This window comes from Zingiber officinale, chromosome 4A (genome assembly GCF_018446385.1).
Source record: "Zingiber officinale cultivar Zhangliang chromosome 4A, Zo_v1.1, whole genome shotgun sequence".
Classification (NCBI taxonomy): Eukaryota; Viridiplantae; Streptophyta; class Magnoliopsida; order Zingiberales; family Zingiberaceae; genus Zingiber; species Zingiber officinale.
This window is the reverse complement of record NC_055992.1, coordinates 122,737,528-122,803,473: the sequence shown is the minus strand read 5'-3', so window position 1 is coordinate 122,803,473 and position 65,946 is coordinate 122,737,528. Positions and strand designations below refer to the sequence as shown.

The 65,946-nt window shown below is 42.4% G+C and overlaps 1 protein-coding gene across 1 annotated transcript; it reads right to left on the bottom strand.

The window, feature by feature from the left end:
* Window positions 1-16,165: 16,165 nt before the first annotated feature.
* Window positions 16,166-16,600, bottom strand: LOC121972723 (ethylene-responsive transcription factor WRI1-like). The gene is made up of 2 exons (XM_042524366.1): window positions 16,513-16,600; window positions 16,166-16,410 (listed from the first exon to the last, which is right to left on the bottom strand). Exons 1-2 carry the CDS (start codon window positions 16,598-16,600, stop codon window positions 16,166-16,168), a joined length of 333 nt encoding a protein of 110 aa, XP_042380300.1.
* Window positions 16,601-65,946: the final 49,346 nt, after the last annotated feature.

Genomic DNA, 65,946 nt, shown 5'->3' with positions numbered 1-65,946 from the left:
ATTTAAAGCAGTAATAAAAATTATACCGACAACGGAAAACAGTAAACTTGAAGCTTTTGGTCGTCGGAGTCTTGTTACAACTTTGCCGGATCGTTCTTTGAGCAGAGCACGGAAGGAAGATTGTGATTTCGAGTTATGTCTATGCTGCTGCTCGAACCGGCCTTAAGTAGGTCGTTGAGGGCGCCTCCAACTGCATGGAGGATGCTTCAAAGCCCCCGTCAACCGCGTATGGATGAGCTCCGCACTACTCGCAGCTTATCGGCCTGAGGGCGCCTCCAACCTCTATGGAGGGTGCCCTCCATCCCGTCCAGGGCGCCTCCAAGCTCCATGGAGGGCGCCCTCGCACCAACGTCCAGGGCGCCTCCAAGCTCCATGGAGGGCGCCCTCGCGCCAGCGTCCAAGGCGCCTCGAAGCTCCAGGGAGGGCGCCCTTGGCCTACTTCCTGCGCTGCTTCGACCAAGGCACCCGAGGCGCCTCCAAGCTACATGGAGGGTGCCTCGGACACTGTTCATCCGGGCTTTTAGTTCTTTTTCATTCTGTAAAATACGGTGCTCAAATAATAATTAAATAATAAGGTTATTTGAGAAATAGTCTTATTAGAATTTTTAGGAATTTTTTGGGATTTAATTGGAGCTCGTATGACGTATTTCGGGAGGATGCATTTTTGGGCTTGAGAAAAGTCTGTTTGGAATACCCTTAAGTGGGAGTTGATTGGAATTATTAATATAAGGTTTAATTATTTAAACCTAAGTTAGGTTATTAAGCCCTAAGCATTGTTCCTGATTCCTTTTTATCTCTCGATTCCCTCTGCCCCGAACCATCGCCGACATCTTCCCCGAGCCTCACCTCGCGACGCCGCCTCCCCTCCTTCGCCGAGCCTTTTCTCTCCAAATCCTCTAGCGATCTCCTCTCTTCTCGAGCCCTCAACCTCTCGCGGCCCCTCTTTCTCACGCAGTGATCAACAGCTGCGACCGTCCCTTCGCGCCAACCGCCTGTAGCCGCGTGTCATCGCCAGGGAAGAAGATGCCCCATCTCCTCTTCCTCCCTGAGTCGCACGCCGCCCGGTCTCCTTTTCTCTCCCGAGCCGCACCGTCAAGCCCTCCTTCATCACTCTCCCTCGCAAGTTCCCGTACCAGAAGCCGGCGAGATTCTTCTCCTCCTCACACGAGTAGTAAAGCCGTCGACCCCCTTCTCTTCGAGCTGTGCCCTAACTGATACGGTAAGTATTTTCCCCTATGTTTGTACGAGATCCATGAGGTATGGGTTAGGTATTTAGGTAAGGTTGATTTGCTCGTCAAAGATGTGTGTTTACTGGCCGGGTCTTGATTTGAGCTCTTCGTGAACGGATTTGGGTTTTGGGGCTTTTGATTGAATTCGATGTTGCTTGGGTTCTATTCCATTTCTTCCCAAAAATTTGAGATTTTGGATCAAGATCATGAAGGATTCGGTTGGGCTGGTTGGTGTTTTGTTTCTTCCCTTAGTTTCTGAAAAGCTTGGATAGTTTGTTGAGGTTTATGCTTTGACTGCTAATCTTCTTACTGCTTCCTGTTTGCTTCTAAAACATTGGACAGATTTGGGATGTTATGGATTTTCCTTCGAGATTGTTATGTTTCCTGAGTAGCTATGAATTTCAATTTCATGGTCCTTCATAGTGTCCTCAATTTCCATGATAAGTTTGTGTATGAATGGAAGTCGATTTGAGAGGGTTCATGGGTTTTGAGTTAGCTCTGAATTGACGGACTGATCTAATGTGTGCATGGTGAATCAATATGTTTTGTTTTAACTCTCAGTGATGGTTTTGGACTTGTTATCTTGGGACGATTAGTATGGAATTGAGTTGTCCTGGTGATGTACTGGTTTTCTTATGCTAGCATTGAATTCTCTTTTATCAAATTTAATGTTGTTGCTTTGAATTTTCTTGTGCCAGTTTTATGTGTTCACTCTTTTGATAGTGAATTGTTGGGACAGAAATTAGGTGATGTGAACGCTATCTCATGTTAGCTAAATTTCTGGGACAGATTAGGGTAGACTGCCAATTGTTCTAGGGTTGGGTTAGATATGGTTTGAGTATTGGTTTTAGCTATTTGATTCATATGAAGAAAGCTAATTTGTGTGCGCTAGTGCAAGACGTTGATTGAGACGGTTGATGTGACGGGGCGTAATTTGGTTCAGACTATATATTAAAGGCAGGTACTTCTTACTTTGACTCTATAGTTCTTTAAACTTGGTGCACGAATTCTTTTTTTTTCGATAAGGACTATTTTACCTTGACTCCACTCTTATTTTTCCTGCGCTTGATACTTCCACGTGATCTTTGAGATATTCATTTCCATATCTATACAGTCTCTTGTTGTTGTCCATGATAAGTAGCAGATACTAGATACCATGTTTGTATGCTTTGACTGTTGTTTATTTATGTACTATATTAAACATGCTGACTTCATATAGCATACCTAATTTTTGCTTATATTTGTATGATAACTGTTGCATTTGTCATATCATGGCATGCATGTCAACGACCAATTCTCCCTTGCGGTCGAGAGAGTCATTGACCAGGCCGCATCCTCGGCCACTCGAGAGAGGTAGCTAAAGTTGATGTCGCTTGTCCTGTCGTGCTTCCACTCAATCACTCATAGGTAGTGATAGCTGGAGTTGCGAGAAACAGAGACCCCCGTCGTAGATATAGCTAGTTAGCTACTATGCAACTGTCCCCTCGACCACTCGAGAGAGTGGTAGCTGGAGTGGTGTATAATCTGTCACTGACCTGGCCTCTCGACCATACATGGGTCATGGTGCAGAGGGTTGGGCGGGAGTGACCATCCGTGTATACGCTGTTGTTATACTTGCTTTGGCTACTGCTGTTTACATATGTTGTTATTGCTTACTTACTATTGTTGCTCACTTATGCTGCTATGTTTGCTTATGTTGAGATATACCCTCGTTGTAGGTGTTTAGTCCTTGGTTTACTTATTAGAAGTTTTTTATATATACCTTACATATTTCCTCTGTAGTTATGAGCAGTACTGTAGCAGATTAGTACTACTTCTGATCTTCTATTACTAGCCTAGGATATGGTTTCAGGTATGAACATTTATTATGATTTTGTTTTAGTATCTGCTATTTTCTTTATGAGACTGTATACTCTTGGCTCACTTTCTAGATGTATTTTATGTTCATGCATTATCTTTCTTTTAACCGCTGAGTCCCAGTACTCACCACCCCACAAAATGATTTTTCTTTCGCTAGGTAGCAGGTAGATGAATTATGGATGCTTGGAGAGTCCCGACTGCCGGTCCCACTTCCCACATCATATCTGAGGTCATTTATCGATTTTATTTCCGCTTTACTTGTATTTTTAGTATTCAGCAGTTTTAGTATTGTATGAATTTGTCTGTGTTTGGAGTTTGATTCATGGTGTTTTACTATTGTGATCTTGTGGTTGTGTATGCCTAATTGACTAGTACACTTTAGTTGTGGATCTATGCCTATACTTAGATCGATCAGCCACAAATCAAAATACTACACACAACTAGATTTTTCTTTGTTTTAAGTTTAATTGTTACCTGGTGACGCCTCTGAAAAAAGAACTTCTCTTGCGTTTTCGTTGTCCAAATTCTCCTTCTTCTCCTTCTCCGAGTCGGAAGCTTTCTTGGAGAGCCTTCGCTTCCTGGCTTTGGTCACTTGAAACACATTGGAGAGGGAGGAGGAGGGGGTGGAAGGAGAGCTTTCCATGGATTTGGAGATTGGAACAATTGGAGGTTGTGTTCAGTGATCGACGAAGAAATGCGACGGCATAGTATATATAGAGAGCACGGGAGATTGGTTTAACCTTGACCATGGGTTTACCATGAGAACTCAATGGATAGATTTGCTCAATTCTTAACCAGGATTAAAGAGAGGTGCCGTCCTATGGAACCAAGTGGCTTGGGTTAGTGCTCTTCTAGCACTTCTAACGCGTCAGCTCGATCTCACAACTCGCAACTCTTTCTTACTTGTTAGGGCTTTCTAAATGTTTGCTGCACCCTATTTCTCCGTGGGTCCTTTTCATTATATATAATTATTTTTTTTTAAAAAAAAAAAGCCGATTCTGCTGAGTCTTTTGTTTTGTGTTTGTTTAGCTGGATGGAGTTTCAGTTTTTTTTTAAACAAAAACTAAAAAAAAAAATCATTATAATAAACAAAAAAAAATTGAAGGCACAGAGTCACTCCTTCAAGAAATCGAAGGAACTACTGGGTATGCTTCCTCCTTTTATTTCTCCTAACGCACTAATCCGAGTAGAAGGTTTTCTAGTTTTGTAACGTGAAAGTCAAGGGAGCCGACTATAAGCCAATTATGATATTTTTTTATGACATGTATTAAAACAAAATGTAGTTGTAAATATTTTATTAAAATTGATTAATTCAATTGGTTTCATTTTTTAAAAAAAAATAATGTGATTTTTTCCTTTTATTAGAAATTAATTTTTAGATAGTCTTTATTTTTCATTAAAAAATAAATATGAAAATTACCAATCAAATAATATTTTCTCTTCTTTCATAAAATATAAATAGAAAATAACTCAACCAAATATTGCCTAAACTTCCTCGCAGCAAAATGGCGATGCGTGCTCTGTTGCGACTATGGATAGGGCTGTAAATGAATCAAGTGTTTGTGAATACATTTGATGTTCGGCTTGGTATTAGTTTGCTTATGTTCGATTAATATACACAAGATTAATTAAACAAACAAGTTTGAACAACTCGTTAAACTAAACAAACAAGCTTAAACACATATGTGTTCATCTCGTTAATGTTCGTGAACAACGTTCATGAATAATGTTCGTGAATAACGTTCAAAAATAATATTCACGAATCATATTCATTAATAAAACTCTTTTCAATATGTTAAATAAATAATAAAATAAAATAAATAAATAAATTTAAATTATCAATCTCAATGACCAATTAAATAAGTAAAAGTTTCAAACAATTAAACAAACTTGAATTGAGAGCTTGTTAATATCTAAACGAACCAAGCTTAAATTGAGAGCTCGTTAATATCTAAATGAACCAAACTCAAGTCAAACTTCAAACAAGTTTAATCTCATAAAAAATAAACCAAGTCAAGTTTGAACAATCATTTCAAAAACTTGGTTCATACTAAGCTCGGCTCGGTTACCTTATCAAACAAGCTCGATCGTCCCAAAGCTCGGTTCAGCTCGGTTCGTTTATAGCCCTAGATGCAGCGATGAAGATGGCTCAGCTTTCCTCGTCCGCAAGTTCGCGTCCCTGATGAGCTGGAACAACGTAAGGCCACATTTGATATTAGGAGGCTCTCAAAATCCAACGTGTTCAACAGGGTTTGTTTGGAGGAGGCCGGCTAAGGTGAGAAAAAAATCGGTTAAAACGGACAAACTTATTCAGTTTATTCAGGAAAAAAAATCAATTTTCTTGCCTAAAAAAAATTGGTTAATTCGGTTCGATTTTGATTTTTAAAATTTTTATTCGATCAAACTGAATAGACCTAATTAAATGATTTTTTGGATCAACTAAAATTTTATCCCCTCTATTTAATACCAAAACTGAATTTTATTTTTAAAAATTATTTAAAAATTTAATTAATTCGGATAATTTCGTTATTTTATCGGTTCGATTTATTATTATTTTTAAAATTCATGTAGTAAAATTAGGGGTAAGTATTCGGTTAAAACCGAACCGAATTAATTGAACCAAACCGAATTGATTTTTTTAACAAACAAAATCGTACCGATTTTTGATAAAAAATCGAATCGAATTTTCAATAAAATGGAACAAACCAATTTTTTTCTAAAAATTGAATTTGGCTTAATAAAAATTTAGTTCAGTCTAAAAATTTGATTTAGATAAAAAATCGATCTATTCAATCTCTTCGATCTAACCAAATAAAAAATTTCAAAACTGAATCTAAACTGAATTAACTATTACCAAATTAAATTTTTAAATTTGATTAATTTAATCAATTTATTTGATTTAACCAAACATTTACTTATCCATGAGTACAACACATAAAAAGGAGAATATGCAGAGAGCAAGAAATAATATAAGGCTGCGTTTGGTTGGGGGTTATTCTTGATAACATTGGTTATCCATCCAAAGTTATTAACGATGATCCGGTGGTAAGTAACGGGGGCCCACAGAGGAAGGGGTCAATGGCACGGGAGAGTCAAAGGTCCGGCCGAGCTGGGAGGAAGTCAAAGGTTCGGCCGAGCAGGGAGGAATCCCTTGGCCGACCGACCTGGGCAGACCCCGGGCCGACACGAAGACAGCTCGACCTTGGGTCGAGCTTCCGACGCTCACAAGTTCCTTTATAAGGGAACCACTATGTCGAGTAGCTGGGATGCTAGGCCGAACGGCAGAACAACTAGCCGGTGCCCCATCCGAGTATATGACCGATCGGCCGACTCACCCGGTCCGAGGTACGAGTATACCCGGGCGCCCGGGAGGCCAAGCGATTAGCCCGACCAGCCCAGTTAAAGACAAAGGGCTTAGAAGAGGACAAAGGGGGCAGCTAGTGATATCATTTTTGAGACGTCTGCCGGCGACAAGCAGCATGGTCGGCGGCCGGGCCGTACCAAGGATCGTACGGAGGAAGTTTCCGCTGACATGACAGAGATATGTTCGGACAATTGCGACATGGCATCAGACATGCTTTTCTGACACAGCCATCCCAAGGTATGCTTTGAGGAACGTGCACACCTCGGAAAGCGTGCACACGCCTCTCCGGGGTCCTATATAAAGACCCCCGGACTTCGACAGAGGGATGATTTTCTCCTTGTCTACTGTAGCCATAGTGTCTATTATGCCTCTTCTTGCCATCGCCTGACTTGAGCATCGGAGGGTCGTCGCTGGGAACTCCTTCCCGGCCCGACTTTGTTGCAGGTTCATCGGAGGCTACGACGTTGCGAAGATCACCGGGGAGCAGCAGAGAGCGCCACGTCCCCAGTTTCCATCGACTCAGTGCGCGGACAGGATCAAATTGGCGCCGTCTGTGGGAACGCACCTGAATCTGAGCCGAGAAGATGGAAGAAGCTGGACGCGAACTTATGGTAACGCTCTCTCCCGAGGAGCTCGAAGCACTCATCCAAGCGCGAGCCGCAAAAATGGTGGAGCAACAGCAGAAGGCCCAAACAGAAAGGATAGCGCAACAGGCTGCCTCAGTCTCTGAAGGCCGAGCAGCCATGGAGGAACGACCGGAACAATATTCTACGTTGGCTCAGAACAAAGGGCAGACCGACACACCAAGAGATGCGCCGGCCGCCCCCATTCCATTTCATCGGGCACGTTTCCAGACCCCGTCGGAGCTGGCCCTAGCCAACCAGGGATCGTCCGACGAAGCGCCCATGCGGGACGCCAGAAAGGGGAAAGCACCGCATACAGAGTCATCTCCTAAGCGGGTCAATCGCCAGTTCTCTGAGGTGATTTTACAAGACCAGCTCCCGAAGCATTATGCTCCAATATCGATAAGGGAGTAAAATGGCGTAACTGATCCGGACGACCATCTCGGTAAGTTCGATAACGCTGCTACTCTTCATCAATACACCGATGAAGTTAAATGCCGAGTCTTCCTCACTACATTATCCGCCTCGGCTCAACGCTGGTTTCGGAGGTTGCCGGACGGATCGATTAAGAGCTTCAGAGATTTCCGAACGGCATTCCTCCATCACTTTGCCAGCAGCCGACGCTATCAGAAGACTAGCGTTAGCCTCTTTTCCATGAAGCAAGGCCCGAAAGAAACTCTCCGAGCCTACATCCAGCGCTTCAACCAAGCAGCTATGTACATCCCCACGGTCTCATCTGAGACAATGATACATGCCTTCACACAAGGCTTAGTCGATGGGGACTTCTTCCGCTCGCTCATCAGGAAGCCGCCTCGCGACTACGACCACATGCTGAAAAAAGCGAGTGAGTACATTAATGTGGAGGAAGCACAAGCGGCCTGAAAGAAGGAAGCGCCTGGCGAACCCCCATCCCAAACCGAACGGAGAACGCATATCAACCAGCAACCGCCAAAAGGGCCACGTGCCGAGGGGATGAGGCCACCTCAAGATTTTAGATCGCCCGCCGTTCAGCACATTGCGGCCGAGCGGCCTCGACAAAAAGGCAAGGTATGGACGTCCATGTTCTGCAAAATCCATCAATCAGCCACCCATAATACTCGAGACTGCCGAAGTCTCCACCCGGTCAGCCAGCCTGAGCCGAGGATCTATCGTCGCCGGTCACCGTCATCGGACAGGCGAACTCAGTATCAACACGTCGAGCGGCGACGTTAAATCCCTGAGTCGGACCGACGACTATAAACCCTCCGGCCCGAAGACCGTCGAGCGGCGACGTTAAATCCCTGAGTCGGACCGGCGACTATAAACCATCCGGCCCGAAGACCGTCGAGCGACGACGTTAAATCCCTGAGTCGGACCGGCGACTATAAACACACCGGCCCGAAGACCGTCGAGCGGCGACGTTAAATCCCTGAGTCGGACCGACGACTATAAACCCTCCGGCCCGAAGACCGTCGAGCGGCGACGTTAAATCCCTGAGTCGGACCGGCGACTATAAACCCTCCGGCCCGAAGACCGTCGAGCGACGACGTTAAATCCCTGAGTCGGACCGGCGACTATAAACACACCGGCCCGAAGACCGTCAAGCGGCGACGTTAAATTCCTGAGTCGGACCGACGACTATAAACACACCGGCCCGAAGCCCGTCGAGCGGCGACGTTAAATCCCTGAGTCGGATCGGCGACTATAAACACACCGGTCCGAAGACCGTCGAGCGGTGACGTTAAATCCCTGAGTCGGACCGGCGACTATAGACACACCGGCCTGAAGACCGTCGAGCGGCGACGTTAAATTCCTGAGTCGGACCGGCGATTATAAACACACCGGCCCGAAAACTGTCGAGCGGCGATGTTAAATCCCTGAGTCGGACCGGCGACTATAAACACACCGGCCCAAAGATCGTCGAGCGGCGACGTTAAATTCCTGAGTCGGACCGGCGACTATAAACCCCCCGGCCCGAGGACTACTGAATACCACTCGGGAAAAATGCGTGTGAAGAAGTAACATTAGCAGAGACGGAATTTTATAAAAATAACACAGTCGAGTAGGTTGAAAGTCAGATTAAAGCGGATAATTGTAACTCGCAGAACGACGAGCATATAGATACACATCAAAACACAAGAACAAAGACAAAGCTGAAAACACTCCTCACTCCAAGGCTTCAAAAATGGGCTCGGGGATGGTTTCTAGCAGATCGGCGAAGTCTTTAGGAGGGATGGAGGCCGTCTCCGGAAGTTGGCCCTTAGCCTTCAGATAAACCGTTGTCGCCCGGATGGCTTTCTCAAAGGCTAGAACTAGCCGATCCCTAAACTTCTGGCCAAATTCGTCCGAGCGGAGATAGTTTTGTTTCATCGCCTCAAAGCGGCCTGATTCACCGTCTTGATATTCCTTTAGCACAGCTCGGGAAGCGTCAAGAGCGTCTTGGAGATCTTTCTTGTCTCCTTGAAGTTTAACTTCGGCGGCCGATCGGCCCTCCTGCTCAGCAGATAACAGATCGGCCAACTCCTTGACGCACTGCTCTAGCGCTCGGGCCTGCACATTCTTTGCCTCTAAATCGGAGACGACCCTATTTTTTCTATTGGTCGCCAGCTTCATCTCCTGGTCGTGAGACTTAACCTGAGCTTCAAGCCCAGCTACCCTGGTCTCCGGGCCAGAAGACTTGTGCCGCTCGACCGCCAGTAATTTCTCCGATTTGTTCAGCTCGGCTCGAAGCATGGCGTATGAGGGCCCCTGAGCTGGCGCCCCTCCGAAAATTTGAAGCCTTTTCAATTCTTCCTCCAGTGCAGCCAGGCAGTTGCTGACCGCGATGTTCTCTACCCAGTTCTACGCACAGAGGAAATAATATCACAAACCAAGTCAAATAGTCATGTAGTGTGTCAAGAAGCATACCCCGGTAGCTTGCTGCAAGTGGCTGTCGCCGAGCTGACCAGGAGTCATCAAGGCGACGCGGGCCCTCGCATCCTCCCATATCTTGGCGAGCGGTCCGCGGATAGTAATCTGATGCTCAGGGGCGACTGGTCGATCAGTCGCCAGAAGAAATTCTTCTGTTGGGAGGTGGAGGACGACCTTAACCACTCGATGCCCGCTCGGATCAGATTGAGCTGAGGTTGCACGCCCGGATGACTCGCCGAGCGGGGCGGATATTATACCAGAACGCCTAAGCCGAAGAGGAGCTCGTGGCTGGGAACTGACGGGCGACGCTCCAAGGGAAGTCATTGGCAGATGAAGCTGGGAAGGAATTCGATTCGAAGAAATGGCCTCGACTGGAGCAGGGGCCGGGGCGATTGCTACATAGGGGGCGCCGGCTGGCTCAGTCACCGGTTCCACAGATGTAGCTGATTGGGTGTGGAGATCCGTCCGGCGTCGTTTACGTATTATCAGTGGGGGGTCCTCGGTCGAGTGCCCTGCTTCTTCCGACGCAGGTTGTCCGGTAGATGAGATAGCATCACCGACCGGTGCAGTCGCAGGGATCCAAACGACCGACTCTCCAACCGCAGGTGAAGCTTCTCCGCTTTCACCCTCGTGTGAGCCGACCGGTTCGATGCCTAGATCGGCCATCTCCTTCGCGACCGCCGCCTCCACCTCGGCAACTTTCAACTTCATCCGATCAGCAACCTTGGCGCGCCACATGATGTCGGCTGCATAAAAGAAGAAAAAATCAGTTAGACCAAAAGGAAGGGGGATGAGGAAAATGCTTACCCATGCTGCTCGGAAGTTTCGTTCTGATCGGGCTAAGTCCAAATATATATAGCACCCCCTCGTGAAGCAGCTTGTTGATGTTAAATCTTTGCCTGGCTAGCAAGTTGGCTGCGTGAAGGTAATCTGGCTGGCTCTTATATTTACCGAGGTCTAGCGGGCTCGGCACAGTAGTCTGCCATTTGGTGCGGAAGGACGGCCGCTCGGGAAAACGAAGATAGAAATAGTTTTCCTTCCAATATTTGTTCGAGGTCGGCATCTTGTCAAAAAACACAAGACCGATCCGCAACTGGAAGAGAAAAGTACCCCACTCGGACTGTTTGGGATAGTAAAAGTAGTGGAAGGTCTTAGGGACTAAAGGGATGCCGTGCAACTTAAAGAGGGCAACCACCCCGCACAGCAGCCTAAAGGAGTTAGGGACAAGTTGGCCGAGCGGGAGGCGGAAATAGTTGCACACCTCAAGGATGAACGGATGAATGGGAAAGCGCAAACCGGCCACGAACTGGTCTCGAAAAAAGCAAACAGTGTCGGTCGGAGGGTCGTATGGCCGATCGGAGGGGGTGGCTAATATTAGTTCGTTGTCAGATGGAAGTTCAAAGGTTCGGGTGAGGCTCAGTGCATCCTGCTCATCGAACTGGCTCTCCGTGGTGGTATACCAGAGGCCGGGGGCGAGGTCGGATGGATGAAAAGAACTAGCCATTATCAGGACAAGGACCAACACAAAGGAAGTCTAAGTTTGACAAGCAGAATGGCCGGAACAGTGTCCAAAGGGGCACGAATACAACGAGAAGGGCGAAGAAAAACACAAAAGAACTGAAAGGAAAAGGGCGAAGGGGCCTTACAAGAGATAGGACCAAATGAGGAGGCGACGGATCACCGGAAAGCAAAGCAACGAGCTCGCCGGAACGCTGAACGAGAGGAAGCGGAAGTCTTCGGGTGCACATGCGATATCGCTAAGCGGCTGGGGAAGAGGAGATGTCCTTACAAATGTTGGGCTCGAGCGACTGGAGCCGTCCGATCCAGGTCACGGAATCCGAGGAGGGGATCTGACCGTTGAATTCGAAAAGCCAAAGGTCACATCAGATCTGACGACTCGAGTGAACGGTGACGGATGCGCGACCACGTGGCGCTCACTCACGGGTCGCATTTAATGGGCACCATCATGCGGGAATGGCCGTGTGCTCAGCCTTAATGGCGGTGATTTACACAAATGCCGAGGAGTTTTCTAGGGATAGTCAGCGTGATCGCTACCGGAACGGCGGGACAACGACAGGCAGATAAAACTTTCCAAGTACCAGCCGGTGACGCACCGATCGACATTACCTACTTGCGTAGTCCCCAGACGGATTGACACTAATCTCGGTGGATGAGTGGCAGACACGCCACCAAGCCAACAGTCCAGTCAGACGGACTTGCCGCCTCCTTCGACTAGACTTGAAGGGAAGGCATGTGATCCGGTGGTAAGTAACGGGGGCCCACAGAGGAAGGGGTCAATGACACGGGAGAGTCAAAGGTCCGGCCGAGCTGGGAGGAAGTCAAAGGTTCGGCCGAGCAGGGAGGAATCCCTTGGCCGACCGGCCTGGGCAGACCCCGGGCCGGCACGAAGACATCTCGACCTTGGTTCGAGCTTCCGACGCTCACAAGTTCCTTTATAAGGGAACCACTATGGCGAGTAGCTGGGATGCTAGGCCAAACGGCAGAACAACTAGCCGGTGCCCCATCCGAGTATATGACCGATCGGCCGGCTCACCCGGTCCGAGGTACGAGTATACCCGGGCGCCCGGGAGGCCGAGCGATTAGCCCAACCAACCCGGTTAAAGACAAAGGGCTTAGAAGATGACAAAGGGGGTATCTAGTGATATCATTTTCGAGACATCTGCCGTCGACAAGCAGCATGGTCGGCGGTCAGGCCGTACCAAGGATCGTACGGAGGAAGTTTCCGCTGACATGACAGAGATATGTTCGGACAATTGCTGTGACGCCATGCTTTTCTGACACAGTCATCCCAAGGTATGCTTTGAGGAACGTGCACGCCTCGGGAAGCATGCACGCGCCTCTCCGGGACCCTATATAAAGACCCCCGGATTTCGACGGAGGTATGATTTTCTCCTTGTCTACTGTAGCCACAGTGTCTATTCTGCCTCTTCTTGCCATCGCCTGACTTGAGCGTCGGAGGGTCGTCGCCGGAAACCCTTTCCCGGCCCGACTTTGTTGCAGGTTCATCAGAGGCTACGACGTTGTGAAGATCACCGGGGAGCAGCAGAGAGCGCCACGTCCCCAGTTTCCATCGACTCAGTGCGCGGACAGGATCAAACGAAAACCTTGTTTGGTTTAGGTAATTGATAATTCTCGAGTAATGTTCTATGCTCAACACGTCAGCAAAAGGAGCATGCAACCAGGAATCAGAAAACCTCATAAAATTGAGGTTTTTTTTTTAATTCCTGGGTTAACGATTTTTTTTACCAAAAATACCCTTCGATAAGAGAAAAATGTGAAATAAAAGAAAAACATAAAGAAAAAAATATAAAAAATAAAATAAAAAACTTTAAAAAAAAAAGACATAAAAAATAAAAAATAGAAAAATTAAAAAATAATAAAAAAACATAAAAAATAAAAAAATAGAAAAAATGAAAAAAAAAGCTTTAAAAAATTTTAAAATGTAAAAAAATAAAATAAAATTTAAAAATAAAAAATAAAAAAACATAAAAAATGAAAAATAATATAAAAAGAAATCAAAAACACATAAAAATCAAGAAAAACATGAAGAAGAAAACGTAAAAAAATATAAAAAAAAAAGAAAAACGATATATATATATATATATAATATTATTATTATTTTTATGTAAGATTTGTTTTATATATATAATATTATTATTATTTTTATGTAAGATTTGTTTTGTAACTAAGGGTAATACAGTATAATATTAAATTAAGTTATTCATTAAAATTTTCAAACAAATAAGTTTTTGTTATATTATTTAGGTTGGACCAAATAATATTTAATTATATTTTATTTTTCATAATTTTAATTATATGATTACTTAGTAATTATTCATATGACTGAGGTTATATGATAACTTAAACTAATCGTATCTTAAATGTAATAATAAAATTTATTATTCTTTTATGGTACTTGAAGAAGTACTTAGTCAAGATCAATTAATAAATAAAATAAAATTATTTTAGTGTTTGCGTTCTATGGATGTCTAAGGCCTTCTCGACAATCTTGTCGAGGTCCTCCTTCAGCTTCTTCTCCCACTTCACCACCATCTGGTCGGCGAATACGACACCGATGCCATCCCCAAAGCGTGCTTCCACGGATCGCCATCAGAATTCAGAAGCGAATCAACTTAGCAGATCAATCCCCAATCACTGGAGGACGAGGATTAGGATTAATCACGGTATATCTAAACGCCCAAACCCAATAGGGCTCCCACCATCGTAGCCGTGCCCGACATTTCTTCCCCCTCTCTCTAATTCTTCTCCTTTTGCGGCAAAGTTTGGGCCTTTTGGCGGCAGAACTGCTGCCGCCTGTTGGCCCAATTTGGAGACAACATTTCTTCTCTTTCAAAATCGAGGAAATTCAAATTAAAAATTATATCATTTTTTTTAGAAAAAAAAAACTCATTCCTATTCTTCTCATTGACGTCAAGCAAGTTCAGATTTATTTATGACAATTCATAGAAATATAGAGTTAGGTGACATAATCGAGTAGACAATATTGACTCAGTCTTTGTTCTTATCCAAGGCATCATTTGACACAGATGCAATTAAATTGCAACCTTCATCACTTCTCCTCCTCTGCAAATCCTTCAGTCTGCAAGATGTGTAGATCAAGGATTTTGATCTCTACGTTCTTGATTTGTTTCTTAGCCGGCTTTCCTTCCTCGAGCTCTCTCTCGTTCAACTTCGCTAGCTTCCCAAACGATGTCTTCGTGTCCGATATCCTTCTCCAAGGCGATGCGGATAACGGCAATGGTGGCATCGAGCTCACCAAAGACACCTTAATCGGAACGGTCACCGAGAGTGGGGGCAGGGCGAGCTACCAGAAGGATATCTTCCTCCTCTGGGACGCGCAAACCATGCAGCTGTCAGATTTCACTACTCGTTTTGTCTTCGACATCAGGCCTCAGGCGCAGACTAATTTTACCGGCGACAGCCTCGCTTTATTCTTGTCAGTGCCGATGCTCCATGTTCCCAACAATTCCTTAGGCGGCAGCCTGGGCCTCTTTACTTGGCCACCTCATCTTCCCACACCTCCGGAGAACACAACGGTGGCGGTGGAGTTCGATACGTTCTCAAATGGCGAGATCGTTAATGACCCGGCTGGAAGCCACATCGGAATCGACATCAACTCAGTGAACTCGACGGTGACGGCAAGTTGGAGCAATTTTATGGGAAAGTCGACCGGCAAGTTGGAGCAATTTTATAAAGGTTTTTTCACCGGCAAGTAAAAAATCGGACGTCTATAGCTTCGGGGTCGTGGCGCTAGAGATAGCATCCGGTAAAAAGCCATTAATGGTAGAGGAGAATGGCACGGCCGAACTGGTTCAATCGGTTTGGGAGCTTTACGCGTGGAAAATTGTGGCAAAAAGGGTTAATTTGATCAGAGAAATGGAATGCTTGATGGTTGTGGGGTTATGGTGCGCTCATCCTGATCCAAAGTCGCGGCCGTCCATGAAACAAGCTATCAGTGCGCTCAACTTTGAGGTTCCGTTGCCGGAGCTTCCTCCGACGATGCCGGTGCCGACTTATAGTCCCACATTATCGATGCGTACTTATAGTTTCACATCGGATGCTCAAGTAAATTCTATAAATGGTACTAGGTTTAGTCTTACGGGAGGAAGATGATTCTCGAGGCGGCGGATGTGAGGCTACAGGGTGCCTGGTGGTCGAGGCTGTGTTTGGATGCTCAAATGAATTCTAGAAATGATACAAGCTTTAGCTTTTCAGGAGGAAGATGATTCTTGAGGCAGTGGGTGCGAGGCTACAGGGTGAATTTGCTCGGAGAAAAATGGAATGCTTGATGGTTGTGGGGTGATCGGAGAGAAATGGAATGCTCGATGGTCGTGGGGTTATGGTACGCTCATCCCTGATCCAGAAGCACTGCCGTCCATGGAACAAGCTATCAGTGTGCTCAACTTTGAGGCTCCGTCGCCGGAACTTCCTCCGGCAATCTTCGAGTATTCCAAGGAATTTTAGGACTGATACTAGAATAGAGATTCTGTTTGAATGAAAGAGGCTCAATAAGAGTATTTGCTTGCCCAACAAAATTAGGCTTTATGAAGGTTTCAATTCCAAAAGACAAAGCAATAAGGTCATAAGTGTTCTTGCAGTACCAAACACAAAAAGCACAAGTATCAGGAAGTGGGTGTTTGGAGTCGCCACTCTTCCCCTCACCCAATTTTTCCGACAGCCATCGCAGTTCGCAGACTCATCAAAATTGCAGCGGCGTTTGCTTCCTCAGAGTCGTAGTAATCTTGGTTCACCTCCGGAGGAGGAGCTTCCGGAGTGTTCGTGGCTGTGGCAGGTACCTTCTGGCAGTTCATGTAGTTGCTGATGTCGAAGTTGGTGACTGCGTTGGGGCCTCTGAACTGGATCGCCGCGCGGTCGTAAGCTCGGGCTGCATCCTCCTGTGTGCCTGAAATGAGATTTTAGGAGCTTGAGATGGTGTTTCAGAACGATTGAATGGCAAGAGAAAGAAGAAGAAGAAGAAGAAGAAGAAAGAGATATGAGGACTCACTGAAGGTTCCCAGATAGCGATACTTGTCGCCAAAAACTCCAATTCTCGCCTCCCACCTCCCTTTTTGGTGGTGCCTGCCAAATTCCATCCATGTCATCAGAGCACCGGCCTCAAATGGGAAATGTGTGCATGCTACAAAACGTATTCAGACTCGGCCAAAACATTAGATTTCAGCCATTAATTAGCTAAATGGCAGCTACAACTCTCCAACATTTTGGACTTAATTCTGAAAAGAAAAACAAAAAAAGAAGCCTTTTTGTTCGAAAGACCAATTACTCCTTATTGACACGTTCTTCCAGATACAAACAGAAAATGAATATAAAATGGGAAGAATGAATGAATGAATGATTCAGATTTGAAACCAAAAGATAATACTAAAGATATGATCCTTTTAAGGAACATATTAGATAATTAACCTGGCCACCCCACGGTACTTGGAGACGCCTCTTGAAAACCCATTGCTCCTGCGCCTGAGAGAAGCCACGTACTCCTCCTTCGACATCCTTTGCATCTCTTCGTAGTCCTTTCTGTAGGTATCAAACTGGAGCCAATATATGTATTATTTATCTATCTATCGATTATTTTATCACAAAACATATCTAAATATCAGCACATACAGGAAAATTCAGAGCTGTTTCAGGACCGCAATATTTCAGTGCAGCAAGATCATACGCCCTAGCCGCTGCCTCTTCATCATCATAAGCCCCTTCACAGTGAACACCACCAATTCAAAGATGGATTTTTTAATTCTTTTTTTTTGGTCATAAATGATCAAGGATGGAAATAAAAGCAGTTATGACACTTGTAAGCAGCGATTTACCTAAATAAACTATACCCATGCCGCATGAGACCCCCAACACACGTGCAGTTCTCGAGTCAAAATCCAAGTGAGAAAAAGGAAAACAAATGCCATTAAAATTAAAGGGCAGAATAAATAACTAATCGACCGCAATCATGTTCATTAAGTAAATCCCTTGAGTTGCCTTTCTACTAACCTTGTCTTCCTTTCTTGTTCTGAAGGGGGTTCTTGTCCCATAGATGAGCCTCATATCTCCCTGTCCATCTATGCCTATACTTAGATCGATCAGCCACAAATCAAAATACTACACACAACTAGATTTTTCTTTGTTTTAAGTTTAATTGTTACCTGGTGACGCCTCTGAAAAAAGAGCTTCTCTTGCGTTTTCCGTTGTCCAAATTCTCCTTCTTCTCCTTCTCCGAGTCGGAAGCTTTCTTGGAGAGCCTTCGCTTCCTGGCTTTGGTCACTTGAAACACATTGGAGAGGGAGGAGGAGGGGGTGGAAGGAGAGCTTTCCATGGATTTGGAGATTGGAACAATTGGAGGTTGCGTTCAGTGATCGACGAAGAAATGCGACGGCATAGTATATATAGAGAGCACGGGAGATTGGTTTAACCTTGACCATGGGTTTACCATGAGAACTCAATGGATAGATTTGCTCAATTCTTAACCAGGATTAAATAACCAGGATTAAAGAGAGGTGCCGTCCGATGGAACCAAGTGGCTTGGGTTAGTGCTCTTCTAGCACTTCTAACGCGTCAGCTCGCTCCCACAACTCACAACTCTTTCTTACTTCTTAGGGCTTTCTAAACGTTTGCTGCACCCTATTTCTCCGTGGGTCCTTTTCATTATATATAATTATTTAAAAAAAAAAAAAACGATTCTGTTGAGTCTTTTGTTTTGTGTTTTTTTAGCTGGATGGAGTTTCTGTTTTTTTTTTTTTAACAAAAACTAAAAAAAAATCATTATAATAATAAAAAAAAAAAATTGAAGGCACAGAGTCACTCCTTCAAGAAATCGAAGGAACTCCTGCCAGTTGACTATGGTAGGCTTCCTCCTTTTATTTCTCCTAACGCACTAATCCGAGTAGAAGATTTTCTAGTTTTGTAACGTGAAAGTCAAGCGAGCCGACTATAGCCAATTATGATATTTTTTATGACATGTATTAAAACAAAATGTAGTTGTAAATATTTTATTAAAATTGATTAATTCAATTGGTTTCATTTTAAAAAAAATAATGTGATTTTTTCCTTTTATTAGAAAATAATTTTTAGATATTCTTTATTTTTCCATTAAAAAATAAATATGAAAATTATCAATCAAATAATATTTTCTATTTTTTCATAAAATATAAATAGAAAATAACCCAACCAAATACTGCCTAAACTTACTCGTAGCAAAACGGCGATGTCGTCGTGCTCTGTTGCGGCTATGGCTAGGGCTGTAAATGAATCAAGTGTTTGTAAATACGTTTGATGTTCAGTTTGGTATTAGTTTGCTTATGTTCAAATAATATACACAAGATTAATTAAACAAACAAGTTTGAACAACTCGTTAAACTAAACAAATAAGTTTGGACACATATGTGTTTAGCTCGTTAACGTTCGTGAACAACGTTCATGAATAATGTTCATGAACGACTTTCAAAAATAATATTCATGAATCATATTCATTAATAAAACTCTTTTCAATACGTTAAATAAATAATAAAATAAAATAAACAAATAAATTTAAATTATCAAGCTCAATGACCAATTAAATTAGTAAAAGTTTCAAACAATTAAACAAGATTGAGTTGAGAGCTTGATAATATCTAAACGAACCAAGCTTGAATTGAGACCTCGTTAACATCTAAATGAACCAAACTCAAGCCAAGCTTCAAACAAGTTTAACCTCATAAAAAATAAACCAAGTCAAGCTTGAACAATAATTTCAAAAACTTGGTTCATTTAAGCTCGGCTCAGCTCGGCTTGGTTACCTTATCAAACAAGCTCGATCATCCCAAAGCTCGGTTCAACTCGGTTCGTTTACAGCCCTAGATGCAGCGATAAAGATGGCTCGGCTTTCCTCGTCCGCAAGTTCGCGTCCCTGATGAGCTGGAACAACGTAAGGCCACATTTGATATTAGGAGGCTCTCAAAATCCAACGTGTTCAACAGGGTTTGTTTGGAGGAGAGCGGCTAAGGGTGAGAAAAAAATCGGTTAAAACGGACAAACCTATTCAGTTTATTCAGAAAAAATCAATTTTCTTGCCTAAAAAAATTGATTAATTCGGTTCGGTTTTGTTTTTTAAAATTTTCATTCGATCAAATTGAATAGACCTAATTAACTGATTTTTTGGATCAACTAAAATTTTATCCCCTCTATTTTAATAACAAAACTGAATTTTATTTTAAAAAATTATTTAAAATTTTAATTAATTCGGAAAATTTCTTTATTTTATCGGTTCGATTTATTATTATTTTTAAAATTCATGTAGTAAAATTAGGAGTAAGTATTCGGTTAAAATCGAACCGAATTAATTGAACCGAACCGAATCAATTTTTTTTAACAAATCAAATCGTACCGATTTTCGATAAAAAATCAAATAAACCGAATCGAATTTTTAATAAAATCGAACAAATCGTTTTTTTTCTAAAAATTAAATTTGGCTTAATAAAAATTTGGTTGAGTCTAAAAATTTAATTTAGATAAAAAATTCGGCCTCTTCGATCTCTTCGGCTTAACCAAATCAGAAATTTCAAAATCGAATCCATATGAATTATTCAATTTTTTGAAAAAAATTAAATTTTTGAATAAATCGAATCGAAGTTTTAAATTTGATCAATTTATTAGATTTAACTTATCCATGAGTACAACGCGGTCGATGGACTAGGCTTGATTGCGCACTTCGTAGACTTTCTTCAAGAACACCGCCGGCCATCTTATTCTACCTCTTGTCGATAGAGGAATACCGCGCCGAAATCGGGGATTTGCCAGAGGCGATTCTGGAGTTAATGAGGGAAGGATCTTACCGTCGAAATAAGTACGCCGTACGCCGTCGTTCCAATCTTCGGTCTCTCACTCTGTTCAAGCAACCAAGTTAAGATTTTGGAAGCAGGGGCAGTGCCAGCGCTAATGGCTCCTCTCCGTCCAAGAATAGGGGGACCTTGCTAACGGCTTGATGGCGGTGCTCGCAAAGATCGTCGAGCAGCACCGTCTCCTCTCCTACCCTCTCGGCAGCAAAAAGGAAATATCTGTTCAAAGGTAACTGTGCTTCATTTCACAATTTATGATCCGCACTACCTTCAGTTCTTGTGTAAATGCACTTTTCAAGCCATGCAAATCTTGAACAACATGTATTTGCCATGAACTAATTATAGACTGTGGACACTGATCCACCATTGTTACTCTCTAATAGCATGATTAAGACTTTTGTTGACCAAATTCTGAAGCCAACTGATGATGATTTCAAGGTCGGCCTCATGTTTTTTTTCCCTTAATAATTCTTTCTTTTGTTGGTTTGATTAAGTTACTGATTTTGATAGTTTCTTTCTAGTGTAGCTGGTTTCTTTTGTTTTTGATAGGATATTGCTAATCTTTAATTGCAGCTATGAATTTTGCTTAAAAATTGCCTTGGCATATCGAGGAGATCTTATCTTGATACCACGCATAAGAAATACCAATGCAAATGAAAAACCCTTTCTCTTTTACATTTGCATATCACACTTATTTCTCTGTGTCTCACATCATCTATACAATCACATCTTAGTGATTTTCTTTAATAAGCATTAAGTATATTGTTTATTCTTGTAAAAAATATGTTCTCTATAGACTATATGGTGCCTAAGGCGAGTTGGAGAGTGTTTCTGGTGTTAATGGAAGGTCTAACGATGATGTAAAACTAATACCATTCCATCAAGCTCAATGGTGCATGGACATCTGAAACCCTTTAATAACTTGATCTGGAATATAATTAAATAATACTTCAATCATTGTTTTAATTTCTTTTTATGAATAGTTATGTTCCCTACATGTGTATCATTAGTTTATTTTAGCGAATGTACGATATCTAGAAATATTCCAATAATTTCTAAATCACCATTTGTGCTGTGAGAAGACACAAGCATTGAGCAAGATATCCTGGTTTCTTATGCATAACGTAATTGTCCATTTGTGATCCTTATTGGTCTAAATTTGAATTGAATCAATTTTGCCAATTTTGTTTTGCATTGACTTAATTGAGACATTTAGAAAATAAGACGATGAAGGTTTCATATGGGGGATTTCTATTTTGATTTTCCATAGAAATGAATTTAGTTTATTGCCCTTGTTTAATGGGCATTATTTGGACATCTGCACTTGCATTGTGCAACTTGCTCGTTCTTTATCAATATGTTGATTTGCAGATCTTTTGACCTTGTATATTATATGCTTTATCACACTTCTATATCCAAAATTTATCACCAGCAAGACAAGAATTAGTGGTGTTTTTTGGAAAAAAAATCAGATTGTTGTCCAGCCAACTCATTATATGGTTGCTCCTTTAGTTTGATAATCAGTTCAACCATGGAGTGATATCAATTTTCTTTATATATCAGAAAGCAATTTACTTCTATTTCTCTTGATAAATTTAGATTTCACATGCAAACTTAAAATTTTCTGTTGGATAAAACTTTTCCTAGCCCTCTTTCACATGCCAAACAATTATTTGATAAGTCAATGGCATTAAGATCCCTAATCCAACATTCATAGTCACTTGAGGCGACACCACACAGTTTATCGAATTTAGAACTTCATGGTAGATCAACAATCAATAAAATGTCTCATTCTCCATATTTTAAGTCCATTCAGTGGCTAATATGGAAGTAGGTGTTGAAATACATAATAATGCAACTATTCACACAAAATTTTAGGCATTGGGACATTAAGTTTAGAGAGGGCTCTAATGAATAGAAACAAAGGTGAAGTTGTATTCTTTTTTCTTCATTTGATTTTTTCTGGTAATTTTTCCCATGAAATTAGTGATGCTATTGTTTTCTGTTAATGTTTGACAAAAGATCATGAAGTTGGCATGAAACTGAAAGTGGATTCTTATTTTGTTCTTGTTGCGAGTTATGATTTTTGTTTTTTAACCAAGTATGCTGTAATTTTCACATAATTCAGTAAATTGTTAATTTTCCATTGTTCATTAAAGGGTTCTTGCTGAAGCTGTGTTTATTCTTTTTATTCCTGTTTTGTTTTTAGATGACTGACTATACTCTTTTACAGAATCTAAAAAGGAAAAATCTAGGAATGCCATTTATAGATGTTGGAAGGGCTCTTGGTGAGAGATGGAAAAAAATTACCGGTGAGGCTTTGCATAGGAAGGTCTCAATTCTTTTTGGCATTTTTAGAGTTTTTATTTTACAAAACTGTGTTAGTTTTAAAATTTAATATTTTGAATGTATTTTATTAGTGTTTATCATTATTTTATTTGTAAATTTAACTCAAATACTTGCCAGATGAATACAAATTATCTATTATTGATTTAAATTGTATCTTCAAAATTATTTCTATGATGGATGAATTTTAATGATATTGCATCATTGCATCAAAAGGTGAATCATCACCTTAGCGGTTCTTCTAGGACACCCCTATATATTCTGAAAGAGGGTAAATCATGAAAGACATTTATCTTAGTACATCAACCCTTTGCATGAGAGAGGTCAGATACAAGATATTTTTGAAGATATATTTGCATTGGGAGGTTAGACACCTTAAGTAATTTATAATGACACTATTAAATGTCATTTGTAATAATTTATAAAGACATTAAAAATTATCACTAATATTTATTTAAAATATATAATCTTAATTTAACATTTACTTCACAATTAGTTTAGGCGACATTTAAATTTATCATTATCACGATAATAATATAAGTGTCTTTAAAATATAATTCTTTCTTGACATTTTTGGGTCAGATATGATTAGACCCTTTTGGGTCACTTAGGACCAATTGAAAATTGACATGTACTGATCACATTTCATGTAATGTTCATACTACACATCTACATTTTAATTTATGTCATTAATGATATTGGTATTTTGATTACTGTTGGGGATTGTTACATGCATATATAGTAATTATGACCTCTTTAATGCTATACCAATGAAGTTAATGAACCAGATTATTTACGAGGGTATTCTGTACCCATAAAGTCTGATATCAACCAAAATTTTACTTGTATTTCACATACAACTCACATGTAGCCCAAGTGGGAGATTGTTGGTTATGATTTCTAATTGGTGGACTTAATTATAAGTTATATAGATAAATACAAACTAAACCCATTAAAGTGATCTAACTTAAGATTATTGAGTTTCAGGTTATTGAATGTGTGTTTAATGTGTAGAACCCTTAGCTCGATTTGATATCATTTATGGGCTAATAATATATTGAATTTCTCTATATATAGCATTGGTTCCCGAGAGTTTTGGATATCATCTTGACATATTCATTCGTTCCCCATTGATGAAGGTATTATGACGTCGTCAACCCTAAGCCCCTGAAAGACCTTCCTCTTCTTTCCGCTATATTTTCTTCAATAGGGATCAAGCCGACAACGTTAGGACAAGGACAATGACTCTTCAATCACGTTCATTATTGCTTTTGGTTTATGTTTTGATGTTATATGTTGTGTTCTCATTGAAATAAGGTCATGCTTTATTTGTATTCTCGGTTGCGAATCCCCCCCCTACCCTAGAATTCATGTAGCTAGGAGAATCCGTATTCTTTTATATAGGTCTTTCAAAGACCGCCACTACCACTCACGCGGTTAACGGTGTTGGGAGATTATTGGTGCAATCATCCTTAAGTCAAGGTTGACTAGTTTGACTAAGCTCGAGTAGATTCGAGCTTGAGTTTTGATGTTTGGATAATATGTGAGTATAAGTCAACTAGGTCAAGATTGACTAGATATTTGAGAAAGAAGTCAAGTATGTCATGGAGGATCGGATACTTGACTGGGAAGCTATAACTGGAGGTTACGTAATGCAAACTCCTAACTCAAAAGTTAGGCAAAGGTAAAATCCTAATTGGAGGTTAGGCATGACAAAATTCTAACTTATGAGTTAGGCAAGGGTAAAGTCCTAATTGTGGTTAGGCAAAGGAAAGTCCAAGTAGGTCAAGGAGGACCGCATATTAGTAAAGAAATGTCTAAGTGGGTCTGGGAGGGTCGCACATTGACAAGAGGAAAGTCTTAATTGCAGTTAAGTAAGAGAGAAATCTAAGTGGGTCAAGGAGGACTGCACTTGATGATTGGAAGTCCAACGGAAAGTTGACATAAGATGGAAAGTCCAAGTGGGCCAAGGTTGACCGAACACTTGGTGAGAAAGTTCCAACCGGTCACGATTAATCGGATGTTGGGCAAAGGAACCCTAGACTTGGATTGAGCAAGTTAGGGTCAGGCAATCGATTGGGACAATCGATTGACCCTAAGCTAATCGATTAGGAGGTTCTTGCACAAACACAAAAAGTGTTGGTGCGGAAAACATCCGACGATCGAACCTGAGTTTTAATAATAGCAAAGGATTCAAAGTTAAGGTTATTTGTAATCTAATGTGTTTGAATGAATTTGCAGGAAAAGTCCTAAGGTATCTTAGATAAAAGTCCTAGCTACGGTTAGACAGGCAGAAAATCCTAGGGGGTGGTAACTGTAGGCGGAAAGCCTTGGTGGGTCGAGGTCTTCAGGCAAAAGTCCTAGAGTCGGAAACTCTAGGTGAAAATCCCGGTGTTGTGGATCGGGTGGAAAGTCTGGACGGGTCATGGAGCGGACGTCCAGCAGAAAGACATGAAGACTCGGGTGTTGAGCAAAAGCCCAGTCGATCTAAAGGATCAAATTGGCAACAGGTATGCTCTGCTGAGTGGAGTAGGTGAGGACGCGTTCCCCACTGAGTGAACAGTAGGCGTCGGTTCGACCTAGGGTTTCCGGTCGGAAATCCAAAGTCATAACCAGACAGTCTGATGACTGTCAAAACATTTATGTTTATCTTATTAGTGTGTGCTAACTTTGTGTTGCAGGGTATGCTTGATATTTTGGGACTAACATATCTTGCAGGGATAAAATAGCATGATTTGCCTCGGATGAATAGTACCTGAGGTGTCCTCCATGGAGCTTGGAGGCGCCTCGGGTGCAAGGGTTGGGGAGTGCGCGCAGTAAAGTTGGAGACGTCCTCATGGAGTGCTGAGGCGCCTCGGATGACCTTGAAGGCGCCCTCCATGACATTGGAGGCGTCTTCAAGTGGATAAGCAGCGGGTGAAGCGGAGCTTATCTGCGCTGCAGATCCACCGGTGATGGAGGCACCCTCAAGGGCTTTGAAGGCGCCCTCAACGACTGATTTAAGTCTGTCTCGACCAACAGTTTTGAATAACACCTTCTAAGCAATCTTTCTTCAGTGCATTGCTAACAAGACGATCCGGCTGAGTTACAACAAGACACCGACGACCAGAAGCTTCAGTTTTACGATTCGCTTGTGTTGGTATAATTTTCAGTACAGATTAATTGTAATATTCATTTGTAACATTTTGCGAGATTATAGTTATTGTCCAAAGTAAACGCTCAACGAGTGTGGGCCTTAGAGTAGGGGTCGCCCCAAGCTTCGAACCAAGTAAATATTAGTGTCTCTCTGCATTTCTTTATTTATTATTCCGCTGCGTTATTCAATAAGCTTTAAATACGAAAGTGAAAGCCATGAGCGTTATTCACCTCCCCCCCTCTCTAGCGCATTTCGATCCAACAAAAAGGGTTCGAATCGATTGGTCAATCGATTGGGCCGAGCCTAATTGATTGGACCAATCGATTCAGCCATTACTAATCGATTTGGTCAATCGATTAGATAGTGTTTTATTGCAAGAAGAAAGAATCGATTGAGTTAATCGATTAAGAAGTCTTAATTGATTGGGATAATCGATTAAGGTATTTTCACGAGAAAATAGAGGGTTGTGTAATTGATTGGGTAATCGATTAAAGTCTTCTAAATCGATTGGGATGACTCAACAATCGATTAGGGTTCAGAAAAAGAGTCATTCTGTAGGTGTTCTAACGGTCGGATGATATGATAATAGATTAAGGAAAAGTTAAATTGATTGAGAGGCGTTGAAGAACCCTAGAAAAAGGTTTCCATGGTTATTTCAAAGACAGATTCACACATTTCTTTGTTGTCGGTTCTTGGACGATTCAGAGTGAAGTGTTGCTGCATTTCTGAGTTTACAAGAGGGTAAATCAAAATAAGGAAAGAGCAAGCAAAGCAAAGTTCATAATTGCAATAATTTTCGTTTTCTTGTGTAACCTAGTTTGTATTTCTTGTTGTGAGCTTATACAAGGCTTCGCTGTCTCCAGATTGTTTCTGAAAAGGAGTGTATTCATAGTGGAATAGTGTACACCGTGTGAATTTTTGGATTAATCACCTCAAAGAGGTGGAAACCAAGTAAATCAGAGATGTTAACATTATGGAGTCTTTGTTTTGAGTATCTGCTACAAATCATTAAGACGAAGTGAAAGAAGCTATTCACTCCCCCTTAGCTCCCGAAACATCCTAACAATTGGCAACAACTTTGCAATTGTTCCACCACGACGTGACCAATAGTCTTTGTAATTGTTCCTCCAATATCATCATTTTGGTCCAATAATGACCAAAATGTTGATCACCATAATTAAATAACTATTAAACAAAATTAGTAGAAGAAATGGAAGAAAAATTCCTAATTTCCTAGAGAAAATGAGCATACTCTCCACAACTATTCCTCCACTTGTACATATGTGTTCCATTGAGGGGCAAATGTATCTCTATTTTTTTTTACTTCCTCTAGTCCACTACATCGGGTGACTTTAGAAACCTTATCAGAAATCACTTCTAAGGCATGTTTGGATCAGGGTTATCGTGAATAACCTTAGTTATCCGTCTATGGTTATCAACGATAATCGTGTTTGGTTCGAGTTTTGCTCGATTTTGAAACGTTAGCAATTGGGGCATCAAACCCGGAATCGGAATACCCAGTTACCTTGGTTTTTCTCAATTCCCGAGGTTAAATAATTTTTTTTTCCAAAATTAGCCTCGTAGCCATCGGACCCGAGCGCGTGGAGGTGGCAATAGGCGGCGATAGCAAGCGATGGGTGGGTGTGGCCAGCGTTGCCGGAGGTAGTAGATCGCCGGTGGTCGACAGGCGACGGGTTGTAGTTGGTGGGCAGTGACAAACATTTGCCGAGGTGACAACAGACCGTCGGATGGCGGGCGGTGGGCAGCGACAAACATCTGCGGAGGTGACAATAGATCATCGGATGGTGGGTGGTGGGCAGCAACGAGCGATGGGCAGCAACTGGCGGCGAGCGACAGTCGACCGGCAATGGTCGACGGAAGGCGGGCGGGCAGCGGTTGTCAACGGAGTGGGGGATCAGAGGAAGAAGTGCATTTTTTTAAATTTTTTTTTGTATTTTAATTAAAACTATAGTAAATTAAATTAATCAACTTCTATCGATAGTTGGAATAAACTAAATAGACTTAATCTAAAGCCTAATAAAATTATCTAAACAAATTCTAAAATAAAAAAAGATAGCATTCAATTTTATTTATTTATATACATCACTGTTAATAATAATATTATCATTACTATTGATGCGACGATGAGGAGGGGGTCATCTCGTAGAGGGGCATTGCCGCGCTGGAGGTCAAAGTCAGGGTCGGTCGGGCAATCCACTTACCCGAGTGGAATAAAAAATATCCGATCCAATATCATAACAGCTCGGCCAGGCATCGAGTTTCTGACACTCAGGAAAGAATTGACGAAGCACTTACCGAGCGGCCAAACTGTTCGGACTTACATCAAATCTCGGAACCAGTAAACCAAAGCCGCAACCGAGCGAACGACATTCAAACACGGCTCTCCCGCTCAGCATAACGGTGGAGCCGGGCAGAGGAATGTTGGCCGAGCGGCCATCTCGCTCAGCCCGAAGACGATAGCTTTCGGATGGATGAAGGTTGGCCGAGCGGCTCTCCTGCTCGCCCCTGGAACAGACAAAAGGAGGATATGTCAATATCCTTTTGGGAACCCGTGCCACCGACAGACAACATGGTTGGCGGCATGGTCAGGCAAAGGATCGTACGACGGAAGCTTCCACTGTCTTGTCAGAGATATGCTCGGGTCGTTAAGGTATGGTGTCAGGGGTACTTTCCTGACATGTCTTTTCAGGAAAAGCTTTGAGAAGCGTGCACACCTCGAGAAGCATGCACGTGCGCTCTCGGAGCCCTATATAAAGAGCCCCCAAGCTTCAGCGAAGGTATGCAAGTTTTATTGTTGCTACTGTTACTCTGCTTCTTTTGCTCCACTTCTTTGCTTCCTTGCTTCCACACCGCCGATGACTGACTTGAGCGTCGGAGGGTCAACGTCGGGGAGCCCCTCGCTGCTCGGCACTGACATTGTTGTGGTTGCAGGTCCATCTTGTTTGGAGTTCACGCACGGTCAATAGGAGCACAAAATCCCCAGCATCCATCGCCTTGACTTTTGGATAGAATCAAATTTGGCGCCGTCTATGGGAACGCACCTGCATCCGAGCAGAGTGTAACGACCCGGCCCTCTTGGCCCATTTGGCGACCCTCGGATCGTCGACCGTCGGCCCTTATGTCGTCGGCCCATTTGACGACCTCTAATGTCGTAGACCGACGACCCTTGGTCGTGCCGTTACTCACTAGGACTTTCCACCCCTGGCAGTTGATCCCGGATTCGAACTCTAAACCTCCGGGCTTAAGTATTAGGTTTATGAATCACGGTCAACCAAGGAGATGATCTCATTGGTTGCGAGATCGTAAACTCTAATACTAAGCCCGGAGGTTTAGAGTTCGAATCTGGGGAGGCAAAATCAAAGTCCAGTGAGTAACGACGGCCAAGGGTCGCTTCACATTAGAGGTCGAAATGGGCCGACATAAGGCCGACGACGATCCGAGTCGCCAAATGGGCCAAGAGGGCTCACTAGGGTTCTATTGTAACGACCCGACCCTTTTTGGCCTCTTGGGCGGCCCTTGTGGCCTTTATGTCGTCGGCCCATTTGGCGACCTCTCGTGTCGTCGACCATCGGCCCTTATGTCGTCGACCCCAGTGGATTTTTGCCTCCCAGTTGAACTCTAAATCTCCGGGCTTAAGTATTAGAGTTTATGAATCACGGTAACCAAGTGAGATGATCTCGCGGTTGCGGATCGTAAACTCTAATACTTAAGCCCGAGATTTAGAGTTCGAACTCGGGAGGCAAAATCTGGAAAGTCTAGTGAGTAACTAAGACAAATCGACGATATCGCCAAATGGGCCGACGACATAAGGGCCACCACAAGGGCCGCCCAAGAGGCCAAAAAAGGGTCGGGTCGTTACACAGAGAATATGGAAGAAGTTGGACAACTGCACATTGTTACGCTCACACAAGAAGAGCTCGACGCACTCATACAAGCACGAGCAGCAAAGATAGTCGAGCAGCAGCAGCAGAAAGCGCTAGCCGATCGGCAGACATAGTAAACAATCTTGGCAGCAGGGGGTCGAGCTGCTCACGAAGACTGATTGGAGCAGTACTCTATTTGGGGGCAAAATAGATTGTCGACCGACACACATGGAGACGCGCCGCCTGTGCCTATACCCTTCCACTAGGCACTATTCCAAACGCCCTCAGAGATCGCATAGGCAAATCAAGAACGAGGATCGTCCTCAGACGAAGCGCACACTTGAGACGCACGAAAGAGCAAGGCGCCCCGAGGCAACGCATTGCCTGAGCGGATCAACAGGCAGTTCTCCGAAGAAATTCTGCATGATCCCCTGCCGACGCACTACACTCCCTTGGCAATCGGAGAGTACAACGACTCGACCGATCCGGACGACCACCTGGGTAAGTTCGACAACGCAGCTACACTTCACCAATACACGGATGGGGTGAAGTGTCGGGTCTTCCTCACCACACTATCCGGCTCAACGCAACGCTGGTTCAGGAGGCTGTCGGATCGATCGATACGAAACCTCAAAGACTTCCGAATGACCTTCCTACATCACTTTAGAAGCAGCAGACGCTACCAAAAGACAAGCGTCAGTTTATTTTTTTTGAAGCAAGGACCGAGAGAAGCTCTCCGGGGCATACATCCAGCGCTTCAACCAGGTATCTATGGATATCCCTTCGGTCTCATCTGAGACCATGATGAATGTGTTCACCCAGGGGCTCATAGAGGGAGACTTCTTCCGGTCACTCATTAGGAAGCCACCCCGAGACTACGACCACATGCTCAAGAAAGCTAATGAATACATCAATGTGGAAGAAGCCCAAGCAGCAAGAAATAAAGAGACACCAGCCGAACCCTCGGCGCCGACCGAACGCAGACCGTCGAGCAGCCATCAACTGCCAAGGGGGCCAAGAGCCTAAGGGGGGTCGGCCGCATCAGGAGACAAGGGCGCATGTCGTGCAACATGTGACCTCCGTCCAACCAAAGGAGTCGAAAGGCAAGGTATGTACGCCTATATTTTGTTCCTTCCACCAGTCGGCATCACACAACACACGTGATTATCGCGGCCTGACGCCGATCGCCAGACCGGCTCCAAGGGGCTATCGCTGTCGATCTCCCTCTCACGACAAGCGACACGACCATCAATCTGTTGGGCAGCGGGAGGATGCAAGAAGATTGTTAGAGTGTATACTAAAAGCTTAACTTTTGTATAAACATTTATTTAGAAATAAAGAATCACAATGGTCAAATACCTACATTTATTTGTTAAGTGTGGTTGTTCAATTAATTTATATTGTAGATAACATGGTGTGTGGTGTCACACACAGAAGATCATGTTATCAGTTCTTTATAAATTATAAACAGTTGCTCACGACTAAGATGGAAAGGAACAAACCATCGTAATAGTCGTAGTGTAATTAGGTATTAGTTTATCTTGACTAATAAATTACACTAGTACACTCTAAGTGTATTGAGTAGGACCATTTTAGGTAAATTCTTTTTATACTGAATTGATAAAAGAACTATACCTTAGTTATTATGGAAGTGTGTGCTCTTAATCCTAATATAATAACAAACACATATATTTAGTATTTATTTCTTTGACTTATCAATGAGTGAGATTTAGCTCGATAAATCAATAAGTCCGATAAGTTGGGATATGATATTACTTATAGTGTGTGTTGTTGATTATAGAAGGAAACTGTGTCCTAGTAATCTAGGTTGAGAATGTCCCCAAGAGGAGCTCATAAGGATTGTCATGTTAAACCCTGCAGGTGGACTTAGTCCGACATGACGGTGAGGTTGAGTGGTACTACTCTTGGACTAAGATATTAATTAAGTGAGTTGTCAGTAACTCATTTAATTAGTGAACATTCGACATCTTAAACACAGGGAGATTAACACACTCATAATAAGAAGGAGCTCAAAATGTAATTTGGGATTGGTGTGGTAGTTCAATAATAATTCTTTAGCGGTATGAATTATTATTGATGAAGTTAAGTTGTATGTTCGGGGCGAACACGGGAATCTTAATTTCATCGGGAGACCAAAATCAATTCCTCCTCTCGGTCCCTATTGTACCCTATTGTATATATAGATGTATACCCACCACATACTCACTTCTTACCCAACCCAAGGGGGCCGGCCAAGCTAGCTTGGAACCCAAGCTAGGGTCAGCCAAGACCCAAGGATAGAGTCAAGATTAGTGGTCGACCCTAGCTTGGAGTCCAAGCTAGGTGTGGCCGACCACATAGAAAATAAAAAGGGATTTTTATTAAAATTATTTCTTATGTGGATATTATGGTTTTAAAAGAGAGTTTGAAATTTAAATCTTTCCTTTTATAGTTTTCTACAAAAGATTAAGAAAAGATTTGAAATCTTTCCTTATTTGTAGATTGAAAGGTACATTTTAATTTTGAGAAAACTTTCCTTGTTAACCATGTTCATGATTTAAAAGAGAGTTTAAAAATTAAATATTTCTTTTATAAGTTTCTACAAAAGATTAAGAAAAGATTTGATATCTTCCCTTATTTGTAGATTGAAAAGAGATTTTAATTTTTAGAGATAACTTTCCTTTTTGGAAATCATCTACATGTTTAAAAGAAAGATTTTAATTTATAAAATTTCCATTTTACAAACCATCATGAAGGGAAAATTATTGGAGAAATTTTTATAAATTTCCGGAAACAAATTAGGAAGTTTTAATTCTTGTGTTAATTAAAACTCTCCTTATTTTGTTTTTAAAAGTGGTCGGCCATTACAATTGAGAAGAGAAAATTGTTTCTAATTAAATAAATTTTCCTTTTCATGGCAAAAGAATTAAGGAAATTTTTTATTTAAATTTTCTTATTTGCCAAGATCAAGGATTATAAAAGAGGGGGTAGATGTGCCTTCATGGCTAACGACTCTCTTCTTTTTCTCTCACTCTCTTCCTTGGTGTGGCCGGCCATAGAAGTTTTCTCTTCTTCCTTTTCTTTCTTCTTCATTGACCGAACCTCATCATCTCATGGAGCTTGAAGGTGGTCGGATTCTAGCTTGGAGAAGAAGGAGAAAAAGAAAGCATCCCTTGGAGCTTGGCGGTGGTCGAACCTCATCCTTTCATGGAGTTAGTGTGGTGGCCGAATCTTGCATGGAGAAGAAGGTGGCTTAGGTGGATTCTCATCTCGGTAGATCGTTACCCACACAACGTCCGGGATAAGAAGAGGAATACGGTAGAAGATCAAGAGGTTATTTGTTTACAAAGAAAGGTATAACTAATAATTGTTTTCCGCATCATACTAGTTTTCTTTGTATAGTTATTTTTGGAAATACCAAACACAAGAGGCATATGATTCTAGAGTTTTCGGATTTGTTTCGAATTTGTGTTTCTTTTGTTTTATTTTTTAAATTTGTGATTCGATTGTTCTTTTTGGTTAACCTAGAGTTATTTAAGGAAATTAAATATTATCTTTCCTTAAAAGGCTTTGTCTAAGCGGTGGTGGATGCTCTCATACCCAAGAAGGTCATGTGCCTCGCCATGCAGTCCTGGAAGCCAATTTTGAAAATTAATATTTAATGGAATTAATAACATAGGTGGATTTGGATCAACAGTGTTAAGTTCCGCTTGCGATCCGAATCTAAACTATCAAGAACAGATAAGTTAAATTTGGAATCGATGATGTTAAGTTCTGTCTGTGATTCCTAATTTAACTTCTAAAGATCACAATAGGTTATTTAACGAAAGGTTTGACACTTGTATAAATTTTTTGTACAGTGGAACCAGTACGTTTTCCTAGGACTAACCAACAATTGGTATCAGAGCTAGGGTTTGCCTCTATGTGTTTGGTTTTCAAATAGATTATACACATGTCATACATAATTTAGGCAGGATAATAGTAGGATGTGCTAACTTTGTAGTTGTAGGCTCCAACTATTATGACATATAGATATTGTGTGTGATTAGACCCTTGGGCATGTCAAGGGCATTTTATTGTGTGTGCATGATTGTAATATTAAATACAGCAGGAGCTGTATTAGTTATTAGGATTTTACATTTTTGTTCGATCTAGAATATATGTACATTCCTTTATGGAATATAGGATCGATGTATGTAAAATTCTATATTTGTCGCGGATCGTATCCTTGCGAGACGTGGTGCTATCGGAGAACCAGAGGCGCAGCGGAATAAGAAGCAAGATAGATGTGACTGTTGGATCGAGATCGCGCTAGAGGGGGGGTGAATAGCGCTCGCGGCTATTTTGATCGTATCGGAAAACTATCGGAGTTAAATACGCTCGTAGAGTAATTAAAGCAGCGGAATAAAAGAAACAAACACAAGAACACAGTCGTTTACTTCGTTCGGAGCCTAGGTCGACTCCTACTCGAAGGCCCGCGATCCTTGATCGCTTCCGGTGGGCAACAACTATAAGCTCGATAATGATTACAATTTGAAGTACAATAAATGACAACAATTAATTATACCGACGACAATATCGTAATCTGGAAATTCGGAGCTCCGGGTCGTCGGTGTCTCATAGCAGCACTTCGGAATCGTCTCGTGAGCAACTTGTAGCAGAAAGATCGCTTGTAAGTTATTCATTCAAGAAGCTGCTCGAAGTCCCCTTATAAAGGGCATCCAAGGCGCCTTGAAAGCCATCCAAGGCGCCTCCACCGCTCCGATTCCATCGTGTAGATAAGCGCTGACCATTCTGCGCTTATCACAGTTGAAGGCGCCTCCATCACCACTCAAGGTGCCTTCAACAGGTCCAAGGCGCCTCCATCACCACTCAAGGCGCCTTGAACACTGTTTCGCAGCCAGCTCTTCCTTTGTACCTGAGGCGCCTCCAAGCTCCATGGAGGCGCCTCAGACACTGTTCATCCGAGGCTAATGTTTCTCTTTTGTCCCTGCACAATGTGTTAGTCCACAAAATACACACATATTCTGCAAGACAAAGTTAGCACATATAATATCATAAATATGAATGAAAGTTCGACAGTCTCCGAACTGTCCGAGTCTGACTTCGGGTTTCCCCCCGGAAACCCTAGGTCGACCCGACGCCTACTGTTCCCTCTACGGGGAACACGTCCTCACCTACTTCACTCAGGAGATTTACCTGTTGCCAGTTGATCCTCCAGACCGACTGGACTTTCCGCCTAGGGTTACCACCCCTAGGGTTACCGCCCCCTAGGGTTTTCCTCCGCCTAGGGTTACCGCCCCCTAGGACCTAAGGTTGCCGCCCCTTAGGGTTTTCCTCCACCTAGGGTTACCGCCCCCTAGGACCTAAGGTTGCCGCCCCTTAGGGTTTTCCTCCACCTAGGGTTACCGCCCCCTAGGACCTAAGGTTGCCGCCCCTTAGGGTTTTCCTCCACCTAGGGTTACCACCCCCTAGGACCTAAGGTTGCCGCCCCTTAGGATTTTCCTTCACCTAGGGTTACCACCCCCTAGGACCTAAGGTTGCCCCCCCTTAGGATTTTCCCTTACCTAACCGCAGTTAGGACTTATGCCTAAGTTCCACTTAGGACTTTCCTGCAAACTTGTTCAACATATTAGAAACAAAACACCTTAACTTTGAACCCTTTGACATAATCAAAACATAGGTTCGATCGTCGGATGCTTCCCGCACCAACAATCTCCCCCTTTTTGATTATGACAATACAGTTCAAAGTTAAGTAATAAATAAGACAGTAAGTACAGAAACTTAAACAAAAAACTTTATTATGCTTTCCCATTGGATATGTTTAAGTTTACTCTTTACTTAACTTTTCTCTCTCCCCCTTTGACATAGATCAAAAAGAAATCTAGGAAAAGAGAAAAATAGTCTATGTAACTTCCTCTCTCCCCCTTTGCTCTATGAATCGCCTTTTGCAAATATTGAATTTTGAAGATATAACTTAAGTGAAAAAGGGACTCAGCTTAATTTTGAATAAAATAATACTTATTTTTGAAAGAGAACTTGTTAGTTTTTACCTCCACCAAAAATAATCTAAAATTTTAATTTAGATTATTTATTCAGTTGGTCTTTAAGTCCAAGTATGAGTCAAGTTTAAATAGTAATCAAATTATCTAATTGGTGTTGATCAGGTATCAGAGCCCTAAAGTATAGGTAATCTTAATATTTCCATTTCCTTTAGTTTGAGAGATACTTTTAGCTAAGATAAGGTTATTTTTGTCTTTAACAAGTGACTCAGCAAATTTTTGTGATATCACAAAAAATGATTAAGTACTTAGCTAAATTTGAAAATACTTAGCTATATATTCAGCTTAAGAATGATTGTCTTGAGAAAACTTCTTGCCAAATAGCTAAGTTTAGAGTATAATCTAACTAAGCTTAGTTAAAGAAGACTTGATTAAGTACTTAGCTTAAAGAGGTTTTACGTAAAGGCTTAGCTTTGAAAACATTCTAGAAGAGTTGTAATTTAACAGCCAGGTCATAAATAATTTTAATTTTAAAGTTAAGTTAAAAATAACCTGAATTTTTGAAGATAAGTAAAAATAGTTTTTTAATTTTGAGGTCAAGTTAAAAATTTTAAAGAAAAACTAATTTTAAAACCGACTCAAAATCACTCCCCCTTAATTAATGCCTTAATAAATTTTTGAGTTCAGGAGTCCAAGCATGATTTTCCTAATTTTCCATCTCAGTCATTCTAGATTACCAAGCATGTTTAGCATATGAGTGAGTGTGAGATGGAGTTTACTTTAATTTACAACATTCCAAATAAGTGACCATTATTTTGAAGATTTTTCAAATAATTTTGAAATGAAGTTTAAAAAGATTTTTTTTTCAAATAATTTTGAAATGAAGTTTAAAAAGATTTTAAAATGATTTTGAACGATTTTTCAAATAATTTTGAAATGAAGTTTAAACAGATTTTTAAAATGATTTTGAAGGATTTTTCAAATATTTTGACATTAAGTTTTAACTGTTTTTTCAAAGATTTTGAAATTAAGTTTGAAATGATTTTTCAAAGATTTTGGAATTAAGTTTGAAATGATTTTGAAATGATTTTGAACAGATTTTGAAATTAAGTTTTAAAAGATTTTGAAATGATTTTTCAAAGATTTTGAAATTAAGTTTTAAATGATTTTGAAGGATTTTTCAAATATTTTGAAATGATTTTGAAAGATTTTTCAATTAATTTTTGAAGTTGAATTTGAAAGATTTTTCAATAATTTTGAAAAATAATTTTGAAAATAATTTTGAAAAGATTTTTAAATAATCTTGAAATTGATTTTGAAAGTTTTTTGAAATTGATTTTGAAATATTTTTCAATAATTTTGAAATTGATTTTGAAAGATTTTTCAAATAATTTTGAAATTAAGTGTTATTTGAAAAAGTAATATTAATTATGAATCTATTTTTGAATTAATTATAGTTACGAGTTTAATTCTGAATTTGAATTTTAAATTCCTTAGTCATCTCACCCGATCTAAATCTTCAATCAGGTAATCCTACGATTGTTGTGAGATGAATTGAGGTTCAATTTACAGGTTTAGTTTAACTTTGTGTTAGATTCAGGTTTAGCTTTGGGTTCAACAAGTAAGCATTCTTTGTATAAACTTTTGGGCTATGGTGAGTCACAAGGAACTCATTAAAGTAACCATGCCTTCGAGGTTTTCCAAATAGTCTTACCCATTGAACTTAATACTAAACCTTGGTCTAACTAGTTAGGATCCATTTAAGGGTAGCTTCGGTCAGTTCCACTTGGCCAAATGCACCAGGTCGAAGCCATATCTTCCTAGACATGCGATGCCCAAGCTTCCCTAACGTACTATCATCCAAAAACTTCACCAGTACCGTTGGTTAAGTTAAACCTAATCCATTTTAATCTAACCTAAATTACCCTACCGGGTAATCTACTCTTGTTTACCCTTATCGGGTGGATTAATTTCGGAGGTGCCAGCTATTCTGGAGCCTCCTCCTATGTTATTGATTTACGTTTTATTAAGTTAAGTAAATAAAAGGTACTTGATTATAACTTGGTTTGTACTGTTTAAGTTTTACTTTAGATTTATAACCCAAGTCTAGATTTCGTGATTTGACTAAATTATTAACAATCTTCTCTAATTTATCAACTTTATCTTTTAAAATATTATTTTGTATTTCTACTTTTCTAAGAGTTAATTTCTTATTTTTATTTGAATTAATTTTATTCATTACATTATTAGCATGTATATCTAATTTTGAAGAGAAATCTATACTAGAGCAAGTAGGATTAGTTAAGCTAGTGCGATCATGTGTTGCAAAAACTGGATTTTCATAAAATGTAAATGTACTAACCTTGATTTCTCCCTCTGGATTTTTGGGTCTTCTTTCTGGGCATTGTCTTTTGCAGTGACCCATTAGTTTGCATTTGGAGCATTTGATATATTTCTTCCCTCTCCTGATCATTTTCTCCTTCTCCTCCGATTGTGTCGGTCGAGTCTTACGAGTGGGGCAGTCGTTTCTATAGTGCCCTCTCTCCCTACACTTAAAACAGATTATGAGAGATTTACAATTTGAATTTACAATTTTACCTTTTAGATCCGTGATAGGATCCTCCCCCTTGACTGTTGCCATTTCAAATTCTGACTCAGATTCAGATATCTCGTCTTTGGCCATCAGTGCTATGATATCGGTTTGCTCTGATTTTTCTGAGTCTGGTTCGGAGGTTGACTCTGAGGATTCAATTTCAAATTCGGACTCAGGTTCTATTCGATCTTCTAACTCTGAAGGGATCTCATAAAGCTTGAGCACTTTCTCCCAAAGCTCCTTAGCATTGTTGAACTTTCCAACTCGATCAAGATCTGAATTTGTTAGTCCGCATAGGAGAATGTAAGTTGCTTTTGCATTTGCCTCGAATGTCCTTATTGTTTGTGCATCCCACTTGTCACAGGTGATGGGTACACCTTCTTTAATGGGAAGAGTGAATCCAATATGGACTATGGTCCATATTTCTGCTTCGGTCTTTAATTGATGCTCCACCTGGTCTTTCCAGTATCTGAGGTTCTCGTTAGACAGCAGTGGTAGGCATGTTGAGTTGTACCCATCTTCGTAGGCCATAAGAAGGAATCTCGCAAAATAAACACAATAAAATTTGTTCCAAGACTTGGTCTTGGATTAGTAGTGCGGGAGAGAAATAAAAGTAGTAATTCAGGAATTTCGAGAGAAAATAATAAAATATTATTAAAATATTAAAAAAAATATTACTACAAATTTTTGAAAACACGATATTTCACTAATTCCAATCAATGGTGAAAATTTGAAAATGGATTTTTTGAAAACAGTTTTGGAGGGAAAAAAACGAAAGGCGTAAGGTTATATTTTCAACCTATACAAACGACAAAGCCACGAAAAATGCTTGAATGGTGGTTGCACCAGTTCAAAGCGACCCCGCTCTGATACCAATTGTTGGATCGAGATCGCGCTAGAGGGGGGGTGAATAGCGCTCGCGGCTATTTTGATCGTATCAGAAAACTATCGGAGTTAAATACGCTCGTAGAGTAATTAAAGCAGCGGAATAAAAGAAACAAACACAAGAACACAGTCGTTTACTTCGTTCGGAGCCTAGGTCGACTCCTACTCGAAGGCTCGCGATCCTTGATCGCTTCCGGTGGGCAACAACTATAAGCTCGATAATGATTACAATTTGAAGTACAATAAATGACAACAATTAATTATACCGACGACAATATCGTAATCTGGAAATTCGGAGCTCCGGGTCGTCGGTGTCTCATAGCAGCACTTCGGAATCGTCTCGTGAGCAGCTTGTAGCAGAAAGATCGTTTGTAAGTTGTTCATCCAAGAAGCTGCTCGAAGTCCCCTTATAAAGGGCATCCAAGGCGCCTTGAAAGCCATCCAAGGCGCCTCCACCGCTCCGATTCCATCGTGCAGATAAGCGCTGACCATTCTGCGCTTATCACAGTTGAAGGCGCCTCCATCACCACTCAAGGCGCCTTCAACAGGTCCAAGGCGCCTCCATCACCACTCAAGGCGCCTTGAACACTGTTTCGCAGCCAGCTCTTCCTTTGTACCCGAGGCGCCTCCAAGCTCCATGGAGGCGCCTCGGACACTGTTCATCCGAGGTTAATGTTGCTCTTTTGTCCCTGCACAATGTGTTAGTCCACAAAATACACACATATCCTGCAAGACAAAGTTAGCACATATAATATCATAAATATGAATGAAAGTTCGACAGTCTCCGAACTGTCCGAGTCTGACTTCGGGTTTCCCCCCGGAAACCCTAGGTCGACCCGACGCCTACTGTTCCCTCTACGGGGAACACGTCCTCACCTACTCCACTCAGGAGATTTACCTGTTGCCAGTTGATCCTCCAGACCGACTGGACTTTCCGCCTAGGGTTACCACCCCCTAGGACCTAGGGTTACCGCCCCCTAGGGTTTTTCTCCACCTAGGGTTACCGTCCCCTAGGACCTAAGGTTGCCGCCCCCTAGGGTTTTCCTCCACCTAGGGTTACCGCCCCCTAGGACCTAGGGTTGCCGCCCCCTAGGGTTTTCCTCCACCTAGGGTTACCGCCCCCTAGGACCTAAGGTTGCCGCCCCTTAGGGTTTTCCTCCACCTAGGGTTACCACCCCCTAGGACCTAAGGTTGCCGCCCCTTAGGGTTTTCCTTCACCTAGGGTTACCACCCCCTAGGACCTAAGGTTGCCCCCCCTTAGGATTTTCCTTCACCTAGGGTTACCACCCCCTAGGACCTAAGGTTGCCCCCCCTTAGGATTTTCCCTTACCTAACCGCAGTTAGGACTTATGCCTAAGTTCCACTTAGGACTTTCCTGCAAACTTGTTCAACATATTAGAAACAAAACACCTTAACTTTGAACCCTTTGACATAATCAAAACATAGGTTCGATCGTCGGATGCTTCCCGCACCAACAGTGACAACTCGACCCGATGGCGATGGCTAAAGATGGCAGCAGCTAGGGTTGGAGTACATGGAGGACAGTGATGAAAATGACATAATAGTTGAAAAATTAATTTCCAAATTTATTGCTTTTATTTACTGTGTTTGTGCATGTGTTATATGCTAGCATAGGTTAAAATTCCTCATTTTAAATAACTAAGTGGGAGAGGGATTAGTATATAAATCCCACGGTCTCCATTACTGGTTTGTAAGTGATGCAACAAGCTTGCGTGTTGGCTCTGAGTGCCTCCCTCCACAACGGATGAGTTTGTTTGCAGATCACTAGATCAAACTTCCTTAATGGATGGTTATAGGAAATTATTTAGGATGTATGTGATCTTCTCCAACTGAAGGGGCACAATTCTATTTAATGGAGTTAGTATCAAAGTAATGGTATACACTTAGATGCATCTAATAGTATCCTCCCCAACGAAGTCACTGTTATTACTTGTGTGACCAAAAAGGAAACCAACTATTAATTTGTCATAAAACTATGTTGACAAGATAATAAAATTAATGGGTTAAAACCTCTCTTACAAATGATTGATTTTGTATACGTCCACACTAACGTGACATACAAAATTAACGGTGTTTGAGATAATTTTATTTGTCATAAAGTTACGTTGACAAGATAGTTAATGGGTAAAACCCTCCTCTTACAAATGCTGATTTTGTATACGTCCACACTAATATGGCATGCAAAATTCACGGTGTTTTGATGTGTTGGTAAATTTAAATAGTGTTGTTAGAGGAATCAATATTATTTTAAATTTAGAGTTTTGACCAAATATTTGATTAAAGACAGACCAACTATTAATTTTATTTGTCATAAGTTGACAAGATAATAAAATTAATGGATAAAATCTCCTTTTAGAATTTGTATACGTCCACACTATCGTGGTATACAAAATTCATGGGGATTTTGAGATGTTGGTCTTAACCAAATATTTGTATGATTCTTAGGATGTTTATTAATCCCCTAGTTATTATACTATAGAAAAGACTTAGTAGTCTCAATTATAATTATTGGAAATAGGACTTGGACATTAAAGTAGACTGTCCTCTTAGAACTAAGAACAATATAGGTGTATTTTATTCATTAGCTGATACATGTTGGATCGAGAAGCGCTAAAGGGGGCGGGTGAATAGCGCTCGTGGCTATTTCGTTCGATTATCGAAAAACTATCGGAGTTAAAACACGCAGCGGAATAGATAAAAGAAACAACACAAAGACACAGATCTTTTTACTTCGTTCGGAGCCTAAGGCGACTCCTACTCGAAGGCCCGCGATCCTTGATCGCTTCCGGTGGGCAACAATTATAAGTTCATCAAAAGTATTACAAACTAATTACACTTCAAAAAGTAAACAAATTATACCGACAACAGAAGATTAAATCCGAAGCTCCGGGTTGTCGGGGTGTCGTTGCAGTATTTCTGAGTTGAGTCGTTAGCAGCTTGTCGCAAGGAGATTGCTTAGATGATTGTTGTTCTTGAAGCTGCACCTCGACCCTTCTTTTATATGATGTTCCGGGCGCCTGGATCCCTTCCGGGCGCCTGGAGTGTGACGTGGCCAGCCAACCAGGTTGCTCCACGTGTCAAAGTCGCGCAGGGGATAAACTCTGGTCCCGGGCGCCCGGACCTGTTCCGGGCGCCCGGACCACCTTTTTCCAGCAGGTTCCTCACCTGCAACACAAGGTTAGTCCGAGCAAATACCCTGCAAAATAGTGTTAGAATCTGATAAAATATAGTAACGAATAATTGACAGTCTTCAGACTGTCTGAGTCTGACTTCGGATTTCCAACCGGAAACCCTAGGTCGACCCGACGCCTACTGTTCCCTCTACGGGGAACGCGTCCTCACCTACTCCCCTCAGGAGAGATTACCTGATGCCAGTCGATCCTCCAGATCGACTGGACTTTTGCTCAGCACTCGATGCTTCCGGATTTTCTGCTGGACATCCGCTTCCCGGCTAGTCCAGTCTTTCACCTGGTTCGCGACACCAGGATTTTCCACCTAGGGTTACCACCCCCTAGGACTTTTGCCTGAAGTCATCGACCTGCCAAGACTTTCCGCATAGGGTTACCACCCCCTATGACCTAGGGTTACCGCCCCCTAGGGTTTTCCCTTTGCCTAACCGCAGCTAGGACTTTCCTGAAATCCTCAAGTAGACTTGTTAGACTAAAAAACATCTTAACTTTGAATTTCTTGCCATTATCAAAACACGAGTTCGATCGTCGGATGCTTCCCGCACCAACAATCTCCCCCTTTTTGATTATGGCAACACGAATTCGAAGTTAAGTAAACAAGCGAATAGATAGTCAAGCGAATAGATAGTCGTTTTAAACACAGGCAAAATTTGCTAAGTATAACTGAACAATGTAACTAAAGTTTAACTAAAGTAAATTTTGCCCTATATACTCCCCCTTAACTTTGGCTCCCCCTTAACTTTTGCTCCCCCTTAATTTTTAACTTCTTGAATTTTATGTTTACATTTCATACTCTCCCCCTTTGCCATAACTCAAAAAATAGGCAATGTATAAAGAGTTGTACATGATCAAAGTTAGCAATATTCAACAGAGTTTTTAAGGTCAATTGGAATTTAAGTTTTTAGGACCAGATTATTCATTTAAGTTCAGTTGGTCCTTAAGTCCAAGCACAAGTCATGTTTATATATTAGGTATCAGAGCCATAGTGAGCAGAACATTCTTGAACAAAGAAATTGAGTATCTTTTGCCACCTGTCTAACCTTTAGTTACTTGCTGATTGTCTATAGGACAATAGCTTTTACTAGGTTAGTCAAGTTAAGTTATTTAGATCCAGATAGACTTGACTAGAGCTGGAGAACTTTAACTTGATTAATGTTTATTGCATATTTAACGCCCAGACTCATATTGATGCACAGATATAAGCATTCTTGAGTCCAGGCTATACCCTATGCATCTCACACCATTCTATGTTTTTCAATCACAATCAAGGTAAACCTAGGTGTTTTGTGAGATGCTCTGGCTTAATTCTGGAGGAACATGATATCTAGGGGGGACGTCCTAGGCTAAACCCAACTTTTGAAAGTCTAGTAAAATTTGGAGTTTTGAAAACTATTTTTTTTCTAGAATTTGAAAACAAATATGATTAAAAGACTAATTTATTAGAGTAAAGTATATTCAATCAAGCCTGAAGTGAAACCGTCCATTATACTAAGAAGTCGACATAGATAAAAGAGTCATAATAGAGCTGCTACAAGCTGTACTAGAGTCATAATAGAGCAACAGTAGGAGCTACTGAGATGATGAGGGAGGTGGTCCGGAACCCAGCGACCGGAGTAGTGTCAGGATCTCAGTGTGACGAGCTCGGTCGTCCTCTCGTAGATCTCGGCGCAAGTCGGAGAGCTCCTGTCGTACGTCTCGTCGTAAGTCGGAGACCTCCTGTCGGACCTCTCGTCGAAGATCGGAGACTTCTCGTCGCATGGACTGATGAAACTCGGAGTTCTCGTGCTGGAGACTCGACATAGCCCTCTCGAGTCCGGAAACTCGATCAGCGAGAGTGCGGGGAGCTGGGTGTGGTGCTCGAGGTGGTGGTGGGGCAGGAGCAGCCTCCTCAGGAAATAGTGCCAACATGAACTCATCATGCTCTGCCTCCTCCGCCTGCTGGTGCTGTGCCCCCCTACGCCAGGACATGGTACCCTCATCGTCTATATGGATATTTGCTAGGGAAAAGTTCCTAGCTCCTATGATGTCAAACTCGGTCATGTAGCGGATGTCACCTCTGGTGACGTCAATGTGTAATGAGGACATGTAGGCTGTCAGAATATGACAATAAGGCATATGTACTCGTCTACTGGTCACGAATCCAGCTGCATAAATAATAGTGGAAAAGATGTGAAGACTGATGTCTATGTCTAACCTCTGACACAGGGCATAGAGCAGGAAGGAGTGAAATGGACGCATCACCGCAATGTCGTGAGTGGTTAGCGGTAGAATACAAAGTACTAGAACCCTATAAAGGGCGTAGTTCTGAATTCTAAGGTTAAGTGACCTAAACTGGGTCTCAGTGGGATCACGCTGGTCCTCAAAGAAGAACGAATAGATCGTATCGAGGGTAATATGTGAGTAGGGATCTCCAAAAGGTAGCTCCCTAGGAGGATAGCATAAAAAGGGGCATCGTGACTCTCGTAACCCTAGAAACTCACGAATGGTGGTGGGAGATAATGTGATATCCGTGCCAGCTGCTCTAGTGGTATAGGTGTAGTCGTCTACTTTCACTAGGTTGTTGTAAAATTCGGCACATAAACTTATGTTTACTGTGCTGGTGCACTCAACTAGGTTTCGCAACCTATAGTGGTTTATAGTCTCGGAGACTAGAATACAGGAGCGTAAAAAGAACGATCTGTCTATACATTTGGTTCTAATGGCCATGTAATTTGTTGATATAAACTTAATCCTAAGTTCATCGGTGGGAAACCTAGGGTCAAGGCTAGGGGTAGAGGGCCCAGCACCAGATTTAGTACGCTTCCTAAATTTGAAACAAATATTATACTAAGGAAAAAAACTATAAAAATGAATGTTAGGAGGGGATAGAAATTTTACCGAGGAGCCATTGTTAGAAATTTTAGAACTGACGATCTCGGTTGAGTCACGACTTCGTATCAACCCCGGAGAAAAATTTTAATTTTGAAAGTCTTCGCAGGGAAGCTGAGAAGGAGCTTAAGGAAGACTTGGGTGAGGATAGGGGGCGCCTGCTGCCCCCTATATATAAGGGAGTCCGGGCGCCCGGACGTGTTCCGGGCGCCCGGGGTCTGAATACCGGGGGCGCCCGCCCCCGGTTTCTGACTTTGGTAAATATTTTTTTTTTATTTTTTTTATAATTTTGAAGTTAAATTTGAAAAAGATTTTGTACATAATTTTGGAATTGATTTTGAAAATAATTTTAAAATTAATTTTGAAAATATTTTTAAATAATTTTGAAATTAATTTTGAAAAGTTTTTTAAATAATTTGAAATTAATTTTGAAAAGATTTTTAAATAATTTGAAATTAATTTTGAAAAGTTTTTAAAATAATTTTGAAAAGTTTTTAAAATAATTTTGAAATTAAATTTTGAAAAGTTTTTTTAAATAATTTTGAAATTAATTTTGAAAAGATTTTTAAATAGTTTTGAAATTAATTTTGAAAAGATTTTTAAATAATTTTGAAATTAATTTTGAAAAGTTTTTTAAATAATTTGAAATTAATTTTGAAAAGATTTTTAAAGAGTTTTGAAATTAATTTTGAAAAGATTTTTAAATAATTTTGAAATTAATTTTGAAAAGATTTTTAAATAGTTTTAAAATTAATTTTGAAAAGATTTTTAAATAATTTTGAAATTAATTTTGAAAAGATTTTTGTTTTCTAGTCATCTCACCCGATCTAAATTGTCAATCAGGGAATCCTATAATTGATGTGAGATGTATTATTGTTGAATTCAAGGGTTTGTTTTAACTTTGTGTTAGATTCAGGTTTAGCTTTGGGTTCACCAAGTAAGCATTCTTTGGATAAACTTCTGGGCTATGGTGAGTCACAAGGAACTCATTAAAGTAACCATGCCTTCGAGGTTTCCCAAATAGTCCTACCCACTGAACTTAATACTAACCCTTGGTCTAACTAGTTAGGATCCATTTAAGGGTAGCTTCGGTCAGTTCCACTTGGCCAAATGCACCAGGTCGAAGCCATATCTTCCTAGACATGCGATGCCCAAGCTTCCCTAACGTACTATCATCCAAAAATTTCACCAGTACTATGTTTCAAGTTAAATCTAACCCTTTTTAATCTATCCTTAATTACCCTACTGGGTAGTCAACTCTTGTTTTACCCATTCCGGGTAAATTAGGTTCAGTTACCCTGTCGGGTAGTTCAGTCGGAGGTGCCAGCTGGTTTGGATCCTCCATCTATTTTTCAATTTAATTTTGAATTTAGTTTCGAATTTTAAGTTTTCAATTTCGAATTTTAAGTTTTGAATTAGATTTTTAAATTTGATTTCGAATTTTGAATTAAGATCGTTTTCATTTTAGTTTTCTCTGGATCACGGCCTCGATATGGTCTATCGAGGTAGTATATTTGATCCTTCAGAACCCAGTATTGGCCAAGTCCAATTTGATTGATCAATTTGGACTTGGGGACCCATGCTTGGACTGATTTACTACTTTGTTTGTTTATTAAGGATAAGTAGGATTTATATTTCATTTTACTTTTATATCCTAGCCCAGTTTTATTGTAGACGGCTCTTTGTGTCCCAAGAATTAGATCCAAATTCTTGGAGCCCAGAGAGAACTTTTCTAAAGTAATTTTTAAATCTTTTAACTGATTTTTCAGATTTGAATTTTCTTTCTCAAGTTGTTGTACTTGAGTTGAATCTTCAGTTAAAGATTTTGAGTTAGTTACTTCTTTAAGAATGGTTATCTCTTTTAAAAGTGACTTAATTTTCAAATTTGACTTGGCTAATTTGCGAAGTAAATAATTGACTAAATTATTAAGCCTAGGAATACTTACAGCGGAGTCTGGCCCTTCGGAAACGGATGCGGATCCGTGGCTTTGCTCGGAGTCTGCTTCTGACTCGCTCTCGGATTCGCTGATCTGGTCCCGGGCCATCAATGCGAGTAAACTCGTTTGGTCGAGTTCGTCGTCTTCGTCCTCCGAAGAAGATTCGTCCCAGGTTGCCTTTAGGACTTTCCTTCTTCTTTGCTTCTTGGCTTCCTTTTGATTGGGGCAGTTGGCTTTTATATGCCCCTTTTGGTTGCACCCGTAGCAAGTGACTTCGAACTTTGTCTTTGAGTTCTGTTGAACCTCCTTGGATTGAACTGCCTTCTTTAGATATTTCTTGTTGAAGCCCTTCTTCTTCTTGTAGAGCTTCTTTACAAGATTTACAAGTTCGCTGGTCAGTTCATCTTCTGAATCTTCTGAGTCAAGTTCGTCGTCTGATTCCGATTCAACTTTTCGCCGTCCTCTTGATTCCCGTGTTCGACTCGTTCCTGCAATCAAAGCAATACCTTTCTCGGATGGCAGTGTATTAGTTTGTTCATGGAGTTCAAATTCGCTAAATAACTCGTCTAATTTTAAGGACGACAAATCCTTAGAAACTTTGTAGGCATCTACCATTGATGCCCACAATGAACTCCTAGGAAATGAGTTAAGTGCATACCTTATTATATCTCTGTTTTCTACCTTCTGCCCGATTCCATGAAGAGAATTCAGGATATCTTGAATTCGAGCGTGTAAAGAACTTGCCGTCTCGCCTTCCTGCATTTTCAAATTGTATAGTTTATTAAGTAACAGATCATGCTTGCTTACCTTGGTTTCCGCGGTGCCTTCGTGAAGTTCAATCAGTTTCTCCCATAATTCCTTTGCGGAGGAGAATGGACCGACTCTGTTGAGCTCTTCTTTGGTCAGACCGCACTGGATGGTGCAGGTAGCTTTGGCGTCGGCTTCTACCTTTTTGATAAATACGGGCTCCCAGTTCTCACAGGATATAGGCTTACCGTCTGTACCAGTAGGTAGTTGCAGTCCTGTTTTGACGATCATCCAGGTGTCGAACTGGATCTTTAGATAGATTTCCATTCGCCCCTTCCAATATCCGAAGTCTTCTTCGGAAAATAATGGGGGACGAACGGTGCTAAATCCTTCTTGTTGGGCCATTTAGATCTACAAAAAAAAACAACAGGATCTGTTCCAAGACTAAGTCTTGGATTAGTAGTGCGGGAGGAAGGAAAAAATAACAGGCTCAAGTGGTATTGACCAGCTTTGAGCAGAAAAATCGATTCGTAAAAAGAAATTAGAATATAGCTATGAGGCTAAATTCTAATCGACTCCGAACAAAACCACGAGAAAAAAAAAATTATCTCGAATAGTGGTTGCATTGATTCAAGACGACCCCGCTCTGATACCAATTGTTGGATCGAGAAGCGCTAGAGGGGGGGTGAATAGCGCTCGTGGCTATTTCGTTCGATTATCGAAAAACTATCGGAGTTAAAACACGCAGCGGAATAGATAAAAGAAACAACACAAAGACACAGATCTTTTTACTTCGTTCGGAGCCTAAGGCGACTCCTACTCGAAGGCCCGCGATCCTTGATCGCTTTCCGGTGGGCAACAATTATAAGTTCGTCAAAAGTATTACAAACTAATTACACTTCAAAAAGTAAACAAATTATACCGACAACAGAAGATTAAATCCGAAGCTCCGGGTTGTCGGGGTGTCGTTGCAGTATTTCTGAGTTGAGTCGTTAGCAGCTTGTCGCAAGGAGATTGCTTAGATGATTGTTGTTCTTGAAGCTGCACCTCGACCCTTCTTTTATATGATGTTCCGGGCGCCTGGATCCCTTCCGGGCACCTGGAGTGTGACGTGGCCAGCCAACCAGGTTGCTCCACGTGTCAAAGTCGCGCAGGGGATAAACTCTGGTCCCGGGCGCCCGGATCCATCCCGGGCGCCCGGACCACCTTTTTCCAGCAGGTTCCTCACCTGCAACACAAGGTTAGTCCGAGCAAATACCCTGCAAAATAGTGTTAGAATCTGATAAAATATAGTAACGAATAATTGACAGTCTTCGGACTGTCTGAGTCTGACTTCGGATTTCCAACCGGAAACCCTAGGTTGACCCGACGCCTACTGTTCCCTCTACGGGGAACGCGTCCTCACCTACTCCCCTCATGAGAGATTACCTGATGCCAGTCAATCCTCCAGATCGACTGGACTTTTGCTCAGCACTCGATGCTTCCGGACTTTCTGCTGGACATCCGCTTCCCGGCTAGTCCAGTCTTTCACCTGGTTCGCGACACCAGGACTTTCCACATAGGGTTACCACCCCCTAGGACTTTTGCCTGAAGTCATCGACCTGCCAAGACTTTCCGCATAGGGTTACCACCCCCTATGACCTAGGGTTACCGCCCCCTAGGGTTTTCCCTTTGCCTAACCGCAGCTAGGACTTTCCTGAAATCCTCAAGTAGACTTGTTAGACTAAAAAACATCTTAACTTTGAATTCCTTGCCGTTATCAAAACACGAGTTCGATCGTCGGATGCTTCCCGCACCAACAATACATGTTTAGTGGTATTATCTATTGGTACCTGATGTGTAGATACGGGAGCCACTGATCATGTCTGCAATTTATTGCTGGGGTTCCAGGAAATCCGACAACTATATGAAGGGGAAATCATTGTCTACATGGGCACTACGGCAAAAGTAACAGCTGTTGCAGTGGGAGATGTTTATCCTCTGAAAAGAATAAAAAGTGGATTTTGGGAAAATTGTCTTTACATACCAAGTTTAGAAAGAACTTAAACTATCAAAGAATAGATATTCTGTCTATTTTGATAACAAACTTGTTATCAAGAAAAATAGGGAAGTTATCTGTTCTAGTATGTTGGTTGACAATTTATATTCCAATAACTCCCATGATGCAATAAATGGAAATTAATAACACATCTTCTAACTTTAATAAGAGAAAGCAATTTTCAGAAATGAACCAATCATAATTTTGGCATATAAGGCTAGGTTAAAATAACTTGAGTAGGATTCAAAGGATAATAACCAATGAACTCTTAGGTTCATTGGTAGTGGAAATCTTTCCAACCTGCGAGTCTTACTTGGAAGGAAAAATAACCAAGAAGCTTTTAAGTCTAAGGGGTATGGAGCCAAAGATATGTTGGAATTGGTTCATTCTGATTTGTGTAGACCTTTGACTATCCAGGTAAGAGGTTGTTTCGAATATTTCGTCTCTTTTATAGACGACTATTCGAGATAAGGATACATTTACTTGACGTGCCACAAGTCTAAGTGCTTTGATTAGTTCAAAGAGTACTAGGCTGATGTGGAGTAACGTCAAAATAAAAGTATCAAGACACTACGGTAAAATCATAGTAACGAGTACCTCTTAGGAGAGTCACTTATCAGAAGTCGGGATTTAATCCTAGCTAACTGCACCTGGTATATCCCAACAGAATGGTGTAGTAGAAAGAAGGTATAAGACTCTTATGAAATAATTAGATCGATGATGAGTTATTTAGAAAATTACCAAATTCGTTTTAAGGATATACATTGGAAACAGAAGTGAACATAGTACCTTCTAAGTCGAAACTCTCTACTCCCATAGAATTGCAGAATGGGCGTAAGCCTAGTCTGAAGCATATTCGGATTTAGGTGGTCTAGCACATGAGAGATACTGATAAGTTGGACATGAGTTCACTTGTTTGTGAGTTATCCTAGAAAAACGAAAAGAGGTTTATAGTCCTTAAAATCGAAAGGTCATTGTTGGCACCAATGCCCAATTTTAGAAAAGGACTATACTATGAACCACAAGCTCATGAGTAAAAATTGTTCTTAAGAAAATTAAAGGACACGTCTAATCTAGTACCAACTGTACAAGATGAAATATCATAAGAAACTGCAACACGTATCACAAATGATACACAATTGCAGAAAGTATCTCGTCGTAGTGGGAGGGTTGTTAGGCAACCTAAAAGATTCATGTTTTGGGAGAGTCTTTGGAGTTGATCCCTAATGGACATGAACCTGATCCCCTGACATATGACGAAGCACTCCAAGATAAAGATGCAACATCTTTGTAAAGAGCAATAAAATTAGAATATATGTATTCTAATAGAATCTGGGAGCTTATAAAATCACCAAATGGTGTAAAAGTCATTGGGTGAAAATAAGTCTATAATAGGAAAAGAGGGATAGACAGGAAGGTAGAAACTTTCAAAGCAAGGCTTGTTGAAAAAGGAAACTTTTTCACCGGTAGCCATGATTAAGTCTATCTGGATTCTTTTATCTATTACTTCTCATATGGATTATGAGATTTAGCAAGTGGATGTCAAGACAGCTTTCCTTAATGGAAGTCTTGAAAAAAAACATCCATATATAGCAACCAGAAGGGTTCATTACAAAGAGCAAAGAGCATTTTGTGTGTAAGCTCAATCAATCTATGGACTGAAGTAAAGCTTCAAGGTCTTGGAACATCCGGTTTAATAAAGTAATTCAGACCCATGGATTTATTTAATAACCGAATGAGTCTTGTGTATACAAAAAGTGTGATGGAAACGTGGTGGTATTTCTTGTACTATACGTAGATAATATTTTTGATAGTTGGAAACAATATCAAAGTGTTGTCAGAAGTAAGGGTATGATTGTCCAAACAATTCGATATGAAGGACTTGGAAGAATACATATATTCTTGGGATCAAAGTAATAAGGGATCGCAAGAAAAGAATATTTTACTTATCCCAAACTTCATATATCGAAATAATCCTTGCTCATTTTAATCATGCAAAACTCCAAGAAAGGTTTTCTACCTTTTAGACATGGAGAAAACTTTATCTAAAGAGATGTCTTTGAAGACATCAAAGGAGATAAAGGACATGAAGGCAGCTCCTTATGCTTCAGCTATCGGAAACCTAATGTATGTAATACTAAGAACGAGACTGGATATCTGTTTTGCCCAAGGCATAGTTAGCAGATATCAAAGTAACCCAGGACCAGGACACTAGACTATCGTAAAGCATATATTAAAGTATCCTAGAGGGACTAGAGATTATATGCTAGTTTTCAAGGCAGATGATTTGATCCCTGTGGATAACAAGGATTTTGACTTCTAATCAGGTAGGGACAGTAGTAAGTCAACCTCAGGATTTTTGTGTTTACTTCAGGAAGTAAAGCCATAACAATGGAAGAGTGTTAAGCATAGATGTTTTTCAGACTCCACCATAGAAGCTGAGTATGTGGCAGCCTCTAAGGCAACCATAGAAGCTGTATGGCTTAGAAACTTCATGATGGACTTAGATATGATTTCTGGTTTGTCCAAAAATTATTATAATTTATTGTAATAATAGTGGTGCAGTAGCAAACTCGAAGAAAACATAAGTCCATAAGACAAGTAAATACAATAGAGCGTAAGTACCACCCAATACGAGACATCGTATAAACGAGAAATTGTTGTCGCCTAGATTGCATCAGGTAATGATCTGTAGATCCTTTCACTAAGGTCCTTAAGGCAAGAGCTTTTGATGGACATGTTGAAGGGTTGGGAATCAGATGTATGGCAACATTTATGGCAGCATAGTCTTTTAGTATAAGTGGGAGATTGTTAGAGTGTATACTAAAAGCCTAGCTTTTGTATAAACATTTATTTAGAAATAAAGAATCACAATGGTCAAATACCTATATTTATTTGTTAAGTGTGGTTGTTCAATTAATTTATATTGTAGATAACATGGTGTGTGGTGTCACACATAGAAGATCATGTTATCAGTTCTTTATAAATTATAAACAGTTGCTCACGACTAAGATGGAAAGGAACAAACCATCGGAATAGTCGTAGTGTAATTAGGTATTAGTTTATCTTGACTAATAAATTACACTAGTACACTCTAAGTGTATTGAGTAGGACCATTTTAGGTAAGTTCTTTTTATACTGACTTGATAAAAGAACTAGAACTTAGTTATTATGGAAGTATGTACTCTTAATCCTAATATAATAACAAATACATATATTTAGTATTTATTTTTTGACTTATCAATGGGTGAGATTTAGCTCGATAAATCAATAAGCCCGATAAGTTGGGAAATGATATTACTTATAGTGTGTGTTGTTGATTATAGAAGGAAACTGTGTCCTAGTAATCTAAGTTAAGAATGTCCCCAAGAGGAGCTCATAAGGATTGTCATGTTAAACCCTGCAGGTGGACTTAGTCCGACATGACGATGAGGTTGAGTGGTACTACTCTTGGACTAAGATATTAATTAAGTGAGTTGTCAGTAACGCATTTAATTAGTGGACATTCGACATCTTAAACACAGGGAGATTAACACACTCATAATAAGAAGGAGCCCAAAATGTAATTTGGGATTTGTGTGATAGTTCAATAATAATTCTTTAGTGGTATGAATTATTATTGATGAAATTAAGTTGTGTGTTTGGGGCGAACACGAGAAGCTTAATTTTATCGGGAGCCCAAAACCAATTCCTCCTCTCGGTCCCTATTGTAGCCTCTTGTATATAGAGATTTATACCCACCACATACTCACTTCTTACCCAACCCAAGGGGGCCGACCAAGCTAGCTTGGAACCCAAGCTAGGGTCGGCCAAGACCCAAGGATATAGTCAAGATTAGTGGCCGGCCCTAGCTTGGAGTCCAAGCTAGGTGTGGTCGGCCACATAGAAAATAAAAAGGGATTTTTATTAAAATTATTTCTTATGTGGATATCATGGTTTTAGAAGAGAGTTTGAAATTTAAATATTTCCTTTTATAGTTTTCTACAAAAGATTAAGAAAAAATTTGAAATCTTTCCTTATTTGTAGATTGAAAGGTACAATTTAATTTTGAGAAAACTTTCCTTTTTTAACCATGTTCATGATTTAAAAGAGAGTTAAAAAATTAAATATTTCTTTTATAAGTTTCTACAAAAGATTAAGAAAAGATTTGATATCTTTCCTTATTTGTAGATTGAAAGGAGATTTTAATTTTTAGAGATAACTTTCCTTTTTGGAAATCATCCACATGTTCAAAAGAAAGATTTTAATTTATAAAATTTCCTTTTTACAAACCACCATGAAGGGAAAATTATTGGAGAAATTTTTATAAATTTTCGGAAACAAATTAGGAAGTTTTAATTCTTGTGTTAATTAAAACTCTCCTTATTTTATTTTTAAAAGTGGCCGGCCATTATAATTGAGAAGAGAAAATTATTTTTAATTAAATAAATTTTCCTTTTCATGGCAAAAGAATTAAGGAAATTTTTTATTTAAATTTTCTTATTTGCCAAGACCAAGGATTATAAAAGAGGGGTAGAGGTGCCTTCATGGCTAACAACTCTATTCTTTTTCTCTCCCTCTCTTCCTTGGTGTGGCCAACCATAGAAGTTTTCTCTTCTTCCTTTTCTTTTTTCTTCATTGGCCGAACCTCATCATCTCATGGAGCTTGAAGGTGGCCGGATTCTAGCTTGGAGAAGAAGGAGAAAAGGAAGCATCCCTTGGAGCTTGGTGGTGGCCGAACCTCATCCTTTCATGGAGTTATTGTGGTGGTCGAATATTGCATGGAGAAGAAGGTGGCTTAGGTGGATTCTTATCTCGATAGATCGTTGCGCACACAACGTCCGGGACAAGAAGAGGAATACGGTAGAAGATCAAGAGGTTATTTGCTTACAAAGAAAGGTATAACTAATAATTGTTTTCCGCATCATACTAGTTTTCTTTGTATAGTTATTTTTGGAAATACCAAACACAAAAGACATATGATTCTAGAGTTTTCGGATTTGTTTCGAATTTGTGTTTCTTTTGTTTTATTTTTTGAATTTGTGATTTGATTATTCTTTTTGGTTAACCTAGAGTTATTTAAGGAAATTAAATATTAGCTTTCCTTAAAAGGCTTTGTCTAGGCGGTGGTGGATGCTCCCATACCCAAGAAGGCCATGTGCCTCGCCATGCAGTCTTGGAAGTCAATTTTGGAAATTAATATTTAATGGAATTAATAACATAGGTGGATTTGGATCAATAGTGTTAAGTTCCGCTTGCGATCCGAATCTAAACCATCAAGAACAGATAAGTTAAATTTAGAATCAATGATGTTAAGTTCCGTCTGCGATTCCTAATTTAACTTCTAAAGAACACAATAGGTTAGTTAAGGAAAGGTTTGACACTTGTACAAAATTTTTGTACAGTGGAACCGGTACGTTTTCCTAGGACTAACCAACAAAGATCACCCGAGCGACAACACCATCATCAGCAAAGGGAATGTATTGATCATCCCCGAGCCTCGCGTGAGCGAAACAGGCCATCCACTCGGGAAGAGGAGAATAGAAGCAATGCCGCTCAGGGAGAAATAAACATCATAGTCGGTGGGCCGACCAGCGGTGACTCTAACTGAGCCAGGAAGTCATACGCTCAGCGGTTAGAGATCCATGTAGTGGGCTGCAGCCAAGAGAAGGCGAACAGGCCCGAAATTAACTTTGGACCCCGGGACCTCGAGGGAGTAGAAGTCCCCCATGATGACGCCCTTATCATTCGAGCGGTAATCGCGAATTATACCATTCATCAAATTTTTGTTGACACAGGCAGCTTAGTGAATATAATTTTCAAGAAGGATTTCGACCAGCTCCAAATCGACCGAAGCGAGCTACTTTCAATGACGACCCCACTGTATGGGTTCACAGGGAACGAGATTCTACCGATCGGCCAAACCAAGTTGGTCATTTCGCTCAGAGAGAAGTTGCTCAGGAGGACATGAACCACAAACTTCATTGTGGTATACACCCCCTCAGCTTACAACGTTATCTTAGGCCGACCGACCCTTAACGAGTTCCGGGCAGTATTCTCAACCTACTGTCAAAAGATCTAATTTCCGGTAGACGACCGGGTCGGGGAAGTCAAAGGTGACCAGTTGGTCGCTCGACGCTGCTATGTCGAGATGGTCAAGATTGAGGCCAAGTCTGCTCGGAAGACTCTGCAGCTAGAGGTAAGCGCCATCACTGAAAAACCGCCTACCCTAGTCTACGAAGAGAAAGAAGAAGTCCCAATCCATCCCGGTCGTGCAGAGGCAACAACTTTCATAGCGACCGATCTGGAAGCCGAGCAGAAAGTGGAGCTGATCGCTTGTCTCTAGCAAAACCACGATGTATTCACGTGGTTGACGCACGAGCTTCCCGGGATCTCGCCGAGCGTCGCGCAACACGAACTTCATGTTCGACCGGACGCTCGGCCGGTGAAGCAAAGAAAAAAAGACTTCAGCGTCGAACAAAATATGATCATCTGGGCGGAAATAGAAAAGCTGCTGGAGGCCGACCACATTCGGGAAGTTCAATTCACGAGATGGCTCGCAAATGTCGTGCTGGTCTCCAAGCCAGGCAACAAATGGCGAGTCTGCATCAACTTTTGGGACCTCAACAAAGCATGCCCGAAGGAGTTCTACCCGTTGCCTCAGATAGATCAGATGGTAGACTCCACTGCGGGATGCGAGTTGATATGCATGCTGGACGCATATCAAGGGTACCACTAGGTGCCACTCACCCGGGAAGCTCAGGAAAAGGTCAACTTCATTACGGCTAACGGAACGTATTGCTACAATGTCATGTCGTTCGGACTGAAGAACGCTGGAGCTACTTATCAGAGGCTGATGAATAAAGTGTTCCAAAAGTAGATCGACCGTAACATGGAGGTATGCGTCGACGACATATTAATCAAATCCCTCTAAGCTGCTAACCTATGTGCAGATATTAAGGAAACCTGCCAGACATTCAGGACATATAGAATCAAGCTGAATCCAAACAAGTGTCTATTCGACATAAAAAAGCGATCGATTCCTGGGCTACATTGTCACTAAGCGGGGCATCGAGGCAAATCCCATCAAAGTGAAAGCACTACAAGACATGTCGCCCCCATAAATTTGAAGGAAGCTTAGCATCTCACCGGCTGGATAACAGCACTATTCAGGTTCATCTCCAAATCATCCGACCGGAGCCTGCCATTTTTCAAGATACTGCGCTGAGCTACCAAATTTCAGTGGGACGAGGAGTGCGACCAGACATTCAAGGAACTTAAGGAATACCTCAATTCATTGCCTGTACTAACTAAGATGATCGTCAGTGAGCTACTCCGAGTTTATCTGTCCTCAACTGAGCATGCGGTCGACTCGGCGCTAGTTAGGCAGAACGGCGAGGAACAGTCAGTGTATTTCCTAAGTCATGTATTGAAATATGTTGAATTCCGCTACACTGGTATCGAGAAGCTGGCTTATGTGTTAGTACTCGTCACTTGGAGGCTTCGTCTGTACTTCCTCGCCCACTCCATCATCGTGATGACCAACAGTCCCTTGGGGAGAGTACTTCTAAATCCAGAGGCATCCGGATGGCTAATCAAATGGACGACGGAGCTCAGCGAGTTTGACATCCAGTATCACCCCCGAACGACTATCAAAGCGCAGACCTTGACAGATTTCATCACCGAGGTACAAAATCCTGAGTCTAAAGCCATTTGGAGGATATATGTAGATGGTTCATCTACTCGGTAGGGGAGTGGGATCGTTCTATTACTCATCTCTCCCCAGGAAGAACGGATGCAGCTGTCCATTCGGCTAGACTACAGGGCGACAAACAATAAAGCCGAGTACGAGGTGCTAATAGTTGGCTTACAAGCCGCCAGACATGTCAGAGCCATCAAAGTCCTCATCCATTCAGACTCTCAATTGGCTTAGCAGCTGTCGGGGACGTTCGAGATAAGCAACGCCCGACTCAAGCTCTACGTCGAAGCTTTCAAAAGTTGAAGGCCAACTTTCGGGAGGTCATCATACAAAAGATCCCTCGATCGGAGAATCAGGCTGCAGACGAGTTGGCCAAACTAGCTAGCTCATTATTGTTGATCGTCATATCACAGTCGATCGAGCAATTATCCCTAGTGGCTCATATTGACCGAAAGAGGGGCTTACCTTTCCGAATAATTGGAGGATGACTCTCATAGAATTCTTGCGATCGGGAGCTATACCATCCGATCAGTAGGAGGCTCGCACGTTGAGGAAAAGGATGGGTCAGTTCACTCTGATCGGGGATTAACTCTATAAGAAGGCCTTCTCTAGGTCTCTACTTAAATGCGTCGGATCGGAAGACGCCGACTACATACTCCGGGAGGTACATCAAGGATCCTGCGGAGGACATCCAGGCGGCCGCTCATTAGCAAGGAAGATTCTACTGGCCAAATACTTCTGGCTGACCCTCCAGGAGGATGTCGTTCAGACGATGACTACCTGTTCGTCCTGTCAGAAATATCACAACCTATCGCACCGACTGACCAAGGAGATGAAGGCGTCCAGTCTCTTGCCCATTCGACCAGTGGAGCATGGACATTTTTGGGTCATTCCCCATGGCGACAGGTCAGCGGAAGTTTCTGCTCATCACAGTGGATTACTTCTCAAAGTGGGTTAAAGCCGAGCCACTGGCCAGAATAACCGAGCAGATGGTTGTGAAGTTCATCTGGCAACATATCATCTGCCGGTTTGGCATCCCTCACTGGCTCATCTCAGATAATGGGAGGCAGTTCGCCGGTCGGAGGCTTAAGGAATGGTGCGAAGGGTATGACACGACATTCAGCAAGCCTTTTCTTCAGTAGCCTACCCTCAGAGCAATGGGCAAGCAAAGGTCACCAACCGTGAAATTCTTTGAATCCTGCGCTCTCGGCTTGACCACATCGGAAGAAGCTGGGTGGATGAACTCCCCAGCGTGCTGTGGACGATCCGCATGACTCCCAAAGAAGGGGCGGGGCAACTCCTTTCCACCTGGTGTATGGCGGTGAAGTGGTCGTCCCCGTCGAAGTTGGAGTCGAATCCGATCGGATACAACACTACAGCGAGGACAACGCCGAGCGGAGGCTTTTGGAGCTGGACTTGGTGGACGAATCGCGTGCTAAAGCTGCCGTCCGGCTCATGGCATACTGACAGAGGATGAAACAGAGTTATAATCGGAGAGTGATCCCAAAGTCGTTCCAAGTCGGTGACCTGGTCTGGAAGAAAGTGAAGTCGGTCGGCGACGTCACTAAGTTGGAAGCACCGTGGGCTGGACCCTTCAAGGTCGTGGAGAAGCTCCGCTCGGGAGCCTACTACTTGGAGGATGAGGACGGATGACGACTAGAGCGACCATGGAGCGCAAACCATCTCCAACCTTATCGAGCCGGATGAGAGGTGCGCCTTGTAATAGTTAATGTCTTCGCATCTCTGTACTTGAATGCATGATATAAATAAAAAAAAACAACAACAATGGATTTTCGAGCTTTGTGTCAATCTGCACACCAAATTGGCGAGCGACGACGTTAAACACTTGTCTCTATCAGCGATCGAGCGGCGACCTTAAACCCTAGTCTTCACCAAATTGTCGAGTGGCGATGTTAAACGCTTGTCTCCATCAGCGGTCGAGTGGAGACCTTAAACCCCAGTCTTTGTCAAATCGTCGAGCAGCGGCGTTAAACGTTTATCTCCATCAGCGGTCGAGCGATGACTTTAAACCCCAGTCTTCGTCAAATTGTCGAGAGGCGACGTTAAACCCTTATCCAGCGGTCGAGCGATGACCTTAAACGCTTGTCTTTATCAGTGGTCGAGCGGCGACATTAAACGCTTGTCTCTATCAACGGTCGAGCGGCGAGCTTAAATCCCAATCTTCACCAAATCGTCGAGCGACGACGTTAAATACTTGTCTCCATCAGCAGTCAAGCGGCGACCTTAAACCCCAGTTTTCGTCAAATCGTCGAGCGGGGACGTTAAATGCTTGTCTCCATTAGCGGTCGAGCGGCGACTTTAAACACTTATCTTCACCAAATCGTTGAGCGGCGACGTTAAATGCTTGTCTCCATTAGCGGTCGAGCAGCGACCTTAAACTCATGTCTTCACCAAATCGTCGAGCGACGACGTTAAACCCATGTCTCCGTCAACGGTCGAGTGGCGACCTTAAACCCAAGACTTCATCAAATCGTCGAGCGGTGACGTTAAAACCATGTCCCCACCAACGGTCAAGCGATGACCTTAAAAACCAAAAGGTATAACCCTACTGAAGTCATCGATGGGCGATCGGCTACCTTAAACCCAAGCCCTCGAATATACTGTCCGTTCGGGACTATGTAGCTAAGTACTTCGCCAAAGGCGAAAAGATCAGGACAGGCTAGCGGTTATCGTTGACCGAGAGGGTCGAGGCAGACATACAAACAAGCAAGGGAGATTATAAAAAGAAAGTTTCGCCGAACGGGCAAACATTCATTGCTCAAAAGAAGGCACTGCCGGTCCGTAGGCATATATTCAGACTTCAAAATTTTTACAAAACTCTCCACCTCACTCCAGATAATCGAAGACGTCATCGGGCATCGAGTTGTTCAGCTACCTACGGTTGATGACACTGTCTATCAGGACGGCCGCTGACCGTTCGCCTTAAGCCGATCGAGCGTCCCGTCAATGGCCAGTTCGAAGAACCGGACGATCCGATGGACGACCTTGTCCGTGAATTTGTTCGACCGGAGGTAGGTCTGCTTCATCACTTCAAATCTTCCCGGCTCGTCCGCCTGGTAGGTCGTCAGAGTAGCGCGGGAGGCCTCCTAAGCGTCCTCGAGGGTTTTCAGCTGCCCCTCAGAGAAGCCTCTCCAGCTGAGCGGCAGTTCTGCTCGGTGACTAGTAAGTCTTTAGCTTCCTTGAGTTTCTGGGCGAGGTTCTAAGCCTCCTGGTTCTCCAGCTCCAGGTTAGCGATGGCTCGGTTCTTCCTCATCATGGTTAGCTCGATCTTCTTGTCATAAGTGTTCACCCGTATCTCGAGTCGACCCAACATTATTTCCTGGTCAACGGACTTCTTCCGCTTGACTTCAAGGAGTTTATTGGCCTTCTCCAGGTTGGCCTGCAGCTCGGCGATCGATGGCCCATGGGAGGAGGATGTGCCATCGGAGATCTTAAGCTTCTTCAGCTCGTCCTCCACAAAAGCGAGCCGTTGGCATATGACTACGCTCTCTACCCAGTACTGTAGACGAACGGGAATACGTTAGCATCGATCGGATGAAAATCATGAATTTGCAGTGAAATATTTACCCCGTTGGACATTTGTAGGAGGCTATTGGCGAGCGCCCCCGGGGCATCGTCGCTGCTTGCGCCCCCGGGGCATCGTCGCTGCTTGCGCCCTGGCTTCTTCCCAAATACCGACGAGCAGGCCACGGATGTGGATCTGGTGCTCGGGAGTGTGTGCATGGGCGTTCGGTTCAAGGTAATCCTTCGTTGGCAAGTGGAGGATTGTCATTACGGATCGTCGCCCGCTCGACGTCAACTGAGAGGAGGTCGTCGGACCGGAAGGTTGGGCCCTGGACGCGGGGCGGATACCGAATCGCAAAACCCGCCGTCGGGCCGGGGACAGGGGACGTGACCTATTGTGCAGCAATGGGCTCGGCAATCGAAAGTGTCCGGTCGGAAGACGAGGCCTCCGCTGTTTCAGCAATGGGCGTGGGTGGAGAGGTCCCGACCCACTCGGAGGGCCTCACGACAGAGGTGATGGATCGAGTGGGTGTGGTCGTTCGGCGCCTCTTGCGCGTGGAGAGTGGCTCGCTAGAAGACTCGGAGCCTTCGGTCCGAGCGGCGGGCTGTGACTCAAGGGGAGGGAGCGGCTCGCTAGCTACTTCAATGCTCGGCGTCTGGATGGCGGCACCCTCACCAAATGTGGGTGTCCCCGTGCTCTCGGCGAGCGTGCCTTCATGGGAGTTGCCCGACGTCAAACCGCGGCTCGCCAATTCCTTTGTAGCAGCCGCCTCGACCTCGGCGTCCTTGAGCTTGGTCAGACCAGCCACGCGCATTCGCATCATGACTTCGGCTACAAAGGAAATAAAAGAAATCAATTAGACTCAAGGGAAAGGACTCAGGAGATTCTATACCTAGGCTACTCGGGAGCCGCGCGCGGACCAGACTTAGCTCGAAGATGTACATCACACCTTCTAGCAGCAATTTATAGATGTTATATTTTTAGCCAATCATCATGGACGCTGCATGAAGATAGTGTTAGGATCCTTCGTACTCGGCTAGAGAGGGGGGTGTGAATAGCCGCCCCAAATCGATCGCGTTTCTTCCTACAATTCGTTAGCGCAGCGGAAAAACAAACAAGGAAACGAAAACAAGAAGATCAAACCTCAACGCGTCGATGTAACGAGGTTCGGAGATGATACTCCTACTCCTCGGCGTGTCCGTAAGGTGGACGAAGCCTCTCAATCCGTCGGTGGATGAGTCCCCGGAGAACCGGCTAATAATATACTCCTTGTGGGTGGAGAAACCTCACCACAATCTTTTGCAACAGCAAACAAAGGAGTACAACAATAGAGACAACAAACAAGAACAATAGAAATTGTAAAACACTTGCTTGCCTCTTGTTGTCGACTGGAACCTTGATGAAGCAGCAGCTTGATCCAGCAGCTAGAACACCAGCTAGAAACTCACGCAGAGCTTCAGCACAATGGAGCTCAGGAAAGCTCAAGAGCACACCAGCTGCTCAGTAGTCGAGAGCGGCTCAAGAAGAAAAAGAAGTCGCCTGTAGAAGCCCTCACCCCTTTATACCGCGAAGGAGAAATAATGAAACTAGCCGCGTTAGAACTCGATCGGTACTGACCGATCAGATTGCGGCCGATCGGTCCCGCATCGATCAGCCGCACGAGCCCATCAGATCGATGCATGGACCGATCAGATACCGATCGGTCCGCAGACCGATCCTAACTCGGCTGTGCTTCCGCGACATCGTCTCCCGATCGGTCCCCGCATCGATCAGATATGGCTCGACGGCGTGGACCGATCACCGCTTTCTTTTCGCCGTTGCTTGCTGATCGGTCACCGATCGACAAGAATCGAACAGAGCTTGAGATCGATCGGTCATCGACCGATCAGAAAACATAGTATCACCGGATCGGTCGGTGACCGATCCGTAGCTTGGTTTTTGCCCAAACCAAGTCCCAAGACTTCAAACCAATATCCGGTCAACCTTGACCTATTGGTACTTCATCCCTAGCATCCGGTCACTCCCTTGACTCTTCTCCTCCGCCAAGTATCCGGTCAATCCTTTCGACCTACTTGGACTTTCCAACACCGTAAGTCCGATCATCCCCGATCCATCTGGATTTTCCTTGCCCGGCTTCACTCACGGGACTTTCACCGCTTCACTCACCAGGATTTCCACACCGCCTAACATCCCGCTTAGGACTTTCTCACCGCCTCGCTTCACTCACCAGGACTTTCCCACCGCCTCGGCTTCACTCACTGGACTTTCCACCCGCCTAACATCCCACTTAGGACTTTCCCATTCACCTAGCTTCACTCACTAGGATTTTCACCTGGCTTCACTCACCAGGATTTTCCCGAATGCCTGGCTTCACTCACCAGGACTTTCACCTTCACCTAGCTTCACTCACTAGGATTTTCACCTGGATTCACTCACCAGGATTTCCCGACTGCCTGGCTTCACTCACCAGGTCTTCCATACTTGGACTTTTCCAGTGCCAAGCTCCCTGCTTGGACTTTTCCGTGCCAAGTCCCTGCTTGGACTTTTCCGTGCCAAGTCTTCATACTTGGACTTTTCCCGAATCAGGTCAACCAGGTCAACCTTGACCTACGGTTGCACCAATAATCTCCCAAACATCTATTCTTGTCCCACATCAAGAATAGAACTCTCTCACGAGTGTCAAACATCAACATGCAACACAACTAGGTCAACCTTGACCTAAGGTTGCACCGACAATCTTCCCAAGTCAAACATCAAAATACAACTCGAGTCACGTCAACTCGAGTCGGGTCAACCAGGTCAACCTTGACCTAAGGTTGCACCAACAGATAGTCCGACCGACTCTTATACTTCTTCAGATCGGGTTGAGGTGGTAGTCCGACCTGCCAGCGCGTCCAAAAGCTCACAGCGTCACCCGCATCAAACCTGGTCTTCATGGTGGTATACCAGAGTCCAAGAATGGGGTCTGACGACTGTGAAGAGCTGGCCATGGTCGAAAAACAACGAAACAAAGAGGTCGACAGAAAGAAAGGTGGGCGGAAAACACAAAACAAACACTAGAAAGTGGCAGGGAGCGAAAGAACTACAAAAGATTGAAGAGAGCTTACAGAAGGAGGAGAAAAAGTTGCCACAAAAAGAGCATAAGGTCGTTGGAGAGCTGATCGCACAAGATCTCGCCGACAGCTTTCGTAGAAGGCGCAAAGTGGGAAAAAGAAGTCGACGCTGTGGCTTTATAAACTTCGGGCTCGGCCAACTTGAGCCGTCCGATCTAGGTCACGAAAACCAGAGCACAGATCCAGCGGTAGAATTCAAACCGTCAAACGTCACATCAGCGCCTGTCCTTCGGGCATGTGGCGACTGTGGCAACGACACATGGAATTTCCTCACTAGTCCACATTTAATGGGTGCCATTAGCAGTCATGGACGCGTGCTTGATTTTAATAGTAGCGATTTGCATGAATTCCGAGGAGATACGGGTGATGTCAGCGTTGACTGCACTCGTTCAAGGAGCGCTAAAGGAGAAAGCCAAGTACGAATAAATGAAGCGCCGAGCGGCCCAAAGGATCAGCCCCATGCACCGAGCTGGCATTCCGCTCGGGATCCCAACCAATATCGTTGTCGATCGACCAACCGATCTCCAGACTTCTTGTCCAGTCAATCGGACTTGCATCCTCCTTCGACTAGACTTGAGGGGGAGGCATGTGATGTGGCGATGAGGAGGGGCCCACCCCGTAGATGGTCATTGCCGTGCTAGAGGTCAAAGTCAGGGCCGATCGGACAACCCACTTGCCCGACCGGAATAAAGAATATCCGATCCGATATCATAACAGCTCGGTCAGACACCGAGTTTTTGACGCTCAGGAAAGAATCGACGAAGCACCTACCGAGCGGCCAAACCGTTCAGACTTACATCAAATCTCGGAACCAATAAACCAAAGTCGCGACCGAGCGAATGACATTCAAACACGACTCTCCCACTCGGCATAACGACGGAACCGGGCAGAGGAATGTTGGCTGAGCGGCCATCCCGCTCGGCCCGAAGACGATAGCTTTCAGATGGCTGAAGGTTGGCCGAGCGGCTCTCCCTTTCGGCCCTGGACAGACAAAAGGAGGATTTGGCAATATCCTTTTGGAAACTCGTGCCACCGACAGATAGCATGGTTGGCGGCATGGTCAGGCAGAGGATGGCACGACGAAAGCTTCCACTGTCTTGTCAGAGATATGCTCGGGTCGTTAAAGTATGGTGTCAGGGACACTTTCCTAACATATCTTTTCAGGAAAAGCTTTGAGAAGCGTACACACGTGCTTCCGGAGCTCTATATAAAGAGCCCCCAAGCTTCAGCGGAGGTATGCAAGTTTTACTGTTGCTATTGTTACTCTGCTTCTTTTGCTCCGCTTCTTTGCTTCCCTGCTTTCACACCACCGGTGATTGACTTGAGCGTCGAAGGGCCAACGTCGGGGAACCCTTCCCTTGCTCAGCACTGACGTTGCTGTGGTTGCAGGTCCATCTTGTTTGGAGTCCACGCACGGTCAACAGGAACGCCACATTCCAGCATCCATCGCCTCGACTTTCGGACAAGATCAATTATTATTATTATTATTATTATTATTATTATTATTATTATTATATATATATATATATATATATATATATATATATATATATATATATATATTTTTAATTTTTAGAACCAAGGTTTTATTAGATTTTCCTACCAAGGATAATACGATAAAATGTTATATAATAGATTATATACTAAAACTTTTAAAT

What these genes read in the sequence shown, in the direction of transcription:
- LOC121972723 (XM_042524366.1), bottom strand. Translation starts at nt 16,600, where the DNA reads ATGGAATTTGGCAGGCACCACCAAAAAGGGAGGTGGGAGGCGAGAATT. An exon ending in TCGCTATCTGGGAACCTTCA is followed by an intron (nt 16,411 to 16,512) that starts GTGAGTCCTCAT and finishes ATCTCATTTCAG; the next exon opens with GCACACAGGAGGATGCAGCC.